Genomic DNA, 60,948 nt, shown 5'->3' on the forward strand with positions numbered 1-60,948 from the left:
CGTTCCCCAGTGAACTTGACTTGCCACAAGACCGATGGGATCAAGCGCGAAGTACTGCATTTTGCCGAACTCGCAAAGCCACACTGAAGATCGTGCAGTGGTGGATCCAGGAATTCTGTAAGGGGGGGGGGGGGGGGGCAACTGATATTTCTGCTGCCACTTCTTGGTTTCTTTTCATTTTCTTTTCTTTTCATTTCTTTTGTTTTTAACGAAAAATAAAGGGGGCGTGCGCCGGTTGCGCCCCCTCTGGATCCGTCACTGCGTGGGGGACTTGTACTGCGGTCTGTGAGGATTTGAAATGCTCAGTTACATAGATTAAAGCGCATTAATTATAGATCTCTCATGGCCATCCAAGACAGTGACGCGCATGAACTGTTGCTGACGCTGGTTTTGCCTTCATCTCTGACTTGATTACCGTCCCTGCCCAAGGGAATTGGCGACGGTCAGAGCAAGGAGCTTCAAACGCAAAGCTCCTTGGTCAGAGTCACAAAATGACGTCTGGCAAAGTCTCAACGCAATACCACAGTCATCCTACGTGTATGTCATCTAGCATGTGCTTTCAGGTACAACAGTTGTTATTCCCAAGGAGGTATCACACACGTACATTCTTGTTATTCCTACGTGGGTTTACTTACTGAGAAGTCTTGCACTAATGTGTCATTAAGCTTGGCAAGTTGCTGTCAATTTCAAAGGTTTTAGTGGTAGGATTAGGCACTAAAGTCCCTCTAAGTTTTCGTTCGATGATGTCCAAAATGTTTTTCTTCTACTTCAGTCCACGTACATTTTGACCTTAAGACATCCCTGGGTATCCATAGGTCCGTACATTATCTTCCTTTGTATCTTTTTTTACTGCGATCATTTCAGTTGATCTAAATGAACGTCAAGACTGCACTTTAAAAACAAGGCAAATTTGACTGCCTATTGGAATTGGGAAATTTTACCCCAATAATAGCAGCATACTGTCAGTGAAATTTAAGGAAAATTGGACAGTCCATTCAAAATTTATATATATATTTTTTTTAATAAAAAGGCTACAACCATTAGCAATGCCATAGACGTATAGTAAATAGATGGAAAGAGAATTCCACATAAATTTCCCTTTCTTTATTCTAGCAGAGATCTTGACTTTCTTATAAGTCCTTCAGAAAGCGGAGCAATAAAATATACGTTACCTTCATGTCAGAACATTGAGGAAAAGACCATCTACCTCATTAGTATCATTGTGTACTCCCCCCCCCCCCAAAAAAAGACATTTCTGGAAATCTGTCCTTCGTTTTAATCAATCTACTTCTGTGACACGAGAATCGCTGTTGCTCTTTCTTCGATGATGACAGCACATTATAGATTTGAATATTCTGTTTATTTGGACCTTACACAGCCAAACAAGCTTGATTTTACATAAGGTTTAGTCCAACCACCAATCATTATAATTACTATACGCATATGTATTTATATAATATATATATATATATATATATATATATATATACGTATACATATATGTATACGCATATTATCAATTTGTTAGTTTACAATGGACAACATACAAGAACATGTACTATTTTTTCGATGTTACCTGATATATGACAACTATGAAATTAACTTATAGAATTGACTTAAATTGATCAAAACCTTGAAAGTTCATAACTTTTGAACGGATTCTCAAACCCTTTATAGTTCACCCTCTACTGACGTGTACTTCATATTATCTGCATTGACTCTATCCTCGCAAATATTTTTTGAGTAAATTCCCTTTGGATTTGCGTGAAATCAGATGAATTACACAATGTCTTTATCATTTCAAAGTCATTAGTCCTCTAATAAGACATCAACGCAAATACATTATGCTGGTTTTACTGACAACGTATTGCCCGTTTGTTTTTTCCCAGGGATATTATTCATGTTATCCTTTCCCCCTCCGTTTTCAAGAAACCTACTCTATGACTCTGCAGTAGAATTATTCAATTCAATTCAATTCAATTTTATTCCACATGCTAAAAAGTATACAAAAAACACAAGTACATGTACATGGACATAACATATATTGAACATTAGGTTTACATAAAAAACAAAAGGAATGATGCAAACAGCTATAATTAGCATGTGTGGGAATCAGAAAAGACCATATAGGACTTATCAAGGCCGATTCCCTAACAAGTGAGGCTACAAATTGCAATCAAAGATATACATTTTTAGAATGAATCTATACCATTAGAAATTATACACAAAATTGCAAAAAGGACAAAATACACACAAAAGACAAAACGAAACAAAGCAAAAAGGCAAATATCCCAATAATTATTCAGCTGCACTTTGGATTAAAAACATTCTATATCTACGTTTAAAAGATGATAATGTAGGACATTCCTTGATAATAGCAGGTAACTCATTCCAGGACTTAGCTCCAATATATCTAATTGTAGTCTTTGAAAATTTATATTGCAAAAAAGGTAAACATATGTTATTAGCACATCTTGTGTTATAACTATGGACTGCACTATTTTGAACAAATAACTTATGGAAGGTTACAGGTAAAACGCCTTTAAAATATGAAAACATAAATATGGCCACTTGTAATTGCACTATTTGATCAATTTTTAAAACTTTCATTTTCTTGAATAATGTTGCAGTGTGCTCAAAAGGGCTTACATCACAGACTATTCTTATTGCACGCTTTTGTAATAACAACACACGGTTTAATAAGTACAATGAAGTGTGACCCCATACTATCGCACAATAAGTTAAATGGGGGGAAATCATTGTGTGATATATGGTTAAAAGAATCTTTGAAGGAAGTGCATATTTCAAATAACTCATAACACCTACAATTCTGCTTATTTTCATACAAACATCATTTATATGGTCTTTCCATGTTAAACCATCATCAATTATCACACCAAGAAATTTAATATTATTCACCTGTTTAATTTTAACATTACCTATATATATTTGTAAAACATTTTCATATATATTACCTTATTCTTTGTTTTAAAAATCATATAACATGATTTTTCTATGTTTAACACCAGGCGATTTGCAACAAACCAAGAATATACTTTCTTCATTTCTGTGTTAACCATATGATTGACTTCATGAACATCCCGACCAGAGAAAAATAAGTTTGTGTCATCTGCAAATAATATAGAAAACAAAGAAGGACTTACAAATTGCAGATCATTGACAAATAACAAAAAAAGGAGGGGACCCAGCACAGAGCCTTGTGGGACGCCTGATTTTACATAACACAAATCTGATTTTATATCATTTACAATTGTATATTGTGAACGATCTGATAAATAACTCTTAAACCAATTCAGAGCACTCCCTCTTATTCCATAATATTCCAATTTAGTAATAAGTATACTATGATCTATACAATCAAATGCCTTTGTTAAATCTAAAAACATTCCAACCACAAACTCATGATTTTCAAATGCATTTGATATTTTTTCCATTGATTTGAGTAGTGCCATATAGGTGGAATAACCATGTCGAAATCCAAACTGCTGATGATATAAAATATTATTGTTATCAATGAAGGATATCAATCTAGCATAGACTAATTTTTCAAACAATTTGGTGAAAATTGACAACAGCGATATAGATCTATAGTTTTGTAGTTGGTGCTTATCCTCCTTTTTAAAAACTGGAATTACCTTCGCAACTTTAAGCTTCCGAGGGAATATACCATTTTCCAAAGATGAATTAAATATTGCACATAAAGGTTCCATTACAAAACAAATAGATTTCTTAAATACATTGACATGGATATCATCGTCACCAGGACTTTTGTTTATATTCAGATCACTTACAATGGTTAATATTTCGGCAGTTGTGATAGGTTTAAAAAACATGGATTGGCTTTGTGCAGGTTTGTGCAGGTAAGTATGAATAGATTCAGATGAATCATTTACGTCAGAAATAATACTGCTACCTATAGTGCAAAAATGTTCATTAAAATGTTGTGAGACAGATTCTTTATCATCAATAAGATGACCATTGATTTGTAATGAATCTATACAGTTACTCTGTCTTTGTTTATTCATGACATCATTTATGATAGACCATGTTTTCTTTAAGTTCCCACGCACGTTGTTAAATTTCCAATGATAATATTCACGTTTTCTCTTACGTATTTCCTTATTTACCATATTCCGATATTGTTTGACTTTCTGTTCATTATTAACACTACGATTCTTAAGATACTTACGATACAATAAATACTTCTTTTTACACATTTTCCGTAGTGTACTATTAAACCATGGTTTATCCTTCTTTTTCAATCTGTGTACACACTTCTGCAATGGAAAACACTCATTATAAAACAAGAGATACTTGGCAAGAAAGGCTTCAAATTGTTCATCCACACCATTTCTGTTTACAACGTGTTCCCAATTACAAGTTCGAAGCATATTACAAAAATACTGTATGGAGGAGTCATCAAAGACACGTTGAAATCTGTTGTGATCTGTATTACTCTTACGACTGCATATTATAACAGCAAATGTCGGTAAATGGTCACTTATATCACATGTGAATATCCCTGAGACAACAATATTCTCTAACTTATTAATAAAAATATTATCGAGGAGTGAAGATGACTGTGTTGTTATTCTAGTGGGTTTTGAGATTACCGGAGAAAGTGAATATGATGAAAACATATCAATAAAGGAATCAGAAAACGACATAGATGAAAGTAAATTAATGTTGAAATCACCAGCCACACAGCAGTTTTTCTTTTCCCTCATAATCTTATGAAAAGGCAATTCTAGGGCATTCAGAAACTGGGAAATAGATGCAGCAGGTGGCCTATATACAACCATTACAATAATATTTTCATTATGACAGCATATCTCAATACAAACTGTTTCAATGTTTTCATCAAATAATTCCAAATCTTGTCTTCGTTTAAATTTTAATTCACTGCATATGTAAAAACCCACTCCTCCACCACGTTTATCATTACGTCTGTTATCTATAAATACATAATTTGGTAATAGGCAAGATGAGTATTCTTGTGGCTTAAGCCAAGTTTCTGATACAGCAATGAGTGAAAACCTATGTCTAAAAGTTTGTAAAAAAGTGTCCATATAATTAAAATTCTTCTTTATACTTCTACAATTAAAATGACATATCGATAAATAATTGGTCGTATCTAACTCATCCACAAGATTATCAAAGTCCATTGGAAGATAATAATTACAATCATGTTCAAAATATCCACTTTGAATATGCTGGTTGAAGTTACCATAACAGTTTGGGCATTGCACATTGCTATTATCCAGATTAAAATCAATTTGCCGATGACAAATAACACATTCAGGTACAGACTTAAAAGACATTAAAACAATAACAAATCTAATATGTTAAAATAAAAGAAGCTAAAAAATATTAAAAAAGCACAGGGTTTAAACAAAGGGTAATACAAAAGATGATGCCTGGAGAATTAGTACATATTATATTGCAGCTGTAATACTATAAAATCCGGTGTGGTGACAGTATATAATCATGTATAAATTTACAATTAAAAAAATTCTACCTGTAAAAGCTCAGCTGAGTTACATTCTATCCAGATCGCTCTTGTTGTGGATTTGCCTTCGCATCGTCTTTCCTCCAGATGTTTTAACAGAGACCAGGATTCTTCCGTCTACTGACCACGCAGCGAGAATGTGGCTGTCTCTTTTTTTTTTTTTGGCTGGCAAGAAAGGCATCTTGAAGGAGCTTCCTGTTGATGTCTGTGAGGTCCTCACAGATGCTCACACCGGTACCCTTGAGTTTTCTGCGATTCCTCAGCAGCTGTTGACGATGCTTGTATGATGTCAGCTTCACGATGATTGCCCTTGGTCTAGCTGTTCCATGGCGTGTTGGTTGGGCGTCTCGATCGCGATAGATACGGTGACTGCGGTCAATATCTTCAGGTTTCAGGTCTACGTCGAGTTGCTGCTTGGCAATGCGGCATACAACGGTGTCTGTGCTCTCGTCGCTGGTTTCGGGGACCCCAAAGAATCTCACACAGTTTCTACGGGAATACTGCTCCTGTTGGTTGAGCTGGGATTGGAGATTCCTGATCAGCTGTTGGTTTTTCTCTGCATCAGATTTCAGCTTGGCAGTTTCCTGCTGAACAGCTTTGACCTTTTGCTCAAGATCAAGGATCAGCCCATCTTGTTTCTCCACTCTTTCAAAGAGGTGCTGGAATTTGGTTTCCATCACCTGTGCAACTGCCTTGATAGCTGTCAACACGTCTTCATCCTTCAGCGCATCTTTAATAAGGTTCTTTGTTGATCTGGTAGTTGACATGCTGTTCAGGGATGAGCTATTCAGAGAACAATAATGTCCTGCACAGCTGGATTGTTCGCTCGGGAATTTGGTGGAATGACTTGAGTATTGTATGCATGCAGTAGTCGGTAGTATAAGGTAGTGTACCTTGACAAGACGGAGACTATTGCAGCTTGAACTTCAGTATGTGGGACTACACAAGATTGCCGAGTGAAACTGGCGATATCAGCAAGCAGGTCTTGGCAAGAAATTAGCAGTTGCAGGATAAAATATATTCTATAAAAACACCACAGTGGGTTCTCCAGGCACCAACAGATGTCGTGTCATCAAATCATGGTACTGACAGTCTTCCAATCAAGATGAAATTAGTCCATAAAATAGAGTTCCTTCCTGTTGCTTCTTGATAGTCAGCCACCTAATTGAGGGGACCATGCTCTTATTAAACATGTTTCCTTTACAGTAAGGATGGTCATATACGAAGCAAGAATATTGATTTTAGTACAAAGAGATCACATTTCTATAGTTATGTGTATTTCATTTCACTTTCAATTTATTTATTTCATTTTCAACAGAGCGTGTCAGTGTACAAAGTGTACGTAGTTTGCATAATATACTTCGAAATATAATATAAACGCGATAAATTGAGGAGGAAAATAAATACATGCTATTTGTTACATAATGTTGAAAATGTCGAAAATGGAGGGGAAGCTATAAAGGCAGAGATTGTACAGATATGCTTTCCCCTCAAAACCATTATTGATAAAGTACGAAAGATATAACCATGTACGGGAAGATGGACGTAAACATAAAGTTATCAAAATACATCAAATTGCACCGACGACAAAACTAAAACCATACAATTTAAAGCAATTCACAAGGTCGCCTCCTTACATCAAAGGATGGGGGTGGTATGGAGTCATGAGGTGACTTCGAAACATTGTTGACTTGAAAAAGAAATTGCAGATGAAAAGTAACAAATTCTCACAAATGAAAATCCTCAATCCTCAATCCTCGAATATATTGTATAAACAAATTGATAACAAGAAAAGATTTTGATGACTGACAATTTAAGACTGATAATGGTTCCCTGAAGACCAGGTGTTGGAACTTAACAGAAACAATTTTAGTCGTGATACTAGGTGAAAACTTAACGGTGTCATCAAAAAAACAAAAAACAAAACAACAAAATCCGCAATGTAGGACTAGCAGATCTGATGTAAAAATGGAATGGGAGCGATGATTCTTGTTGTTGTTGCAGGTGAAATTCGTGCGAGTGACGGGTTAAGTTCTTAAGAATTGATCTATTTTCATGGAATAAGTCATTAAAAGATAGGAGGCAAAGTTTGATTTTCTAGACTGTACATGAATTGACCCAGGTAATTACGGAATAAGTCGGAAAGTTTTCAAATCTTGATTTCAGAAAACAAACATCTGTCAGTTTGTGTGAGATCTAAAAGAGGTATGGCAAATTATTTGCGAAGCTTTTTTTTTCTTTCTGGAGGATAAGTATTTTATCAAGATATGTTGAATGAGTGTGACCCTATAATGCTTAAATAGTATAATTTAAAATGAAAGTGGAAAACAACATAAGAAGGGTGGAAGATGGGAAATAATACTTTACTTTGTCTATAACTCCTAAGTTTCGGGATATGGTACAACAAACACTATCGATATGAAGTTTAACCAAGTAAGTTTATCAATAACTAGTCCTTAAAATGTCGTAGTGGGGATGATTTCCATGATCATGCCGTCTGAAGACAGATTTGTTGAACATCATACATTTGGGTTGGCTTTTGTTGTTGTGTGTGTGTGTGTTTTTTTTTTTTTTGAAGATTCAATGACAATTTAATTGCTCTAATCCAAGAAAGTAAATTTTCGAGTTCACAGACCAATGTGCGAACCAAAAACTTCAGGGTAGGGTCTGAGTGTGAAGGAAAAAGGTTCGAGTCGTCCGCAAACAGTATGAATGAAATAATTTCAGAGAAATTTTGCATGTCGTTGATATAAAGAATTAAAAAAATGGGCCAAGTAAGCTACCCTGAAGGACATCTCAAACGAAATCATTTTGGGAAGAGCAGCGGCCATTAATCGAAACAAAATATTTTCGGTTATCAAGGTCTTTTTCGGAAACCAAATTGTGTGTTTGAAATAATATCGTGAATATCCAAAAATTCTAAAAGTCTAGAATAAACTATTCTTTTTCAAGCAATTACAGAAACAGATGTTTATAATGAAATTGTTCTGTAATTATAAATATTTTCCTTATTTCCCTTTTTTTATAAATGGGGATTACCTTAGAAATATATTATATTCAAACTATTCGGACAAGCTCATTTTGCAAATATACATAAAAAAATAATAATAAACTAAGGGTTTCGCAACAACATCTATTATACTTTAAAATGAAATTATTGTCAATGAAATCATAACAATAATATGACATCTAAAATCAATTTGATTAATGTTCAAAGGACGTCTAGCTGATGTAATAGGCCTTCCCTAGTGACCAGAAAGTGAAAGTGATTTGTTAATTTACAATTCTGTATTTTCTCTCTCTTTTTTTTTTTGGGGGGGGGGTTGCTATTTGGCCATTTAGAACAAAATGTTAGCTGCGATACACGGCTGACATGGACTTAACTTTCCTATTATATTTTGCAGTATCTTCAAAATCGGGACAGAAGAGGAAATATTCCTTCGAAATGTAAAGTTTCGCAAGGTGTTTATCTTTTGTTGTGTTCTTGTTTTTCTTTCGTGTTTTTTTAAATAGTAAGATCCGTTACAGACGCGTAATGGCCGTCCCTTGAGAGAATGAAGCCGTGGCTCTGTAAGGTTCCCATTCTTTTGTAAATAAATCTTCACCAAATTTCTCTCGTCACATGATACAAAAAATATAAGTCTATAATTATTATACAAATCATCAAAATCTATTAGATAGACTAAAATCATCTGTGACGACAAACAGCTTATAATGTCAACCATTCAGCTCTATTTTCATTTGTAGAGTTAAGGAGAATCATATCTGCTTAATCACAGAGCATCGATCATTATACCAATGAGTGAGTAGTAGGGCCATGAATCATTATAAACTTCTTTAATTTCAAGCACGACTTTCGAACGAATATACTTTCACAACACCTTCGTTGTCCTATTTATTGAAACTTTGTTTCTCGTTACTCAAATGTAACTTGATAGGGACTGCATGCCTATTGCAGTGAATGGAATAAAAAAAAAAAGCAAATCAGAAAAAAAATCCTAGAATGACACTGAGCAAACATTTCAGCCAGACTAACGGTCTGCGGCAAGCGATCCAAGACGCGGTGCTGTGAACGTCTGAGCAGAGCTCTCCTCCTTGCGTGATTAAAAATCAAAACAGAAAGAGAGATTCGCAAAGAAAAAAAATCTAACTTCATCTCTGTGTCACATTAAAGGGAGCTTTAGATTTTCGCGACGCGGATATTTAGAGAGAAAAGAACCTGTTCTGAGCATGCGCACAATCGCTTATTTACATCGATCTATTTGGCTCGCGTCGTTTGAGTTTTCACTGCGTTCTGGCCTCTGGGCACTGTTCAGTGGTTCTGGGCCCTGTTTTATGAAGAGTTAAAATTGATCATAAAGTTGATTTCTATCATGAGTCTATGGCAGCCTGTGTGTTAAGGAAATTTAAAATCGATTATATCTTGTGATAAAACAGGGCCCTGGGCTATTTTTACGTCCACGACGCATGGCTGCTATTAGCACTGATCATAACAATGGTGGCGCCATTTTATTTCTTACAGGTTATGTCCTCGCATAAGTTTTCAACTTACACGACCTATAGGGAGAGAGGAGAACGTACAACGCAATTGTTGGCTCATACGTCCGCGTGACAAATCTAAAGCTCCTATTTTATGCATGATGAAGACAGCAACTTAAAATGCATGAATGTGGACAAAATATACACGGTCAACTTCAAAGGTTAAATGTTTCCTTATCATTTGATTTGTCCATGCAAATGCAGTTGGGCAAGTATTATCCCGATCTGCTTGATTTCATCCCTTTAGGCGTTTATTACACAAACAGGATATGCGGCGCCTCACCAAATTTGATAAATAATTCATATGAGGCTATCTTATCAAGATTGGTGTATATTATATTATAGCGAAATGTCGTTTGTTTCACTGGAAGTAAGATAATGCAGAAGCCACAACGGGTTATAGTAAATTGGTATAACTCTCACCTGAGTGATAGAATGTTCGTTAAAATTGTCATGCGTTATCTCATCTTATTCCATTTATTATAATATCGTCATTTCGCACCTTTTCTGGCGGACATGAATTTCAGCTCCGCGCTCGCAGTAATTATTCCGCTCTGCTTCTGCTGACGTCAGAACAACACCGTGCTCGGCCACAAATCAGATCAGCAAATAGGATTATGATGATATCGAGGTTCAAGGTCCTTTTGCACGAGATGTAACCTTTTTTTTTTTCTTTTTCTTTTCTCTAAGAGGTCATGACTCGGATGCCTCATGGAGCTCAATTTCACACCTTGAGATTAAAGTGTACTGTTCTACAGTATAATAAATGTTTCGGTTGGCTTTGATGAAAAGACTACACAAGAAAAAAAAAATGTCTCGGAGAAAATGTCATTACAATCAGACAAAGAAAGCAAAAAAATAACAGTGTTTGCTGTAAAGATAGAAATGTCCATGGTTCACATAAGAGGGTCCACGAAAGTTATCAACATTGTTCACAATCATGTAATCGCTTAATTATTATATGCAAATGAGAGAATAGTTTCACAAAGCACTCATTTGCTTCCGCTTCAGTCTGCATAACAATATTACAACATCCTCATTTTCATCGTTGATGTTGTAAAAGAGAAATTATAGGCCTATACTGTCTTTTCAGTGGGTCCCTCTATTTTTTCACGCTTTTCGTATTGTTATACTCACTTCAACTACTTCAGTTTTCATGACAATGTAGAATTACTATAGATTCCACAATTACTGTGTAGTCTTTTTCATTCTACAAAGTTGTGTTTACCTAATTCTTTGTTATCACAGAAGGTGAAATGCATATGTTTTTGTCGAAAATGAAATAAAACTTTGAATTGAATTGAATTGAATTGAATTGAATTAGATTCTTGGGGGCGCTGTGGTAGGGCACAGTGGCACAGTCGATAAGACTCCCGACTCCCAGTCGGAGGACCCGAGTTCGATTCCCGCCCAGTGCCTACGTCTTTGGACAAGATTTTTTACCCACCATATCCCTCTCGACCCAGGTGTCATGCTTTATAAATGGCAACGCGAGGGTAATGATAATGGCAGGGCCCTCTGGCAGAGCGGTGATAGTACTGAAGAGGTTACCCTGAATAAATAAGACATCATTATTATTGTTGTTGTTATTATTATTATTATTGTCTTATTATTATTATCATCATCATTATAATTATAATCATTATTATTATTATTATTATTATTATCATTATCACCATCATCATCATTATGATTACAATTGTTATTATTATTATTATTGTTATCATCATCATCATCATCTTGATTACAAGTATCATTATTGATATTATCATTCGTTATCATTATCATTCTTTGTCACATCATGAATTATTATAGAATTGTATATAATCTAGTGATGATGAAATAGGTGAATCAAGGGGCTATGAAAGCTGCTGATTTGTTAACAAACAGAATGACCCTTCATTATGTACATGTGCAAACATCATCACAAAATATTTGTCCGTCTATGCAGTTATACACACAAGCATAACCGATCTTTTAAATAATTAGCTCATCTTTCTTTGATTTTTTCAAGAAGGCTTTGAAAACCGTATACTCCATTGTATATTAAGCCATGCGCATATACAAAGAATTAGAGATGGTTATTATGCGTTTCATAAATGAGAAATGTTATCATCATGGAGTTGTGTGGTCATGACATCATGATTTATTATTGCACATTATCAATAATGACTAACATAAAATGGTTCGAATATGTTTAGACTTCTGTATTACATAGGCCTACCTTTCTCATCATTGTTTTAGGGGGGGTGGTCCGATACTAATGCAACTCTCGCTGTTGCTGTTTACATTATGAAAGGGGTGTTACTCTTCACACTGAAGTCAACTCGAACTTATTCATTTATGAGGAGTATAGATCTCGACTAGCAGATCTAAATCTCTGTCGTTATTGTGCTGTTTGATGGCTTCCTATTATATAAATTGGTGACATGCGCACAGTGGTGCAAGGTTTGTTTGTTGCTTGGTTTTGTTCTGTTTTGAGATTGTTTTGTGTTTTTCATGGACAGTCTTGGCTTCTTATAGCTTCATTATCTCTGTAGATGCTAGTGGAACCCGTCAATTGCTAGCTCTCATAATTGTCTATCTTTAAAGGGGCACTGTGTTATGCAGTGCGTTAGACTCTGCATGTTACATTCAAATGGAAGTCCCGAATTCGAGTCCTGTATTTAGTGCTCACGTCCTTAGATTGTGCTGTTTTTACCCATGAATGTTCCCGTTGACCTATGAAATGGGTATAGGCTACCTTGCCAAAATGGGACAAGAAAAATGGCATAACGACCCTCTGAAACGGAGTGCTAACATAGAAGAGGTCACTATGATACTTTGGGTAAATTAAAGGGATGGCATATAATGTGGGATGAGGTGAGGATATTCAGCTTTTAACTTTCTGCGAGATAATTGGAAATCACTGACAAAATTTTAAAGAGCATACAATTCAAAGAAGAATTCAAAGTTTATTTGATGAAAATCGGTTTTGAAATGGCTGAGATACCCCGAAACAAACTAAGTAACACAAAACGGTCTTAATCCCATGAGGCGTCTGGGTCCCATGGTCTTTAATGCTGGGATCGCTTTGTTTTGAATATTTCAGCCATTTTAAAATCAATTTTCCTAAAAAAAGAGTGAATTTCTCATAAAAATCATGCTCTCCCATATTTCGTAATAAGTTTCTCATTGTCTCAAAAAAAAAAAATCCTCATCAAGCAGGGCTCATGGAGCAGTTATTTCAAAAATGTTCCAGATATCACATTTGATGTAAATGTGTAGGACAGGTCAGTTGTATCACAAAACATCCCACCATTATTATTGCAATTTTGCAATAAAGCCTAAAATATTAGGAGATATGACTATTCATTTCTCAATAAACCATAACTGTAGACGGTTTACAGTCTGGAAATGATTTTATTATTGTTCTCATCTTTTTATATTCAACAATACTTAACATAGATTGTAATACTTATTAACATTTTTACATTGATTGTTTCTATCCCTAACTCACATTTTATTTTGAAGCAATAAAGCTGGGTTTTTGTTTCATCTGCAAATGGTAAACAATGCCTTGATTATAGTTTTCTTTTGACCACTCTTGCCTATATCTCGGTGGTATTATGAGGGCATATACCTTACATCAAACATTATTTATGCCTCGTTCCATAACATCGCTCTGAATCAATTTTGAGAGTTAGCGATTTTATAAAGTATAGTTGCCTGCAGATAATAGCATGCAAACGGAGGCCCGTAATGTGAGCCTCCGAAAAGTCACCTCGCATGCCTGATCTGGATATGATAACCTGAGCAAAACAAAGCCCCCCCCCCCCAAAAAAAAAAAGTAATAATGATAACAATAAATAAATAAATAAATAAATAAATGAATGTAAAAAAAATAATAAGAAGGTAAGAGGCCCGACAGACTTTTTGACATGCGTTGTGTCATTTGTTATAAACAGTGATGGTCGAAGCAATTGCATAATTCATGTGCATATAATTACGATATCAAATGTGGAGATAATGCCGTCGTCTTTATAATGAAGTGGTTTAAGTCGCTCATCACTGACTCGAAAAAGTATTTTAAAAAAGAAAAACATATTTCCATGAAATTCAAAAAGTATAGGCCTATAGGTACCTATATCATTATTCTTCTAAGCGAAATATTATAAATGTTATACATATCAAGCATGTTTACAACTGGTGTTATTTTGATGTTACCTACATTCAGGAGCTTTGTCAGGGGTTGATGTCATCAGTCCATGGATTTGCATGCGTAACTTATAATTTTCTTTTTTACGTATTTCAATCCTTAGCATTGATACTTTTAATTCAGCAAATAAATTTCATGAGATGATAAGCCGGCTTACATAAAACAATAGGCCTATTGTTATAGTTCTACAAATAGCTATAGGCCTACATGTGGGGCGTTAAGGACAAATAACCCAAACATTTGTAATTAGCATTTAAGAAGGAGATCCGTTTCAGAATCAAGCCAACCTCAGCAAGACAATTATAAAAAACCTCTACTCCGCATCAGTCCGCAGAATTAAAAACTGCACTGTCCATGATAAAACTATTTGCATATAGACGCATATAGACAGTTGCATATGCATCCGGGGTTTTGTGGTTCACCATGCTACAAATAATTCTCTGCTTGCTTTACTTGCTTTTCCCGATTGTTATTCCAAGTACTCTTGCTTCTGCAAAAATCATAATATCTGTGGGCATACTAGCATATGGATATATCTCCAGCATATATACCTGTATCACTTTTCTACATTTTCTTATCCCCGCAGCCGCTGCCCCCCCCCCCCCCCCCCTCATTGGTTGGGGTCTGTTCACCGGAGATGAGCTTTTATCGACATCGAGTCATGTGTGATCCTACGTGTCATGTTAGATTAATAATATATGTATAGTATACGTGTAGGCCTCCCTGTGATTATTCAAGGAGGTACTAAAGGCGAGCATAGTACCTCCTTGCTTTATCCAGGGAGGTGAGACACCTCCCTGCTTTATCTAACAGAGATTTTACAGCTAGTGATCGTGATGAATACAGCGAACATACAAAGGTTCCTTTTTTGCAATGCCAATAGGTCCTATGACTGTGTCAAATCATTACCATGTTTGTCTAATATGAAGGCTAGCTGCATGCTTATTTACTTGAACCCCTTCATTTGTCACTCTAAGCTTGCGATATTTGATATCAAGATTTTTCCTTGAAACAAAACGTGAGCTAACTCGAAGATTGTGCTTTGTTTGCTCTGCCTTGCTCTTTGTTCACTTTCAAGTACTCTCAGGACCCATCTGTACTTCAAATTCCCCGCGCCCATCAAAACTGACCTGTGCGTGGCCCTCGTCTTTTGTCTGTGTTGTGTCATGTGACCAAGCGAAGCACGCTCTCTGCCACTCGCGTGTGTTTTCATTCAAACGTAAGGCGGCATTTCACTTCCGCATTAGCGTGCATTCACACACGCGTGTGTGTAGAAAGGATTGAATGCAATAGACCTTCATTGAGAGTTATTGTATTGATGGCCTACCCCTATAGTGTAGTACAGTAGACCGAGGTACGGTCTTTCTGTGTCGGGCGCAGGCGAAAATCGATTTCATTCCAGTTCATGGATTCGCCAGCTGCACGCAGAGGTCTTTCCTGCTAGTTTTTCTGCCATTTTGAGGTAGTTATAGAGCTAGGTTTGAGGCCCTGCAAGTGCAAGTCTGCTATCAACTTCACCTTCAGTTCCATCGAAAAGCAGGTCATGGTTCACGTCGACAGAATCAGGATCATTCAGTCTCGGTCGACACAACTATCAATCATTCCCCAAACTCAGGTTGGTTCTTACACTCACAGGTTACACTTTTAGTACATCTTCACCATTCATCTGCAGGGACCAGGTAAAAAGGGTAGGCAGACATCGCTACAATCTACGGCTGTGCAGTGTCTGGACATGTAAATTCTTCTCCTTTTTCGGCAATTGCACAATTGCCCCTTTTTCATACTAATGTTAGAAATGGCTCTACTGTACAAGTCTCGTATAGACGTATTATAGTATTTCTAATTGAGATTTCTACTGTAATATTAAAGTGCAACAATGTCATGCCATAATGGTAAATTGGCTCTGCTACCTTCAACAAGTCTTCTTCTTCTTCTTCTTCTTCATGTGTATGGTAGGTGTGCAACACACCGACCGGGTCTATATCGACCGACCGCGCACTAATGGCATTGCGCGTACAGAAAGAAAATGTACGCGTGGGTCTATGCGCAATGGTGTTCGATTCTCCACTGGGCTACGCTACCGAGTAAAATGTGGCGAAAACAACTAGAACTATTCTAAGTATTCCCTCTAAATTACCGAAATTTAGCAAAATCGAATAAGGTTTATCGTGTAGCTACATATAACTAGGCCTACCTTTGCTGACTCGTTAGATGTAGAGTATCCTTCTGTAATAAATTTGACGATTTTGACGGCAAAATTGTCACCGCCGCTTGTACGATCGTGCACACACGTTACACATACATACACATGACATAAACATTTTGTCGCCCGCTAGCTACGACAGTACAAGTTGATGGAGAAACGAGAAATGAATGTGAAAAAAACAAACCGCCTCATCTAATTTATTTCAATTACCCATGGTACGGTGAAAAGTTTCCTAATGAAAATCAATTCAAATTCATCAAACAGTCCTTCAAAAGTAATATCGAAGGATTCAAAATATATTCAAATATTATTGGGGGGAAAATGACGGCTAGAAAAAAACAGCGGCCTGTCGAAAAAACGCATTTAAGTGCCCTTTATACGTATTATCAGGGTGGTCGGTTGAAATGAGCAGGGCAACTGAGTGCGGAAAAAATGACACCCCACGCGTTCGAAGCCGCCATCTAAGAGCGCGTACCTCAGATCGCATTTTCAGCGCGTGCTTGTGAATCCGGAGTATTTTTTCTACACGTGAGTAAAATCTCAAGCAAATTGTGAGATTTTTCACGTTTCTATTGATAGAAAAACGTTCGGTGTCCGGTATTACGAACACCCAACCATACTGTCCAACACCCCTTATTAGGGGCCAACCGGACAGGGGGTGCACTGGTGTTAAAATTGCGCGGAGAGAGAAGTGTGGGGTCTAGTTGCTTTGCTCCTGGATGTATTGTAGGGTTGCTGCTTTAAAAGAGTCCTTGCTTGTGATGTTAGAAACTGTTGATGGGAGTGAGTTCAAGTCTATGATTGTTCTTGGGATAAACGAGTATTTATAACAGTTTTTGTTCGTGGCGATAGGGATGAAGCTTGTAGTGGATGATTTCCGGAGAACCCTTCGGACCGGACGCAGGGCTTTTCGAACTGGGATGGATAGGCGACCCGCAAGCGCTTCGCGGAATGTGGTGATGCAGCCTACTCTGCGTCGATGTTTCAGCAGCTCCCAGTCTAACAGTTAACGTTACAAGACTTGACTCTTGACCTTGTGTGATTGAGGGTACCACCTATCGTCACCCTAATAACGATCTGTAGCTTGTTTATTCCAAAAGTATAAAACAAATTCGCCTAATTCTTATCTCAAACATGCCATAAATACTGCAGTTTTGAATGTCGTGACCGTCTCGTTGATTCTGAATCTCCGTTTTAAAATAACGCTATTTTAGTGCATGCGTTCCATTTTCTTCGCGCAGCTTAAAAGGGTACCTCACGATCGGCACCCCCTCCCTCCATACAGTAGGTAATACACGTGAATTTCACAGTCATGCGTCGTTACTGAGCAGAAGTGTAATTGAAACGTGTTTAGTTTGGTTTGTTAGTTCGTTTGTGAGTTTGATTTTCGTTTCTTCGTTTTTATTGTTTTCATAGCTAATGGCACTATAATCCCGCGCGTACCTTTTTGTTCTATAAGCAAACAGCCATAATACGCAGGGTGCCGATGTCAAAGTACCCTGCCGATAGGTGGTACCCTTACCATACAACTTTACACAAGTAACGTTAGAGGTCTACAAAATAAAGTTATAGAGTAGAACACGACAAGACTTGATCATGTTGATTCTTTTAACGTTGTTCGTTAAAGTAACCCCGGGGCGCTCCTGAGTCCTTGTACAGTGAGGCGTACCACGTATCGGCAGGGTACCTTTACATCGGCACCCTGGCTGTCCCTGCATATCATGGTTGTTATAGAACAAAAAGGTATGCATGGGATTAAGCGCCATGCATTAGCTATGAAAATAATAAAAACGAAGAAACGAAAAACAAACTCATAAACTAACTAACAAGCCAAACTAAACACGTGAAATTCATGTGTATTACTTATGGAGTGAGGGAGTGCTGATGATTTATAGTGAGGTAGGCCCTACCCTTTCAAGCCGCGAGAAGAAAATGTATTGCACGCACTAAAATGGCACTATTTTACAACTGAGATTCAGAATCAACAGGATGGTCACAGGGTGAGAAACTGCAGTATTTACGGCATATTTGAGGCAAATTTATACTTTTGGAATAAAGAAGCTGCAGATCCTTCTCAAAGGGTGATGATAGGTGGAACCCTCAATTATACACAGTTATACTGTGGGAGCAACTAGACAGAAAAATCTGTCTGTCCGGAGCCCAGGGAGTCTCTTATCATTTTTTACTTTATCAGCCATATCGGGATCCGTGAAGCCAGATGCAGTCTCCACGACCACGGAACATATCCTCGATGGCCAGATACAGATCGATATTTTGGTCACGTAAAAACTGTCTGGATCTAACATGTTTACAGTACATGTAGCTGTGGCAACCTTTTAGTTTTCACTTGCCAAATGAAGACAAAACTAATTTAGAGGGATCAAGAGTATTCTATGCCCTGAAAGTTCTACGGAAGTTCGAATACTGATAAATCTGCTTCTTCTTTGGTAGCCTCTTGTTTAAGGTACTGTACAGTACAGTTAGGCAGCCCCTCACAACAGACAAATTATCTTCCATTTACTCTGCTGTACAGACTTAATTTACCCGACGACGGCAAGTAGGAAACAGGGTAGAATTCCCCTTTTTCTGTTGCAACTAATACAAGAGATCGCAAAACTTGGCATACTTTAATACTTGCCTCACCCATAGTTATAAGATGCTATTTTGCATGCATGCTTTATCAGGTGAAATGGGCTTTACATCTGCTCACCTACAAGATGCAGCTGTCGCATTCAAACCACTGAACTTGCATACATGTGTGCAGCAGAGTGAGTGGAAGATCTGTCTGTTGTGAGGGGCCGACCATATTAGATTTTTGTTAACTACAACTGTACAGTTAACAAGAGGCCACTGAACAAGAGGCAGATTTATCAGTTCCGGGAAGAAGGAGTTTTGGTGTTGCTGAGTCCTTGATTGTGATACACAGTGTAGGCATCCTTGCTTGTGCGTGTAGCAGTCTACCTAAACTCGATGTAAGTTGGTGATCTCGTAGTAGATTTAGTGATTGTGAGAAGCTGGTTGTGGACCTTGGAAGTTAATATAGAACATCACACAAGCTAGAGCAGAGGATATTCTTGTTGATGTTGGACTCGTGGAGTGATGTCCATCCAACTCCTGCAGCTGCTGCATTGTTGATGAACTTAATGTGTTTAAGTACATGGTTCAGGGCAGCATTCACAGAATCTGTGTCCTATGCACCAACTTGCTAATACAACAGCTGTCCTTATCTATTAAAGGCGCATACTCCCGGTAGTGCAGAGGGCGCTGTTGACTATACTGCCGATCACCGTTAGCATTGATACGAAGCTTGCCAAAGTTGAGCTGTCATCAAGAATAAAGCGTGTAGGTGTTGCTAAGTAACGTTGCCTTTATTGTCTTCTCTGTGCATCACGCAGTCTGTAGTAATGCCAGGGTGCGTGCATATAATGTGCTTCTTATTAGGCCAAGTAAAAAAAGATAGTAGTTTCTCGTCCGGGTTTTTTGAGCAAGGCGATGAGGGAGGTCCTTACTATTTGATATCTTACTATTTTTTCGAGGATTGTCAAAATGAAAGTAATATGTGTTTCTCGTCCGGTAATTCTGAGAAAGGTAACGAGGGCTTTACTATTTCTATATCCAATTCATGAAATGAAATATCACTCTGGTAGCTGTGTTATGAGAGACCAGGTCCCAAGTGTATGTCTTGCCTGCACTTTGTGCATTTTCAAACAAATTAGATTATGTACCATACTTGAAATGAAACTTCATGCATGCGGAAATACATTTGCTTTTTCTTTCCACTACAGATGTCATCTTAATACTGGTATTTATAGTGTTGTAATGGCATTTCTGATACCAGTGTACTTGCAATTCTGATCATATTGTGCTATGAAATGAAACAGGTATAAAACATGTCTCTCAACAAAGAATGTACGACTGAAATAAATTCCATGATATTCAAAACACTGCTTTATTCATTATTGGTGTTTGTGACTTTTTGTGTCCACACAGCTGGTGGGTATGTATCTGCATTTCTTCACAGTACCGGTACAATAATTATTGTAGCACATTCAACTGGAAACTGGCTTGTACAATTGCAGATGGATGTCAAAATGATACTGATATGGCATTATAGCATTAAACATTTAAAGATGTTTCTTCATGTTCTAAAATGACATTTGATAATCACTCATTTGGATGATGAATGATTGTATACCACACTACAGATGATACGACTCACGGCCGTGTCCGTGAATTTACATCGTAAAGAAAAGTATCCTGCAGAAATACGAGACAAACCAGAATCCGTGGAAAAGTTATTTATTTTGTAGATACACCCATTTGATAATTCTACATTTGCTGGAAAAGCGCATTCATTTTCTCTTCAAAATAGAACAATACATCGCCGTCATATGCAACGTTACAGAGCAGAGTGTATGGGCTTCTACACATTCGAATGTGTTCATGCGTGCGTGCGTGGACAGCTGACAGACCAGGGGGGTGGGGACCCTGACAATCCAGCTACTACAAACACGCATACGTATGTGACCGGCACGGCCACACTGCACTGGCACCGTACCTTCCGACACTGCACACACATGCACATAGTCACAATGACATGAAAATGTATACATACAAACTCGATACAATCCTCACGAGCATTTGTACAGTACAATTCATCCGCTTAAAATATGAGAAACGGGGAAAAATACGAACAATGCGCGAAATATGCGTGGAATATCAGCGATTGATCGCAAAAATCATGTTGCCGCTTTCGCGTTCACGACGTACCGAGCGCGCTGTATATCACAGCTAGCCCAGGCCGGCCCGCCCGCGCCCATCCAACTACAGTTCGACTGCTTTGTGCGTCATTCCTTCTTGCCGGGCTCGCAGTGTGAAATGCATGCGTTATTACACATACGCACTACAGAAGCTACAGCTGTACTACAGCTAAGTAGAGGACGCAAGGCGTAATTAGAAATGAGACATCACGATTGGTAGGTGAATTGTCGATTTTTTTTCGGCGGCCGAAAAAATAGTAAATATCGAAAAAGTCGATGCGGCAACTGAAAATCGATGCGGGCGGGGAGCGGGCTGGGACGAGAATTATGAATTTCTTGGTATTTTCAGCGCCATTTTGAAAATAGTAAATAGTAAAAAAATCGATGCGGCGGCCAAAATCGATGCGCGCGAGGACGAGAAACTGGTTTCTTTTTTTACTTGGCCTTATATCACAAAAGAAGTTTGCTAAAGCTGTCATCCCCCTCAGCCGAATCATGAGCCGAACTGTGATTGGACCACTGACTACAGTGGATTGGACTTCTTCGGACTCGGGGGAAATGGGTCACAGTGTACGAAGCGCTAAAGAGGAGTTGATTGCGTAGGTCTCTATAGGAAACTTGCGCCGTGCGCCCGTGTATGCATTTGACTAAACCACCGTGACCAAGTGCCTTTAAGGCTTAGGATGCTGAATTTGGTAGGATAATAACTTCAGCTCAGTCATGACCATGATTGCACATTGATAATGAACTGCACTACTAGAACCCCTATTTACAGTACTATAGTGCTCTTGACCTCTAGTTCCAGGTATAAAATGATGTGATCATAAAGTTATTGCGATTGATTGGACCGTAGTAAAAGTTATAAACAAGATATGCTGCTCTAAAGTACCAACAATGATGAACTGATCAGCTTAAGCAAAGAGGGGTGCAATGCTCACATTCTTGGGCATGTAATATGCTTTTTAATGCCCCAGGCTTCAGAGTTATTCGGTTAACTACATGTAGATGCTTTTGTTCTTATCAGTGTCAAGTTATATTACATTCCAATAACCAAAGGTCGTCAGACTGTTTGACACCAAATTGATACTGTGCTCTACTTGTTTCATCCACAATAGCCTTCCATTTGATGCATTTCTTAATTATTAATTCTTTCTTTCTTTTTTTCTTCCGGTTGTTCATGTAATTTTCTATCAAATCAGATCCATCAACCTTCAAGAACATACTTGAGCCAAATGAAAACAGCCGACACCTAGCGGCCCTTTTTTATTCACAGACGTATCAAGCCCAGCAACGTATCACGTACCTGGTGACTGAACACTTTCCTCAACTCCCAAGCTCAACGTTCCGAGAATTCATCGACTCCCATCTTTATTCCCGACACGCTTGCGGACAGAGTTCGAGACCATGGATCGGAACAGGAAGAAGTTAAGGCTCCCGCTGACCAGCGAGGGCGTCTTCTCACCTTCATTCTCCCAGACCCAGTCCAGTCCCATGACGGCCCTATCTGCTTGCATGGGAGAGCTGTCATGGTAAGCCACATCTAACACTTGTAACAAAACTGTCATTACAAGGAAGTAAGAATTTAGACAGACAGGGGAGGAATATTTCTTTGTAATGTATTTTTTACATTTGAAAGTCAATGAGTTGGTCATATGTGACAGTGCATCACAAAACCAACAAAAAGTCACACGCATTGATTTTGTGTGAGGACTGAAAATATGTAAAATCTGTAAACGCAGCCAATCTTGAGTTTTTTGTATTTCTTGAAAGAGCAAGGCTTCTTCTCATAATAGTGTACGAGCTGAAATTTTCGCGGTGGTTTTATTTTCGCGAATTTTGCGAATCGCCTTTGAACCGCGAAAATAACAACATGCAAAAATAACAACGCGCGAATAGCTAAGTTCAGTTAGACCCTCGCAACCGCGAAATTAACACGCGAAAATGTCCTCCAAGTAGCAATTCACGAAAATATCTGTACGCGAAAATTTCAGCTCATACAGTACTAGAGTTTGGAATCATAAAACTAACAGGAAATTGTGTTTTTAGCAGTTTTTCTCAAACACTTTCTGGTAGAATAGTTTGATAAGGTGCGCCTTATAGAGTCCCCTTTTCATTTCTTAAAAACCCTTTCCATACTCTTCACTTTTAACTCTAATAACTTTGGAAAGGATGATGCAACTACTTTGAAAGTTTGCATTAATTAATCATTTGCAGAATGTGTTAATAAAGCATGCTCAATTTCAGCTTAATCTGATAATCCCTTAGTTGTTGCTCCTGTGGTTGCCATCCTGTTTTTGTTCCATTCATCACACAGCTAGCCTGGCTTGGTAAAGATTAAGCGCTTGAGTAAACCCTTTGCTTCAGAGCCTCTTTACTCAGTACACACTTTCCACAATGTGTGCTTTCTTTCCAATATTAGGATAGGTCAGGAGAGTCCATTTGAATTGAGTTTTACTTCGTTTTAAATCAGCTCTTTCAGAATCTGCTCTAAACTGAAAATCCATGTCTGGAGACTTTTTGTTGGTTTTGTGATGCTGGGTCACATTAATATACTTACCTGAGCTGCTCATCCTTATACATGTATGTGTCAACTATGTATTGTTTCATGAAACTCTCCTCCTCCCCTTTCAAAAAAACACACACACACACACACACACACACACACAACACCACTGATGCAATGTTAATGTTGATTATTGATTATTGTTTTTTAATTACTGTTATTCGTGTAGTTATTATTATTACTACTACTAATTGTCCCCGCCGAACGAGTTCGAGCAGGGGACTATGAAACGGGCTCCGTACGTGTGTGTGTCCGTGTGTCCGTCTGTCCGTCTGTCCGTCTGTCCGTCCGTCTGTGCGTCCGTGTGTGATCAAAATGTTCAAAATGCTACTCCTTCGCCATTTCTAACCCGATTTTGATTCTGTTTGCTTTATATGATAGCACTACATGGGAGCTTTGAAACTTCTATACAGAATTTCAGTTGTGACCTTTGACCTTGACCTTTGACCTATATTGTACATTTTGCTTCAAAATGCTACTCCTTCGCCATTTCTAACCCGATTTTGATTCCGTTTGCTTTATATGATGGCACTAGGTGAGGGCTTCAAAACTTCTACACAGAATTTTGACCTTTGACTTCTTTGACCTTTGACCTTGATTTTTGACCTATATTGTACATTGCCTACAAAATGCTACTCCTTCGCCATTTCTAACCCGATTTTGATTCCGTTTGCTTTATGTGATGGCACTAGGTGAGGGCTTCAAAACTTCTACACAGAATTTTGACCTTTGACTTCTTTGACCTTTGACCTTGATTTTTGACCTATATTGTACATTTTGCTACAAAATGCTACTCCTTCGCCATTTGTAACCTGATTTCAATTCCGTTTGCTTTAAGTGATGGCACTAGGTGAGGGCTTCAAAACTTCTACACAGAATTTTGACCTTGGACTTCTTTGACCTCTGACCTTGATTTTTGACCTGTATTGTACATTTTGCTACCAAATGCTACTCCTTCGCCAATTCTAACCCGATTTCGATTCCGTTTGCTTTAAGTGATGGCACTAGGTGAGGGCTTCAAAACTTCTACACAGAATTTTGACCTTTGACTTCTTTGACCTTTGACCTTGATTTTTGACCTATATTGTACATTGCCTACAAAATGCTACTCCTTCGCCATTTCTAACCCGATTTCGATTCCGTTTGCTTTATGTGATGGCACTAGGTGAGGGCTTCAAAACTTCTACATAGAATTTTGACCTTTGACTTCTTTGACCTTTGACCTTGATCTTTTTACCTATATTGTACATTTTGCTACTAAATGCTACTTCCGGCGGGGACATATATTACGCACCGCGTAATTTCTACTTTTCCTTGTTACTATTTCTACTATGATTACCATTGTTGTCATAGTCATTGTAATGACTAGGTGATGACTTCATGATTATTCTACGATGATGCTTGTTATTGTCATCATCATCATTATTTTTCATCATCATCACTGATTACCCTGTCTTGTTCACCAGTTTCGGTTCCACCCCAAAGAGGAGGCTATCAATGTCGAGTATAGGGGAAACCCCTCCAGCTAGGCCTCTGTTCCATGGAACCTCTCCACACAGCTCAGGTAAGCTGACCGGTAGACCTAAAGATAAGATGAATGATGTTCATGATGACATGACATTTACTCCTGTGACAATTGCTACTGTCATATATTCTCCAAGGACTTAGGGTTAGGGTTTAGGTTGTGATACAGGTTTTTAGGTTTAGGTTGATATGAGGATTAGGGTTGGGGTTATGTTTGTGGGTAGAAATTATGTTTGGCTTAGGATGGAGATATTTCATGGGAGCAATTGTGGCAGGAGCAAATGTCATGGAACCAATGTTCAGCGAGGTTTTTATTTTCGCAAATTTCGCGAGTAAGGTGCTATTTGTGAAGTCAAAGACACGCAAAAATATTGACTCTGATCCCGATGTGAATGTGACGTACACGTGTACACTCTCCGTTCAGTACAGGACTCCACGATCGCGAATTTAACCACTCGCGAAATGGTCGGGAATTCCCGATTCGGGAAAATTTAGACTCGCAAAAATTATGGCGTATACAGTATGTAGGCAGACATGATACTTGTACCCTGTCACATTGATGTATGACAGAACCTTACATGACTGTTTCTTGAATGAGACCTCTGGATGATTTCAGACTTTAACATTTGAAAAACTTTTGATTGGTAATATTTGGTACTAAGTTTCAGAATTTATAGCAACTGGGATGTGGAATAAGAATGTTTTCAAAGATGATAACAAATCATGATGAACAAGGATGATGACAATAAGGTAGCTTCACCATAAGAATGCATTCAACATGAGTGACGGCTCAAGGAAGCAGAACAAAAAGAGGAAGCATGCATAAATTCTACACAGGTGAACATGTTAAGCAAGCAGTATTGTAATGGATTACATAAAATGCTACATTTCTGAAATATGTAAGCCTCCTACAAATTTGTATGTCATCATCCTCGCTCAATGCAATATGCTTTGAGTTTTTCAGAGCATTGGCTTCTCTGCTCAAGGGCAACAACAAATTCTACAAATATATACTTGGCACTGTCTCTTTTATGCAGTGGCGGATCCAGAGGGGGGCGCAATCGGCGCACGCTCCCCCTATATTTCGTTAAAAACAAAAGAAATAAAAAGAAAAAAATGAAATGAAACCCAAAAGTGGCACCACAAATATTAGTTGTGCCCCCCCCCCCTTCCAGAATTCCTGGATCTGCCCCTGTTTATGTACTATGTTATGCAATATCATGAAAATACAAAGTCACTGCTGAGTCGATACAATGCTTCAATGCATAGCTGAGAATGTTTTATTGGTATTTCATTTCTGGAAGACAAGTCAGAAAATATAAACATGTTTTTGAACAGGAGACTTACCAAGTACTGACGTATCTCATCTAGTTTGAAAATTTGTTTTTTTGTTTGTTTGTTTTTACCAGTATCACTGATTGTCATTATGTTCATTAGATACATGATAAAATCAAAGAATTATGTTTTCAATTTTCATGAAATTTCTTACAAAATATGTTTTGTTTTTGGACATATATGCATCACTCTGTTTGTTGCAGTCGACTTCAACATATAGGGGGCATTTCATTGCAACAGCCATGCATGTAAACAATAATACATTGGAGAATGACCGTATCCGGGCACTTACCCCCTGGGCAACTACCCTCCGGATAATTACCCCCCAGGTCTATTCCCCCTTAGGGCAACTACCCCCCGGACAATTACCCTCCTAGGGTAATCACCCTCCAGGGCCATAACCCCCTAGGACAATTACCACCCGGTCATCTACCCTCCTAGGGCAACAACCCCCAAGGGCAATTACCCCTAGGACATCTACCCCCTGGATATCTACCCCCTGGGTAACTACCCCCTGGATGACTACCCCCCGGATAACTACCCCCCAGATAACTACCACCCGGATAACTACCCCCTGGATAACTACCCCCCAGATAACTACCCCCTGGATAACTACCCCCCGGATAACTACCCCCTGGGTAACTACCCCCCGGATAACTACCCCCAGGATAACTACCACCCGGATAACTACCCCCCGGATAACTACCCCCAGGATAACTACCACCCGGATAACTACCCCCCGGATAACTACCCCCAGGATAACTACCACCCGGATAATTACTCCCCGGATAACTACCCCCGGGATAACTACCACCCGGATTACTACCCCCCCCCCCATAACCATACCCCGAACCCCCCCCCCCCCCCCCCGCCCCCTCCTGATACTTACCTACTGGACAACCCCCCCCCCCCCCCCCCGCCCCCCGAAAGTTACCACCCGTTGTAATTTTTCCATAAGTTCATAACACCATATCAGAAGATGCACCTTTCTCTTACACTGTCATCATTTGTGACCCTGCACCTCAAAACAAACTAAAAGTCGCCAGATATGAATTTTTATAGTTAAGACCATATTCTGAAAGAGCAGACTTTAAGCTTTAAAATGATGTATAACTCAAATCAAATGGACTCTCCGAACCTATCTAAATATTGGAAAGAAAGCACAAACTCAGGAAAAGTGGGAACTGAGAAAAGAGGCTCTGAAGTACAGTGTCTATTCAAGCGCAGAATCTCTACCAAACCGTGCTGGCTGTGCGATGAATGGGACAAAGAACAGGAAGTAAACCGCCAGATTTACAACAATGAAGGGATTATCAGATTAAACTGAAATTAAGCATGCCTAATTAACACATTCTGTCCATAATTACTGCCAATTTTCAAAGCAATATAGCACTATCCTTTCAAAGGTTATTAGAGTTGAAAGTGAAGAGTGTGGACAAGGTTTTTCAGAAATGAAAAAGGGATTCTAAAGACACGCATAATCACACTATTCTACCAAAAATGTTCGAGATAAACTGCTAAGAAAACACACTTTCCTGCCCGTTTTATGATACCAAATTTTAGCATAAAAGAAGACCCGCTCTTTCAGAAAATATGAAAAAGTCAAGTTCGGCTAGGTTGACCCATTTCACTTATTTTCAGTCCTCACGCAAAATCAGTGTGTGCGGCTTTATGTTCGTTTTGAGGTGCACGGTCACATTTACTCTTTTGGCTTGTCATTTTCTACCGTTATAACACATTAGACGATAAATATAAGAAAAGGAGAGTTGATTTCACTGCAATTCATATTCCGTTAACATTAGCGAGGAACCCTTCGATATAAAGCCATAATTTCTGATAGGATCCGGGCACGGTTTTATGAAAGTTATCAGTCCTGACAAGCTGTCAGTTCCACACAAGGAGGTGACAATCTCTTCCCACATCCTTGATATACTAGTTGTTAATGCCCAATAATGCAGTAGGGCAATTCTGAAATGAGCGTTAACGGTATAACACTAAAATAGTTACAAAATTGATGAAACAATACAAAGAAAGCACATTAAGACAGAGACGAAGTACACAAATAATGATACAGTGCACTCCCGTTACAACGAACACGGTTATAAAGAAATTTCGTTGTAACGAAGCAAAACTTCTGGTCCCAAAATTATCGCCATTAAAGTCTATGTACAAAATTCGCTTATAACGAAGACGGTTATAACAAAATTTTCGTTATCACGAAGTCTTTTCTGAGCGCCACTGACAAAGAAAAACAAAAGAAATGTGCTCCGTTACAACGAAATGCGGATCGCATTCGAAAATGCATAGCGGAACAAGCATTTTTAAAGCGTCTCTGCATGAGCGAACGCATCATTGAATGTTCACTCCCGTGTATCACGCACAGTTTCCGAGGGGAACTTGCGTTATTGTAATACAATAATCTGAATTCAGTTAAGGTTTGTTTCATTGTTCCGAAGTCCTTTAATACAAAACACACAGATTCTGATACAACTAAATGTCCCTTAGTTCGGAAATGAAAGAGGGTTTGTTATTAAGCACATTTTGGCGTTATTCCAAAGGTTCGTTAATCCGATAATAGAATATGGTCCTTATTTTTATTCTTATACGTTTCGTTAGTCCGAAAATGACAGGAATTCAAAACGTTCGTTAATCGGAACATTACAAAAAGTATCGTTAATCCATGGTGGAAAAAGGAGAGTACACTAACAAAGCTTAAGAATTGCAATTCTTATAATCGTCTTAAGATAAATAAATCTTCGAAATAACAAACCTTTCTCATTTTTTTTTTCATTAACAAAATTTCTTCGGAATAACGTACCTTATTTAATTTTCGGATGAAAAAGCCTTCGGAACAACGGACTTTCTGAATAGTGAACCTTTCTCTTTTTTTGATTCATAAACCTTCAGAATGACGAACCTCATTTCATTTTCAGATCAACGAACCTTCGGAAAATGAACAATATATTATTTTGATCTATAAATTATGAACTCTCGGAATAATGATTCTGCGGAAATGCGAACCGTCACATAAACAAACCATCGGAATCCCTGGGATGGCGAAACTTCGGAATAAGGAGCCTTTGGAGTAACGTACTTTAGTAAGAAAAAACCATTGGAATAGCGAACTGTAACCAAATCGTACACCGTCATTTCTACACATGTGTGACAACACAAACAACTTTATGCTCTTTTTAAAATGTAATATTTAAACGAAATTAAAAAGGTAATCTCCCATTTTACATAGCTTTCCAGCGTATTATGAGGATTCAACAAACAGATTTTTTTATGCGTGGTTTCCTTCTTTTCGTTATACATTGCATATTACATTTGTTCGGTTATAACGAAATTTCGTTAAAACGAAAAAAAAAAAAAGCTGCCGGTCCTGAGCATTTCGTTTTAACGGGAGTGCACTGCAATGAACACACATGAGATAAATCCCTTGTAATGAGAGAAAGAGGAAAGGTGAGTTATGAATGACAGGAATAGACTACTTTCACGGTGGACAGAGAAAAGCGAGAGGGAAGAGGAAGATGATGGGTCAAAACCAGGGCACGTGAGGCATGAGATATAAGCGCCTCAAAATAAAGAAGTGTTACATGGAGTTGTGGTAAACGATAGACGATTGTGGTTAAAAAAATATTGCAAAAATTTTAACTCATTCTGAAGTGTAACATTGTGTTATGAGTGGTTCACAATCTACAAGCTTTGCTTTTTAGTGGACCTCTCCATTCTTTTTTCCTTTTTTTTCAACTGAAGCATGACTTTGTATTTTTTTTTTGCCAGTATGCGCTCCTATGTTTATTGATACCATTTATTAATTAAGACAAATGTTCTTTGTTTATGATGTAAAACCTGATCTATCTTGTGTTATGTTTTTGTTGAAAAAGAAAAAAAGAAGAAGAATGAAAATAAATGAATTGAATTGAATTGAAAACATTTCTTCAAAATGTCTTTAGTTCAATGGTAAAGGCATTCAAACTTAAAACTTTTTTTATACTATACTATCAAGAGAAATCCAAAATTTCGGAACAGTAAAAGAAAATACAGATTTAGCGAAAATAGTTTTGGTTAAACGCATTGACATTTACTGGATTACCGGGTAGGATATGAAGGGACAGCTTCGTTTTTTATGAACATAGAGTCAAAATACAGAGGGAGAAATTAAGCTTGTACATAAATCGTCCTAAATGCAAACGATACAAATCGTAAATCCTTAAGATGTTGTTTTCATAAGATGATGTATCAGTATGGCATCTCTGTGATTCCTGGCAGATAATATAAAGAACTTCGTTTCCTTTAGTAATGATATTCTTTTTATCAAAAGTAAGATTGGGGTGGGGGGGGGGTGGGGGCAATGACCCTGGAGGTAGTTACCCAGGGGGTAATTGGCGTGGTGCACTGTCCTGGGGGTAATTTTCCTCTTGATAGTTATAGGGGAGGGGGAGTTGTAGGCCTACTTACCCGGGGTAATCATCCATGGGAAGTTATCGGAGGGGGTAGTTATCGGGTGGAAGTTATCTGGGGTCTAGTTTTCGGAGGAGGGGGTAATTAACCTGGGGATAATTATCCTGGTGGTAATTATCTGGGAGGGGGTAGTTATCCGGGGGGGTGATTATCCGGGGGGTAATTATCCGGGGGGTAATTATCCGAGGGGTAATTATCCGGGGGGGTAATTATCCGTGGGGTAATTATCCGAGGGGTAATTATCCGGGGGGTAGTTATCCGGGGGGGGGGGGGGGGGGGGGGGGTAGTTATCCTGGGGGTAGTTACCCAGGGGGTAGTTCTCCGGGGGGGTAGTTACCCAGGGGGTAGTTCTCCGGGGGGTAGTTATCCAGGGGGTAGTTCTCCGGGGGGTAGTTACCCAGGGGGTAGTTTTCCGGGGGGTAGTTATACAGGGGGTAGTTATCCGAGGGGGTAGTTATCCAGGGGTAGTTATCCGAGGGGTAGTTATCCAGGGGGTAGTTTTCCTAAGGGGGAATTGCCCTAGGGGGTGATTGTCCTAGGAGGGTAGTTGTCCAGGGGGTAGTTGTCCTAGGGGGTAATTACCCTGGAGGGTAATTGCCATTGGAGGGTAGTTGTCCGGGGGGTAGTTGCCCTAGGGGGGAATTGTCATGGGGGGTAATTATCCGGGTGGTAGTTATCCGGAGGGTGGTTTTCCAGGGGGTGGTGTTCCTAGAACCGAGAATGACATTTCCCAAGCCTATTTCTGCTGGAGTAGTGACCTCATTACTGTCACATTGTTCGTAACCTTTCATGCAACATGTTTGTAAAGATCATTGTTTCTGAGCTGTTGTTTTCCACGCTCGCCCAGTTTCCCAGGGATCATATTGCTCCTCAGAATTAGACTGCTCTGTTCTGTTGTTGTTTGCAGCCTTCCCTCTTCCAGCCCTTGATCCTTGATCTTTAGAGTCGTCTGAGAAAACTGTTTTCTGATTTCTTTCCTTATTTCTGTCCAAACTACTAAGGACCAAGGATATCTTTTTCTTCTGATTTTATCCCCCATGTTTGAAATGTTTCTATGGTATCCAATCAAGTTCTTCCTGATCATTTGGTTCAGGATAACATAAGGCTTCATTCATCTTGCCAAGTGATCGAAAAAGTTCACAAATAGGGATTTATAGAAATAAATTTCACTCAAACTATGAATTATTGCAGGATGCTCACTACGACGATTTTCTTTTTCTTTATAGGTTAAGAATAGCAACATTTAAAGAAGCAAATAGTCATTTTTTTTGGGGGGGGGGAGGGGGTTCAGATGATAGCATCATATGGTGTTTCATTCAGATGAGAGCATCTCATTTTTTTATTTTTTATTTTTAAACAGCTTGGCAGATACAACTACACTGTAGAAAGTGAAAGCTGCATTGATGTCCACAGTAGGGTTGTGTATGTGTTTGTGTGTAAAATCATTGACTTTCAATTTATTATGACCAAAATATTATACATGTATAATAAGACAATGCTGCACACTGGCACTGGTCCGATGGTCAGGACCAGTAAAAATAACTGTCGGACCAGTAATTTTCTTCAGGAATGGACCAGTAAAAGATGGAAAAACTGGGTACCAGTACCTACTGGTCCAACAGGCAGGTGTGATCAGTAGAAAAAAAATGGGTTAGTTTGCAGCCCTGAATAAGGGATAGGTTCTAGGTATGCTAATCATGCATATTTAATTTTCAGGATGGGATGGGAGCATTGATGTACAGCTTTTGATCATAGAATCCGTGATTTTAATCCTTTTACCGCCTTTAAATGTGATCAATAAACCTACAGTATGCTTTTCTCTCTCTCTCTCTCTCTCTTTTCTGATCATGGAATGAAGTTCCTTTAAACTGGAAAAAAAAAATAGAAGAGAGATTTTCAGATCACCATAATGTAAGCATGTGTGTTTTTGTCATCTGACAAAGGAAAACATTCCTTTATGAAACTTCCCTATTGCTCCTAAAAGGTCAAATTTTTCATGTGCCCACGTACTTGTACATGATTCATGCTGACACGCCCACCTGGTTTCTTCAAGTGCTTTTGATACATGATGAATTTCATTGAGCAAATCACCCAACAAAAACAATTCAGCCATGAAAGCTTTCTGGTGTTTTGCTTTTTTTGAATGAGCAAATTACATTACCGTATATTGAGATGATCGAAGTAGTCATTAATGCCCCCTTTTACACTGGAGGGAGAATGATCTGTCCAAAGGGTTTGAAATGCTATGGAGGGCAGGTTGTAACTTCCGCAAAATAGCATGTTAACCCGTTGAGGATGTCCAGAGTGATTTTGCTACAGCACACATTTTCCATACACCCCTGCTGGAGTATACTCGGGACTCATCCCCAATGGGTGAAAACCTGAGGTTGGAACATTTTTGTATCATGACCATAGTCGTCATCTGTTGAATTGAATAGCTAGTCTATGTCCTTTAAAAGTAATGATACCTTCAACTTGTGATATGTGCATGTACTACTTTCCATCGCAATCATACTTGCAGTATCACCAGGAAGCCCACATCAAACAAAGCCAGAGCTAGCTGTCTAGCTTCACAATATATGTTGTGTTCCCAATTTGTTTACAAAACACAGAATGTAAAGATATATAGAATTATGTTTTATGCGACTGTAATCCCTTTCCTGCTAAAAGTCATCATGTCTACACTGTAGTTTTGAACAAGGCTACCATAATCTGATTTGAGAGATGTAACTCTAATTGATCTCATGTCGGGGAGAAAAAAATTGATGAAGGTTCGTGTACAGGTCAATGAGGGCTTATGTTATGAGTTGATGACTCCAATCCCCCCCCCCCCCCCCTCCAGTTTGTGTATACATTTGGCTAGTCTAGATTCTGAACTATTTTTTATGATGCTGTATTTTCATTTGTGCTGCTATTAACAGTTTGCATCAGGTCGAGTGGTGCGTGATCCCAAGAACCTGTCAGCACAGAGAGAGAATAGTCCAGACCAACTGCTCTCAGCTTAATGTCTTTCTGCCGCAGAATTTTGAGGGAGCATATTTCATGGGAATTACAAGTGCATGAACTTCAAACCTTGATAGTTAACGGAGAGCAACTGGTTTGGACTACACAAATCAAAATACAGTCAAACCTGTCTATAGTGGCCACCCAAGAGAGACGAAAAAAGAGGCCGTTTTAGACAGGTGGCCACTTTAGACAGGGGTTTTTTTTCTCCATTTTTACCCTGTTCAGTCAATTTCAGAGTCCAAATTTTCTTGCTTGTTCCACGTTGCAAAATATGGTCAGCGTATTACAGCTCATTCTTTCTTCATTTGAAATTGTAAATGATTTGATATTGATACCGTGATAAACTTTAACAGCGTTTTTATTAGTCAGCTGCTTAAATAACAGACACTGAAAGAAGAATGAAGGAAAAGTACAAAGGAACTGAGATCCATAATGACTGCACTGACACAAGCCTCTGCCCATGTTGTCGCAGGATGATAAAATGGTTATTTCATCAGTTTTGCTCTCGCTCTATTTCTCCGTCACACACACGCAATATACGGGCACTGGGGATTTAGTTCACAATCCCGCTTGATGCCGCAGAACTATGCGATATCCAAAAGAATTAAAAGCTCGGAAATATTCCTCTTTGTAAACGGGATTTACAGAATGTTTACGAGCAAGTGCAGATGAGTAATGCCTGGCATGTAGAGCCACTGCCTTCCAGAGCTAATGACGACATTTGTCTCTCTGCATCAAGGGCTTACTTCGGCCAGACGCCATAAATTGTGTTTTCTCAGAAGTTAAGCCCTGCCGATGTGGATATGCTGCCAGACATACGGTGTATTTGTTCTACCTTGTGAACAACACAGCTGTAAACAATGTTGGACTAAGCCATATCATGAGACTTTTTGTAAATGATAAGTCCCTTGCTTTCCTTTTTGCTTTGTTTCTTTCCTGTCGCTTTCCTTTATAATGGGAGAGGGGTGAATGCAGAGTTCGTGCTATAATTACGATTACCAATTTTGATCGTCAAATTTGTTTTGATTACGGGTAAATGTAGTTTACTTTGCTTTTTTGTGTGTGTACGTTTGTTTTTTAATCTTCAGAGGTTGGTGTTTTTCTTGTCCACTGCATTGCCCAAAGTTTGACTAAATTTGCATCCTTCCTAAACTCATACCATCAGTAGGACTTTGAATCTGTCTCCTGTTGTCCCCAGAAATCTCTTGTGTCTGTATATTGTCTTAACACTTTCTGCTCCAGTGTGCGTACAGCACTATGGCGTTTTCTCTGCAAATCAGCATTCCAAGCTCGCAAAGGGTTAAGTTTTAACTGCAAGCTCCCATGTTCAATTATCCATGGAAAATGCACTGGTTACATGTATTTCCATGGAATGGAGCCTTTACATTTATTCCCATTGGGCTCATACGACAGATCTAGCAACTGTAGTGTGCCTTTAAGTAAAGATGGAAACATGTTTCATAAACACTGATTTAATAAAAGAGCAGGGAGAATGTGGAGATGTCATAATCCATAAAGCCATGTTATGAGCCATCAATTTCAGCTGCACTGAATTACAGTTTAGTCTCTATTCAGACCTGTCTGGATAGTTTGCACATTAGGGTTTGTTTGTTTCTTTGTTTGATTGCTTACGTAAGTCAAAGTGCTCAAGTGAGCTATAGTGATGACTTGTGTCCATCGTATGTTGTGCATTGTGCATCACGGGCTGTGCTTCGCCTGGAGTATCGCAGAATGAAAGGTTTGCACAATACAAAGTACATTGACCTCCAAATTTTCTGTCTTTTTCGGGTCGACTCATGTTGCGTCTGAAAGCACCATGTGATGTTGTATACATGTGACCTACATGTAAGTGGAGGCTGTGTCATCTTAGGGTGCTTTTCTAAGAATCCGCTCTCTGATCGAGCCGACCTTTACAAAGAGAGTGAATTCAAACAAACACAATAAGTGAAAGTTTCCGTGAGAATTGGACGACAATTTAAAAAAAAAAAATCAGAAAGTTATAGCCATAAAGGTCCGCATCATTCCCAGCAGAATGATATCAGTCATCTTTACGTCACTCCATAGACATGCAATTTTGATGAGGTTTCAAGCGACCCCAGAAGTCTCTCACTTCCCGGCACACAAATCTTCTCTAGATTTTCCTCCTAAATTATCAACAATCATAATGATCAAGCAACACACTGAACAAGTAATAGAATTTGAAATCATCTAACTTTGATAATGGCAAAATTAAACTGTTTCATTGTTTTTTGTCACTTTCATACTTTGTCTTTTTAAGATTGGAATGGCAATTTCTTAATTTTTACCCTGTTCAGTCTGATTCTATGCCATTATCAATAAGAGGAGCATTCGTTCAAACGCATGCTTTATTCCTTAAAGTATGAACTCTTCCTGGGGCACACGGACCTATACTGTGTAGGTTGTCATTGAGCAGGAAAAGTAGGCTTCAATTAGTTCGCTGTACGTTCTCTTCAAGGGCACGGGGGGGGGGGGGGGGGGGGGGGGGGGGGGATGAAAGATATGGAAGCCATGCCTCATTCCAGAGCTTCGGATTGCCGCTATCTTAGCTGGGGATTATCTTGTCACGTTTATCTCCAAAATTATGATGTCATACATGCATCGGTGTGGATCAACAGATATCATTAATTTTTTTGGTTGAAATCCTCATCAACCGTGCATGGCATGTTTATTGAATCTGAGGTATTGTTTGGAAAAAAAGTTTGCTTATTATTGGCATATTTGCATGCTTTTGAAATGAAAACATTTCACTTCGTAAATGACAGCCCATTTATTCATTAGAGAAAAATATAAAAGAGATGTGTGTGTGTGTGTGCATGTTTGTGCATGTGTTTTTTTTTTTTTTTTTGTTTTTTTTTTTTTTGTTTTACTTTGGAAGAGGGCTTTTTGCCCTTTGCTGCTTTCCACTTCTTTAATGCTCATTTATTACATGCATCGAACCTACTTTTAATTCTAGTACCTGCAATCAGGGAAAACAGTCTGGTTACCACAGTTTAGTAATCGTATGTATTTTTGCATTCATTTGTGTCAGTACCACAACTGTCTGTGTGTGTGTGTGGGGGGGGGGGGTATTCTCACAAAGTTTTGCACTAAAAATGCTTAAAGTCGTTGTATAGAGGGAAAACTTGTTAGCCTAGGGCTCGAGTCCTTACCTAAAACTGAGCATGAAATGTTTGGCAAATGGTGATATAGACTGAATTTATTTCTGCATTTTAACACATCGTGTGTAATATATGAACTTTGCATTCAGAATATATGCCTGCATATAATCACCAATTCTCTCCTTGTATTCCTGTATGATTTGAGAGCTGTTGCATGGCTTCGATATACATCAAATAAATGTGAACACTGGAATATATGTACAATTTACATGGTGTACTGCTGTAAGCCTACTCCTTTGTGATATTATATACCCATGTGTTTGTTTTCCCTTGCATTTCAGGTGGCAGTGTTCATACTCATAGTCCGAGTGAATCACCATTCCCTGCTGAGCAGTAAGTAAACCCCGAGAGAATGAATTTGCCAATTAATGCTAGGGTAAGGCAATCATACCATGAGAAACTTCCACACTTCATGATTATATACAATGCCATTCCTGCAATTCAGATATTTGCAGCGAAGAAGTACGCAGACCCTGTCATAAAGTCATGGCAATGTGCAGTCCTGTCGCATGTTTTGTTTTCTGAGAGATTTAATTGTAGATATGTGTTTAACTGCCTTCCCTCATATCCTGAGAACATCATGAAAGATATCAGGCCCCAGAGGCTCTCCACATCCTCACCTGTCCATGACCGTCTCTCTATATTTAAATGACCTTTCTGGCTTTGCGTAACATTCGGTTCTTCGACACCTTTTCCACATAATTGGGTTCAGATACAGGTTTGATAACAAAATGATTTATTCATTCATTCACTTTTTGTCCTCGTCCCTTTTCCTCCGAGCCCTGGACATTCATTACCCCGTATAATGCTCTCTTTCACTCTGGGGAAAACACAGGGAAATAAGCAGAAGATGGGCATGATTTTCACACGAATTAAACGGGTCAGTCGGTGAAGAGCTGTAAAGATCATGGGAAACACGTTCTCATCCAAATGTCAGATCATGACCACGAGAGAATGCTCAAAAATATGATTCTGATAGAGGAATCCCTATATACAGTTGGTTTAGATGACAATACCAACTACTAATTTTGAATCAGGTCAGTGTGTCCTAACTCATAAACAGACCCAAAATATGTATTCTATATTTTGAAGCAAAGTGACATTAATAGTTACGGGTTCATGGTATAACTTTGAAATTGACATTTAGGAGATGTGCATTGGTATACAAGAATAGAGTAGAGAGAGGGAGAGAATCAAATGTTTTCTTGAATTAATCATCAGAAGCTGAATTTGACAATCTGCACCCTTGAGACTTATTTCTTGTTTCTTTTCAGATTCCATCCCATCCTACTGCAGCAGGATCGGCCAGCCTCGTCTCGGTAATATCCGGTGATCGTTTCTTACTGTATCTGGCAATGAAATGAAATTGAATGAATGCTAAAAGAAGGAAAGTTACTAAGAATTACATTGTTTCTTTTGGTTGCAGTTATTTTCAATACCCTCCTAATTACTAACTTTAAAATTGCTAATGCATTTTAGGAGATTGAAACATCTGTTTTTCTCTTGAATTGGCAACATTTACTCAATTTGTTTCTGATATAGTGCAGATTAAACTAATTTAGCTAGGTCCATCTTTGGTAAAAACTGTTATTTTCACATTCAGAGGTCACAGACATCTTTGCGAGATGTTGTTTTCATGATGTGATACCGAGGCTAGATCTTTAGTGCACTCATACCCTAGCACGTTGCGATATTTATACCCCCGCCAAACGAAGTTTGAAGGGGGTATATAGGAATCAGCGGACGGTCGGGCGGTCGGTCGGGCGGTCGGTCGGGCGGTCGGTCGGGCGGTCGGGCGGTCGGGCGGTCGGTCCGTTGCAAATCTTGCGTCGCGAACTACTTCCTCAGTTTTCAACCGATTCCCATAAAACTTGGCACAGATGTGTGCCTTGGGTTGTAGATGTGCAAGACGTATTTTTTGACAGTACCCAAAAGTACGTTGCCATGGTAACGGCATATTATGGGCAAAAATGGGTGCAAATCTTGCGTCGCGAACTCCTCCCACAGTTTTTGATCAATTTTTATGAAATTAGGTACAGATGTTCATCTGAATATGTTAATGTGCAAGACACATATTTCCGCAGTGGCAAAAAGTGCGTTGCCATGGTAACGGCATGTTATTGGTAAAATATAGGGCAAAATGCTTCATGGCAAAACTGCTTCATCAGTGTTCTTCCAATTCTCATGGAATTCATATTGAATGTTTGTCTTAGGATATAGGTCAGCATGACACATTTCTTGACAGTGACAAAAAGTATGTTGCCATGGTAACAGCTCACATATTATGAGCAAAAATGATGGAAAATTTTGTGTTGCAAACTACTTCCTCAGTTTTTGCCCGATTTCCATGAAACTTGGTACAGATGTGTGCCTTTGGTTGTAGATGTGCAAGACGCATTTTTCGACAGTACCCGAAAGTACGTTGCCATGGTAACGGCATATTAATGGCAGAAGATCAAGGAAAGATCTTGCGGATTTAACTACTTCCTCAGTTTTTTGACCAAAGCTTATGAAATGTTGTTTTGACCAAAGCTTATGAAATGTTGTTTGGCGGGGGTATAACCAGTCGCTGTAGCGACATTTCTAGTTTAGAGTGTTGTTAAAATTTGGCAACCCCAACTGTTAATGGTGAAATTTGGAAAAGTTAAAATCTAGCTCGCAAAAATAACAGCTTTTATAGCATAATCTGTCCCTGATATGAAGTACGCAGTGAAAATTAGAGGTGCTAATAAAGTGGTGCCAATGTTGTGATCCCCACGACTCCCCATGAGAAAAGGATTTGGGTGGTAGGAGGAACAATAGTTGCATTTACACAGACAAAATAGATCTACCAAAATCTACCTGAATTATTGCCTTGCCCATGTGTTCAATCTCACAGACTTATTTTTGCATTACGAGATTGAAAGTTTTGGCATTTTTTGTCCTAGCATTGACACGCTCACTCGCCATGCTGCAAATTATCCTGATAATTCCGAAATAATTGCATGATTTCTTGGGATATGGATGGCTGTGCGGATCACGCTATTTACTTTGGATAGTTATGTCCAAACAGGCACCAATTGTGAGATTTGGCTCAAAATTCATATCTCAAGATATGTATCCCACCAATTTGCATTGATGTCAGTCCCCACTAGTTGGGTTCCACCTCTACCAATCCTGGTGTTTTTTGCTTCTCTCCTAGGCACTCTTTCAAATTCCAACGGTTCAATTCAATGCCGGTGAGACTGCATCATCATGACACCCCCTCCTCCTCCCCCTTCCCTCCCTTCGGGCCAATCGAGTCGGGGCAAGGGGCGCAGGGGCCACGGGAAGGAAGCGAGGGTTCGGAGCACGAAGGGGAGGAGAGAGAGAGCGGAGGGATCTGGATGCATCCGGTGGGGGAGAGCAGGGGAGAGGAAAGGCGTGAGAGAACAGCAGCATCCAGGATCTCCCTGGTATGTTTATTTTCCGGTCTGTCTGGGATTGCATTCATTAATTAATCCATTATGCCCTTGGTTCGTGTTTTGTCGCTAACTTTGTGTTTTGTTCCAGAATGAGGTAGACTCAGCTTACTTGTGACCCTGTAGTACCCTAGAGTACCATATGTCAGGATTACAGGGTACCCTAGAGTACCGTATGTCACAATATTTGTTCCACTGTAGTGCACAAAGTAAAAGTGGTTCAACTCTATGGCTTTATGAGTCTACATCTCTGTGGAATTCATTATTCATCACAGTGATTACAAGCCCTCAACAAGGTCTTCCCATTTCAACCTCAAACTATTATTCAGTAGAAGAAAACAAAAATATATCGAACAGCGTCCCTGTACTTCTCATTATTTCACGTCCGCTTTTCATGCTAAATAAAGTATTTTTATGCCTTCGTCCTTCTATCCAACATCCTGGTATCGCAATCCTAGGCAAACTGGACAATGGATTTTATCAGTAGTTGGCCCAGGGCCCTGTTTCATAAAGCTGTTCGTAAAGTTGCGCAAGACTTTACGAATGACTTACATATGACAAGCCAAGTGTGTTTCCTAATCATTGTTAATTTCAGTTAGCTAAAGTTGAAATTTGTAGATGATTATGATTATTCTTACATTTAAACACACTTTTTTAGTTGAAAGTGCATTTTTGCCCCAATGTTGATGAAATATCGACATATAGCCATACTTTGTTAAAACGTAAGGAAAAAAAAAGAAAAATAGGCACACATATTGGCACTTCATATACCAGTCATTCGTAAAGTCATGTGTAACTTTACAAACAGCTTTATGAAACAGGGCCCAGGTATGTTACTTGAGGTGTAGACACCCCAGTTACATTTTGGGAACATCTCCTCATGTCAGAGTTTACTGAAATTTGGCCAAAAAACCCCAACATTTTCCAGTTGTAACTTATGTACAGTGTTAAGATAATTTGACATGAAAGGTGGAAATAAGTAGATTGTTTCCGTGAAATGAGAATGTTGAGCGGTCAGAGGTTGCTTCTTTTCCGGAAAAAAGAAAGGAAGTTATTTCTAGTCATTACTCTAATTGCAACATCCAGCATTGATTAACTTTGTGAACAAGGTAGTAATAGATTGACAATACTTTGCATAGTGGTGCCCAGAAACATGGCATTGTTTTCAAAAAATGGCTGCTCGCTGCGGGCCTTGCAAACGATTTCTTGCTATCTGCCGCCCTCTATCCTTATTGCAGCTTGACCTCCCATCTCCGAGCGAGGCAGAGGAAGATGCAGGGTCCACCAAGTCGTCTCCGAGTGGGGCATTCATGTTCCGCATACCCACAGGCAAGCCACTCTCAGCCAGAGTAGTGCCCTCGGACGCCCAGGCCTTTTCATTCAGCGCAATAAACTCCAACAGACCCACTTCGGCACCTGCCACACTGGTGAGTGTACAACAGAGCTGCCAAAATCCCCTGAGTCTGTAGTGGCAGGAGGCTTTCTGCAAGTGTCAATATCGATTCATGTCTGGATTATACAATATGAATATGTATGAAAATCTTCCTGATTAAAAAAATGATGTTTGCGCATTGGGATGCACGTAACATAACACTCTCTCCCTGGGCTCCGTTTCATGAAAGTTATGAGCCCTGACAAGGAGTCAGTCTTCGACAATTTCAGTAAAAGTCCTTGGTTTTGATTGGCTGAACAGCTCTGGTCACTGATGGTAACTATTGGGATTGTCGGGGCGGACAACTTTCATGAAATGGTGCCCTGATTGCTCTTTGGAATCTTTCTGGTTTTGATGGGTGACTGACAGCAGGCCAGGGATTCATCTTTGTGATTCAATTCTTCTCACCACAAAATACACTAATCATTGGGTATCCCTTCTCTCCTTCCAGAGACCTTCCATATTTTGGAGCCCTTACCACTGTCTAGAAGTCAAAGGAATACAATCACCAGTTGCGTTGGTTTTTAAACAAATAGGTTGAGAAAGAAGAAACAAAGAAACGCAAATCAAGAAGGGTGTTTTCCTGCCTTGTTATTGATTGTATTGTTCTCAAGTAGCCATGATTTGTAATTATTGAGATAGAAAGGTAGGATCTAAATCTGAAATAAGCTTGACACCTTCACCGAATGATTTGCTTTGTATTGAGGAGTCTAGTTACCTCCGCCAAGGGAGGAGTTATGTTTTCGTTACCGTTGGTTTGTTCGTTAGTTAGTTTGTTAGTTAGTTAGTTAGTTAGTTAGTTTGTCCGTGTGCAAAATAACTCAAAAAGTAGTTAACGGATTGGGATGAAACTTGCAGGATAGGTTGAGAATGACACAAGTACCAAACGATTAACTTTTGGTAGTGATCCGAGAATTTTGGGGGAATTTATGAAGGATTTTGACATTTTGGCAGGTAGGGTCAATGAACTTGGGAGTTCAGGCTGCGCGTATTTGAGGTTTGCCTGCGCTGCGCGCATTTGAGGTTTGCCTGCGTGCACTAAAGTGCGTGCTCTCTAGTTTCTGCTGGGGTGAGGCACGCCGTGCAGCTGAGGGTTTATGACGTAACAAAGGCTTCTATATTGGGAATTTTTTTTACATCTTCCATCACCCTTGTTTCATTGTTTGTCCATTTGTTGTTTGTTTGTTTGTTGGTTTGTTTGTTTGTTTGTTTGTTTGTTTAATTAGCTGGAGGATGAGGACATTGAACTCCGCCATGACAGTCTAGCAAGTTCTAATGATGATGAGGATGACGTGAAAGACAACGATGGGTTTTCAGATATATTTGATGCAGATACACAAGAGGTATGTAGATAACCCTTGATATGGAGAAAATGCTGATTTATCCTATCAATGTGAAGCTTACCATCTTGCTGAAACAAAACAAAAAAATGAATAATATAAACATACATTAAAGAATCTTATTTTGAAGAAAATTGACAGCGTGCTTTAAGTTTTGTGTTATTGAAGTTTGATAGCTCAAAAATTATTGTAGAGAAGTGTTTGCTTAGACCACTTTTTCTGCACAGTAACTGTAAAAGTGGAAATTTTTGCAGTGTGGAAGTTTTTTCACATTTCGCACCACCAGAAACTGGCGCAAAAATAAAAGCAGGCAAATATTTTTGCTTGCCGTATGTTCCAGTAATTGAAGTCTTGATTCCACAGAATTAAAAGCATGCAAAACTCACGAGAGAGTGCCATGATGTTTGCATGTGTTTTCATTCAGCTGAATGTTCGACACATAACTACTGATAGAATAAATTCTCGTGGACATATCACACAAACTAAGTATTTGCCTCTTTGACTCTTTGTACTTTGTGCAGTGGTATCACAATGCTGACTGTGAATACCTGATTACCACTAAATGTTTTCAAACTGATTAGATATTTGCCATATTTACAGTGCTCTTTGTGGTTATGGTTGCAACGAACATGGCTATGGTCATGCTGTTACTATATGTTAATTCCTAAACCACACCTTCCTGCCCTTCACCTTTAACTTTCGACCTCTGTTACCAAGGAGACTGCACCAGGGTTTTCAGCCAGTTTTGCTAGTCTAATCCATGGAGACCTGGTCAAGCCACACACCACCGCAAGTCCCTCAAGGCGAATGTCGTTTGAAGGCAGTAAGTTCAATCTGTAGGTGTAGTTTCAACCTTCACAGCTGGTGCCATGTTTCATCTCTTTTTCGTACACAGTTCATACGTAATTGAAATGATGTTAGTTCACTTGAATTCAATTCAGTTAGTTTGGATGTTTTGATTTGTGCAGAATTGGACCGTTATAAACTTGTGAGATCATTCAGTACTGTATAACAGACTTTTTCTCCAGTTTAGACTTTGTGTTCTGTGTTAATCTCAGCTACAATTCAAATGTTCCACTTTTGTAAATTGTTTGTTTTGGGTTATTTTCATTCACCAATTATGACCAGTTCCCCACAGTGGTCTAGACTGCAATGCAATAACGACCACACCATCAGCCATGCCGAAGTGCCGGAAAGGAATCTTCAAAGTTCCTAGCCAGCCTGCAATTGTGCGGCGAAATTCGTCCTTACTGAAGCGAGCAGAGCGGCCTCGGGACACACCTAGTCCGGTCCAGAACAAGCGACCCCGTAGCTCCACCATAGCCAGTCCGCAGACTCCGCACACAGAACTCCATAAAGTGTGTACCAACTTTTATTGCTTTCAGACATTTTGACTTGCATAGATTATCGTCATTTGTAAAAGGCATTCTAGCAGTAGATTACCAATATTTACTGAGCTCACCTCCCCTATTTTCAGACAGGACAGATTATGTGAGGGCTATATCACATTACTGGTATAACTTCTGCATGATGATGTGTTTTTTTAATTTTTGTTTGCAATATTACATAGAGCAAAACAGGCCATGAAAATCATGTCTCATTTCCTTATCAAACTCACGTGCATGTACGTGTACACTTTTAATTGACAAAGGGTGCTTTCAGACACAACGAGACATCATATATTCATATGACCATATGGATATACGACGTTTTGATATGAGAGCGTTCAGACACAGCGCCCCGTTATATGATAATCGTATCAGAGCATTCAGACCTTGCGCACAAACGATATTTCTTGAGTAGACTTGATTCTCTTCCATGAGCAGTACGTAATTTACGCAGGCTTTGCGCATAGTGTTTATACTCTGCCTTAGATTCATCCGGTATTCCACTAGTTCGCGCTAGATCATCTGTCAGCACCATGCCCCGCGGATATGTGAGCGCGGCGCGCGCTGCGAATAAGCTTTGCATACTCATACGACGTATGGATATGAGAGCGTTCAGACACAATATACATCATATGGATATAGGATAATGATTTGAAACAATGCTCAAATCATCATTTCGATATATGACGTATATTGATACGACGTTTCAATATTAGAGCATTCAGACACATAAAGACGTGCTATATCCATACGGGTATATCCATACGAGAACTCTCTAGTCTGAACGGGGGGATAGTCACCTTGTCGGGGAGGTTGTTGCTGCTGAAGTGTGTAATTAAACAAGGAAGCCCACTGAGTATGAGGCATGCGGAATCACTACAAGACTTGATTTAGGCTACCATGCACCTGTACTACCCTGGCTACGACATGTGCTCTAGCTGTCTTGTAAAAACCAACATTTCTTGATTTCTTTTTCTTTAGAAAGGGATGGCATCGTTTCAGTTCCGATGAGGCTTCCAGTTTCCAACCTATATTTTAATGACAATTTTTAGAGATACGGAGAATCCTTGTGTGAAATATGAAAGAGCATATACGTGTAATTCTAAGAGGAATTCAAAGTTTATTCGGTGAAAATTGGTTTTGAAATGGCTGAGATATCCAAAACAAAGCAATCCTCATAAAAAAGGTGTTACCTGCCGTTTATTAGGATCGCTTTGTATTACTTTGTTTTTGGATATCTCAGCCATTTCAAAATCAATTTTAATCAAATAAACTTTGAATTCCTCTAAGAATCGTGTGCTCTCTAGCATTTCATATAGTGGTATTTCACAAAAAGCTAAAAGCTGAATTCTCATCTCAACCAATACTATACCATCCCTTTAAATAGTGAAGAATTGGGTTATCCGTTGTAAATTCTTAGATATGAACTATTCAAGGTATAGTTGATAGTGATAAGTTTGGCAACAAATGTTGAGCAAATGCATAATCAAATACATAATCATTCAAATTACTTTGCATGCAAGATGCAATTTTATTATCTTTTGTTGAAGAAAAAAAAATGAAATTAATCAAATTGAATGAATATAACGAAAATAGTTATTGGAGCAGTGTTATATTTCTCTTCACTTTCGGTAGCATAATGTTTATTTCTGTCACAGCAGTTAAAAAGCATTCTACCATTTTCTAATCTGTGCATAGGAGTACCACATCAGAAGTTTCATTTTCTCTTCTCATTTTTATTACATCTTTCATCTGTACGGTTGTTTTCATCCACTGTTCTTGTTTGAATGCATGACATTGACACTGATGTATGGACTTTGTAAATTTTCTCTTTTGTTCTTATTCTCAGGATGCACCCTCATCAAGGAAGTTGTTCCGCTCTCTTTCGATGATGTCGCCCAACGACCCGTACTTCCAGAGCATCGACCACGCCCTGTCGGTGGAGGGGAGTCAAACAGAGCTGATTGGAGACAGGACCAAGGTAAGATGCGCCTCCGTCTTATTCTGGACTTTTGCCTCTGATAGTGCTGAGTGATTATGTTTGTGCAGGATAATGTTGCCCCAGTTGTACTGATGAAACAGTGATTGTTTCTTTCCATCGACGTCAACCCCCAGTATTGGATTCCTGCTGTCAGATCAGTAAGGTTTTATCACAGTGCATACTCTGGAAGAAGAGTGGAACTTTCTAAATCTGTTGTCAATCTTAATAAGCCATATTATTTCAGAATATTTGAATGGAATCTGACTTATGCTTAAATGCTTTTCACCTAATGTGTCCGTACATTCAGGGGGAAAAAAAAGAAGAAATCTAGGCTGATTTTCTGGTAGGTTAAGCAATGCGTGTGAAGGGTCCACAAAGTCTGCAAACTCTTTTGGAGAATTTATCCGAGAGTCATCCTTCCTACCATGTGAATCTGAAGGTTTGGAAGCATAGAATTTATAGGGGATTTGCTGGGGAGTTTTTAAAGTTTTTGTGAAGCAATTATTTTCCTTTGCTGCTGTACATTGATCAGTTTCTCCATCTTCTGTCCATGAAGAACATAAAAATGCATAATTAAACCTGCAAAAACATTTCAAAGCTGAAGTAGCAATTACACTAAAAGAAAATTCAAAATTGCGTATGCCTGATGAGTATGCAAAATTCCAGTTTATTATGACAAAACTTGTCATAGCAGTTGCTTTGCCTTTCTAAAGCCCTTATGGTCTCAAGCACTACTATTGAGCAAGTTGATGCACTTCAATACAACCATAATTTCAAAGCCATTTTTCTCAGCATTTAGAAGCATTCTAAGATGAGGCTTGTCTTTTTTCTTATCTACAGTGGGTAAGGAATCTAAGGAAGGATTTTAGATGCCTATGTATCTGTTCAAAGCTACCGAATGAAATTTTACTTGAGCTGTGATACAAGGTTGCAAAAACTCGTAGCAGCGGACTTACGCCTCAACCCAGTGTAAAAGGTTCCATGTGTAGATCTGTGCTTGTTAAACCCTATATCTCTTTTCCCCTTGCCCACGGCTGTCTGTCCAGTCTTGCTGCTTGCCCACTGTGTGCGGAAAACAGAAAGACCTAAAGAGCATCACACCCGAGACCATGTGCCAGCTACTGCGGTCGGAGTTCAGCGACGAGATCGGCGAGTACTACATCATCGACTGCAGATACCCCTACGAATACGCGGGCGGTCACATACAAGTGAGTGGAGGGACAAGGCGGTAGTCGCACGAGTTGCACTTTTTGTTGCCTGGTGTCTCACGTCTGCAATAATAACAAAATGTGATGTATTTGGCACAGCGTGACATAAGGGACTACAAACTAGCAAGTCTTACTTGTAAGGAAGTCCTGTAGTGGCCCAGTGGATGAAACCACAGACCATAAACCAAGATGGTCCTGGTTCGAGTCTCCTTGCTGCCTGTAAACTCGGGACTCTCTCTTAATCGCCTAGTCCTCCAGAGCCGATTTAAAGGGATGGTATAGTATTGGTTGAGAGGAGGATTGAACTTTTAGCTTTTTGTGAGATACTAAGAAACTGCTTATGAAATGTTGCAGAGCATACAATTACAATAGGAATTCGAAGTTTATTTGATAAAAATTGGGTACATTCATCATTAACTTGAACAAATTTCTCTCTAAATTGAATGAAATAGTATCTAGAAGGGATGACATGAAACAAGCTTGAATGTTCAAAGAATTAGAATGAACCATGATAGCACAGCGTTGACAAAATTTGCTTGAATACAAACGCCTTCTCCTTAATTCAAGTGCAAATCTGATGGCATTGGGCAGGAAAACCTATATTAAATCATTCAATTCAAGTCAATAAGCAAGTATAATTTTTCTATGTAGCTTTATTTTGCTTTTCCCTGTGTTCCTTCCTCCACCCCCCCCCCTTCTCTCTCTCTCTCTCCCTCTCCCCCTCTCTCTCTCGCTCCATTGCTTTAGCCTATACATTCTTCCTGTGCTTTGTTGATATTCTATCCCCCTCTGCTTTTCTCTCTTCCAAAATTTGTGATTTTGGGCCATGGTTAGTAGTGGCTACGATGGCATTCAGATACGCTTCTCCTCCTCTTTGGTCGTATATCCTAAGATTCATCCTCATTGTCTTAGCAACGGTGATGTATTTCTCATCTTCACATGTATGTATTCCGTTCGTCTCAGGGTGCAATCAATATCTACCAGGAGGAGGAAATAAAGAAGATGTTCTTGGATCACCCCCTGCCACCCCTCACCACCAGGAAGAGGCGCATCTTCATCTTCCACTGCGAATTCTCGTCGCACCGGGGACCCCGGCTCCTCCGGTACCTCCGGAAGCACGACCGATCGGCCAACCTTGAGAACTACCCCGCCCTCTTCTACCCTGAACTCTACCTCTTGAACGAAGGCTACAAGGCCTTTTACCATTACAGCACGGTGAGACTTTGTCTTTGGAAAGGCATTATTTACCATTTGCAGATGAAACAAAAACCCAGCTTTAGTGCTTCAAAATAGTTCTAAAAATGTGAGTTAGGGATAGAAACAACCAATGTAAAGATTCGTATCCGTATAATCAATGTTAAGTATTGTTAAATATACAAAATGTGAACGATAGGTATAATAAGAATGTTTCTAGACTAAACCGTGTACAGTTATGGTTTAGAGGAGAAAATAGTGATATCTCCTTATATTTTAGGCTTTATTGCAAATTTTTTATATGGTAAGATGTTTGTATGATACAACTGCTCTACACAAATGCGTCAAATGTGATATCTCGAACATTTTTTAAATCACTGCTCCCAATGGTAAACAGTACCTTTAATTAAGCCAAATGGCGATCTATCACTTAGTCTAATCCCACTTCCTCTAATAGCAGTTTAGTCTCAACCGACATGATCTGATCCTGTTTTATCTACAACTAGCTCATCTAATGACCGTTTAGTCCAATTGCCACTTAATTAGCCTCATTACCAGTTGGTCTACTTCCAGATGGGCTACACTAATACCCATGGTATGTCAGAGGAAGTCTGACAAAAAAAAATCCAAATACAGTATTGTAGGCAAAATTGCCATTAGACCCTTTGGTCATTAGAAAAGACGATGATTAGCCAAACTGGGCATTAGAACGAGTGAGGATTGGACCAAACAGGCATTAGACAAAATTGATAGTAGACCAAATGCGTTTAGCCCTAGTGATGTTAGACGATCTGGGAAGTAGACCATCTGATATTACACCAAATGGCAATGAACCTACCAACTAATTACAGCAACCAGTGACAGTGCATCACAAAACCCACAAATAGTTGCATGGCTTGATTTCCAGTAGGCATGAAAATGTGCATCCAGGTCAACTAGATAGATTTTTTGGTTTAGTTTGGGGTGTTTGCTGACAAAGTTACTCCTTTTCTATATGAATGGGAAGTTTAGAAACAAAGTACTGGTATCAAGTACAATATATGTAAAGTGTTTTTGATAGTTTCATTTAGATCCATTTTGTTCTTCTGGCTCAAATGGTTTTTCTTAATTTTTGTTTGTACTTGTATATTGCTTGTATAACATTGTTATTGAATCAAGGCTACACCACATTTTCTTCTTTTCTAATAAACTGTACAAGGCCTTATTTGGCAAAGTAATGGTAATTCACATGTAAGGTTGAAATGCCCCTACTACTCACTTTTTATCCATTAGATTTGCATAATTAATTCAAAATGTGTTTTAGCAAAGGACATGTTACTAGTAATGCATCTTGTAATATAGCAGCCAGTTAAACTGTTGATGATCAAATTACGATTGTAATTCTCAAAGCATAATCCTTAGCTTATGCCGTAGATGTACATTTAGCATTGATGTGTTATGCACTGTAACTCTCCATTGATATACATTGCAGGAGTTTTGTGAACCAAAGAGCTACATACCAATGGACCATGAGGCGCACACTTCTGAGCTGCGCTCCTTCAGGGCGAAGTCGAAGTCGGGCGGAGAGAAGAGCCGACTAAAGCGGTCTCAGTCCGTACTTTGATACTACCTCACCTCGCATGCATGGAATGTTCGTGTTTAGGTGTGCACATTCACCTGGATGGGCATTCGCCGGGACTGCAATTTGTCGATGTCAGAAAGTTTGACTCTTCTTATCGCCTCCAGAGTCATCTTTCTAAACTCTTATCCCTCCGCGTTCTGTGTGAGGCCAGTATAGAATGAATGCTGCCAGTGTGTGAGTTAAGTATAGACATATGATGGTGTGATGCATGCATGACCATGTCCAGCGCATGCAGGAGATGTTGGACGGCCAGAACGCTCTAATTTTTTGGGTTTTTGCTGTCGAGGCAACCTCAGGGACAAGTCCTGTTGAACTCCAAATGTGGTTTAGACTTTGAAGGCAATCTTCAGACTCTTGAGGACGAAAGGAAGAAGTATCCCCTCGTCAGATTTCACAGATGACTATTGTTGTTTTTCTTTTACGGTTTATCATGGATTTAAAGTAGGGCTGGGTCAAATTTGAGTCCATCTTCACCCAAAAAAAAAAAAAAAAAAAAAAAACTCTTCTGTCCGCCCACGCTTTGACCATTCAGCTATGCATCAAACAGTGTTGGATAATGTATTTGACAATATATAGCAGTGGAATCTTTAATCATTGGTCAGTTTTTGACAAAAGATGTCTTTACCAATGCTCCGCCCCCTGAGAATGGTATCAGAGTTAAGTTTTTATGTGTGTGTGTGTGTGTGTGTTTAGGGTGTGATGTGGTGTGTTTTAATTTTTTTTTTAGTTGTCAATATTGTCCTAAAAAATCTAAAGAAAGCATCCCACATCCCTCTCTAGGGTTCATGAGCTCCAAAGCAGCATGGATTTCAAGGTGTCATTACGCTTGTGTAGTTCACTTCATCTGTTGTCCAAACTGTTAAAGCCCCAGTCACATAGACATCCCTGATCAACCCGGATTTGATCCGGGGTGATCCGGGGAGATATCCTTAGACATCCTTGGACATCCGTGTACGTCCGTGTAGATCCGGGGACATTAGGGAGGCCAACACAGCAACTTTTGATGGTCAAAAACATCCAGCGTCATCCAGGGATTGCCGTGTTGGCAGAGCAATCTGGAATGGTCCATGTGGCTGCCATGTAGCTGCCGTTTTGATCCGTGTAAATGCCGTGTTTGTCCGTGTAGACGCCGCGCTCTTTTGGCCTTATCCGTGTAGCTGCCATGTTGATAATGTGTGTACAGTCAAATCAACGCACGTCGACACTCCATTGAAGTCGAAACTATCCCGGATCTCCCCGCATCACCATGTAGATCTTTGAGAATCCGTGTTTATATGTGACTGGGGCCTAATCTTAACTGGGATTTGTCTTTTTCACGTAATCCTCCAGGTTTTTCTGCGTGTGTCTCAATGTATCTTCGTGTGTGTATGTGTTTCTAAATCCGATGCATTATGCAATATATGATAAGACTTTTGTTTCATTTTGTTGATCTTGTACAGATAGCTCATAGTAATAATGACATTTAACCGTGGATGCAGAAAATCTTATGAAAAAGGCCAAAAAGGGAAATTGTGACTTTGGCAATAATGAAATGCTGATGTAATCATGAATGGGAAGCACATGCATATTTCAGATCAAATGATGTGATGTGAATAGTGATGCCTTCTTTGTGTGTCCACTGGTGCTACATATGGACTTGTGAGGACAAGTTTGACCTATGGTGAGTAATGGACACTGCCCATAGCCATGTCTTGTAATTGATTTTAGATCTAATAGACTTCTATCTGTGCTAAGAAGGTATCATGATAAGCACATCAGCCATCTTAGATCCCCAACATGGTGTGTGACTTAATAATCCAGGTTTTGCACCGGCCGATCAGATACTATTCATTAATCAGTGAACTACAAATACATGCCTCTAGTGCCACGTGTTGTTTGTTGTGGATTCTTTCTATTTTTCTTTTCATTTCTTTTTCTGAATTGTGATCAGTTGCAAGCGACTTCACTGCATGATTCTTTAAACACAATCAATTTTTTTGATAGCAATGTATTGGTCATTATCAAGTCATTATTAAGTGCCATGTATGGAATTGGTCATTATCAAGTCATTATTAAGTGCCATGTATGGACTTGTCAATTTGTTGATTGGGTCCAACAATACAAAAGTGTTCATTAATCTTGATATCAGTGGACTTCTTTTGATAAAGCACTCATTCACTAGATACATACCAGATTGGGTTCATGCATACCATAAAAGAGAAACTCTGGAATCTTACAGCTATGTGAAATGTAAGAAGAAAAATCATAGGTGAAAAATGGTCTGAGTAGTTTATACATTGTAGAGGAAGTTTGATGTAAGAAAAATCAGAATAGCTGACAACTTGAAAGAGAATAAAATCTTCAATTTAAATGAGTGCTTTAAAGTTATCAAATGCCTGTCCCCATATGAATTATCATTTTTTTAGATTTGGGAATTTCCCATGAAAGAAAATTGCAGTGCGTATTAGTGTGAGTTTTGAATTTCATAGTTTAAATCATGGTATGTATCGTACAGTTATTTATATTCTCATTTTTTTCTGTGCTTTTGTATTTTCTGATAAAGCTGTTTGAGATTTATTTTTTTTAATGTTTTGTATTCCTCAGTATGATAATGTTTGCCAGACAGGTAATTTCTGTAATTATGAATTGTGATATGCATTTGTGTTATAGCAAAGTTTTTTTTCCCTCTCTTTTTCTCCTTATTTTGTGGGTATCGTTTAAATTGCAATATTTTCATTTTTGTACATAAGAGAATGTGTACTATGTATCACATATTCTTTGAAAGTATAATGAATAGATAAACTATGATACATCAAACAAAGATTTTGTACAGCAAGATACATTTGTATCAAGTGTATTAGTAGCCAAGAAGACCAGAGTGCGTAGCAGGTGGAATATGAATTCTCGTACCGTCCTCTTTTTGTTTTCTTTGTGGAATGTGAATGAATGTTCCCTCGAATTGCTGTGTGCTTGTTTCATTCATTGCGTTCAAAGTTTGGCCCGCCACTTGAATGTCTCAAATGCCAATTTATTTACCTTTCGTGGCGGTCTTTTCAAAGTCTGTCTTGTGCTCTGCGATGGCAAATTTTGAGTGAATCGGTTCAACGTTGACATAATTTTGCAGAAGAGGGTTGTTAATCTTTTTCTGTTTTATGAATTCTGGGCAAGCACTACAACTCCTGAGCAGTAACATTTTAGTTTTTATGTGTGTCAGAAAAGACATCAGTGTATATTGTGATAATTTTCTGCCCCGGTTATTTTTTTGTGTTCAACCCAAACACAAATGAGTCTGGCTGCATGTGTTCATCAGAAGATACCTCCCATGAGTGTCGCTTTATTTTCTGACATTAATCAGATTTATCTGATCATATTCGTCTGATCAGATATTGCAAACGAATATATTGTTTCTCAATTGCATTTTCTGTGCGGGCAAATCCAGATGCAGATTACCCTTCATTCATGCAAAAATGATGGCGTGTATGCATGAGAATTTACCTCGTATTCATCTCTCTTTTTTTTTAAATACTGCCACAGTTCTGTGATGTAATACATATGTGTGTACATTGATACATTTTTATGCTTGGCGAGACAACATATGGTGACTGGATGAAGACATACAATTACAGTGAGGGGGGTTCTGCGTATTTCAGAAATTCGATCACACCTCAAGGTTCCATATTCGACTGTGACGCTTTGAAAAGTTGTAAAACGCACATAGTTTGCAGGCTTTCCTGATCTGAATGTCTCATGGGGGTTGCCTCTTGCCTCTACTCTGAAGTTTAACTATGAATCAGTTTCACCCCCACAATAATGTCTTGGCACTTTTTTTTCTCTCTCTCTAATATATAGATCAGATTTGTCTGTCGCAAATGCTTGTACATACAACTCATTTCAGAAAGACATATTTTTTATCAGTGTTGTGTGAAAATGTAAAATACATACCTCAGAATACACAAGTGTGCAACAGGTTTCTTCATTTCTTTTCATTTCATTGCCCCAAATGTGTATTGCTATACATGGCAATTAGAGGAAGACAGGGAGAGAGAGAGCTTTGGTGGGAGTGATGTGTGGTGTGAAAATCATTGGATAAAAAGAAGACTGGGGATATGATGGAGATGCATGGGTTGAAGGAATGGTTTATTCAGTGACAAATTTGCTCTCAGCCAATCAGATGCAAGGATTTCCGTAGCTTGTCACATCTATGACAAGTTTTATTAAACGGGCCCCGGTCTAATATCAGATGGTTTACTTCCCAGTTCATGTAACACCACTACAGCTAAACACATTTGATGTACTATCAACTTCATCTGATGCCCGTTTGGTCTAATCCTCACTTGCACGGCCTAATGGCTATTCATCCTTTCATCTAATGACCAGATGGTGTAATTTAGCAATTTTCTCCTTTGATTGTTTCCCATGTTGTCTAATAAATTGTGAGTATTAGACAAAATGGGCATGGCACATCTGGCAATAGAACAACTAGTCATGAGGCAAAGAGGGAAAATTGGACTAAATGGTCATTGGACCAACTGGTTGTAGGCAAAATGGGATTAGACCATGTGGGTTGAGACTAACTGGCTGTTTACACAAGCGATAGATCACCGAAGGAATCAATGGAACAGCTAGGAAGAGCTAGTGGGGTGTGGTGGTATGGGCACATGTTGACGAAGGATGATGATGATGTCCTGAAGAAAGTGCTGGAGTTTATGAAAGTAAATGAGCCAAGAAAGCGAGGGCGACCGAAGAAAACATGGAAGAGACGGATAGAGGAAGAGCTCGGGAGGGTTGGATTAAAAAAGGATGCCCCAAATCGGGAGAGGTGGCGAGAACATGTGAGAACTATCGCTGTGAGGGCTGTGAGGCAATTCCAGCCACCCTTGTTATCGGGGTCAGACACAGATAAAAACTGATGATGATGATGATGATGATGATGATGACGATGACAACGATGATGATGATGACAACGACAATGATGATGATGTTGATGATGATAACGACGATGATGGTGGTGGTGATGAATGAGGATGATTATGATGATGACGACGACGACGACGATGATGATGATGTTACTTTATTAGCATTCATGGTACAACGTACATGTACTGTATATGGCAGCTTCTTGAAGGAAATTGGCATGGTGCAACCGGTGCGACCATGTGACGAATTTCATCAAACTCTCAAATGCATTTCTGATGACACTGGAGGGCCGGAGGGGAAAAATCAACAGACAACGTATGGGACTATAGACTAGAAATTCGTGACCAGAGACCTTTTCACTGGAACGCAACATCAGTACACTGAGTGTGCACTTTGGTGCTCTCAGCAGATAAGGTGACGCTCAAACGACACCATTGGGAATTAAGGGAAAATGAAACCCAAGTCTACATGTGGATTGAGTGAATCATGGGCGTAAATCCCGGGGGGGATGGGGGGGATATATCCCCCCCCCCCCTGAAATGGAGGAGGGGGGATGGCCTGTACAATCATCCCCCCCCCCCCCCCCTGAATTTTGAAGAAAAAAAATGGAGGAAGCGGAAATGTGATTGTATCAATTTTGGCATATTGAATGACGTTTGTACGCCGGCCTTCAGACAGGTAACAGAGCTGAACAGTATTCTATCTTGTAGGAAAATGTATACATAATTTTCTCAAGCGCTCGCTCGCGAAGAAAGTAACATCGACATACACTGTAAGGTATGGCTCAGACGTTGACAACGTCAAATAGTATAGGCCTATATGTAAACATGCTATGACGCGAGTAACTGGGGACCATCTGCAAGATATGTACGAAAACAAACAAACAATAACAAAAACTATATCGCCATACTTGAACCCCCTCCATTTCCTGAATCATTCCTGAGAAACGACTGTGACTGGTGACTCAGTCAGGATACATCTATGAGCATACCCAGGGAAGATCAGGGGCGTCGAAGAATCTATCTCGGGGGGGGGGGGGGGGGGGCAAAGGGGCATTTGCCCCGCCCCTACGGAAGTGTTTAGGCAGACAAATCATTTATCCCCCAAGCAATTCCCGAGATGAGGACAAATCTCGAACTTTCTTAATGGAAAATTGTCCAAATATCGCCAGAACTATGCACCAGATCGTTGTATTGCAATCATAAACATGCAAAAGCTCCGCTATACAGGATCCCTTTCGATAGACTTTGTACACTTTTGAGATTGACGTATATTTCCCTAATTTATCAAAGAGTATGCAGCAGATCTTTCACTTAACAAAAGCACCCTCATATGCAGAGGCGTCGATGGGGGGGGGGGGGTGGTTCCCCCATAAAAGTGGGACAAACAAAAGCGAAAAATATAGCTACAAACGGCAGTGTTTGGAGTGTAAAATGTCAAAATTTTAAAGCTCGCTCGCTCCGCTCGCTCGCATTTAATCGCTATGCCATTCTCCTGATGCTGCTGCCAGTGAATGGCAGCAGTTGCGCCCGGTACGCCCCGGCCCCTTAATTTCCAAAGCGAAAAATATAGCTACAAACGGCAGTTTTTGGACTGTAAAATGTCAAAATGTTGAAGCTCGCTCGCTTCGCTCGCTCGCATTTAATCATTATGCCATTCTCCTGATGTTGCTGTTAGTAATTGCCAGTAGTTTTCGCCCGGTGCGCCTCCTTCATTTCCAAAGCGAAAAAATACAGCCACAAACGGCAGTTTTTGGACTGTAAAATGTCAAAATGTTGAAGCTCGCTCGCTTCGCTCGCTCGCATTCAATCATTATGCCATTCTCCTGATGTTGCATCCAGTAACTGCGAGCAATTTTCGCCCGGTGCGCCCCCCTTAATTTCCAAAGCGAAAAAATACAGCCACAAAGGACAGTTTTTGGGACTGTAAAATATCAAAATTTTCAAGCTCACTCGCTTCGCTCGCTCGCATTTAATCGTTATGCCATTCTCCTGATGTTACTGCCAGTAATTGCCGGCAGTTGCGCCCGGTGTGTCCCCCCCCCCCCCCCCCTTGATTTCCAAAGCGAAAAAATACAGCCACAAACGACAGTTTGGGGACTGTAAAATGTCAAAATTTTCAAACTCGCTCGCTTTCATTTAATCGTTATGCCATTCTCCTGATGTTGCATGCTGCCAGTAATTGCCAGCAGTTGTGCCCGGTGCGCCCCCCCCCCCCTTAATTTCCAAAGCGAAAAATATAGCTACAAACGACAGTTTTGGGACTGTAAAATGTCAAAATTTTCAAGCTCGCTCGCTTCACTCGCTCGCATTTAATTGTTATGCCATTCTCCTGATGTTGCTGCCAGTAATTGCCAGCAGTTGCACCCGGTGCGCCCCCCTTAGTTTCCAAAGCAAAAAAATACAGCCACAAACGGCAGTTTTTGGACTGTAAAATGTCAAAATTTTCAAGCTCGCTCGCTTTGCTCGCTCGCATTTAATCGCTATACCATTCTCCTGATGTTGCTGCCAGTGATTGACAACATCAGTTGCGCCCGGTGCGGCCCCCCTTGATTTCCAAAGCGAAGAAGTATAGCTACAAACGGCAGTCTTTAGCATGTAAAAGCATTATGTCAAAATTTTCAAGCTCGCTCGCATTTAATCGCTATGCCATTCTCCTGATGTTGCTGCCAGTGATTGACATCAGTTGCGCACGGTGTGCCCCCCTCTCCCCCCCTTAATTTCCAAAGCGAAGAATATAGCTACAAACGGCAGTTTTGGGACTGTAAAATGTCAAAATTTTCAATGTGAAAAGATTTCACCGTGGGAGGGAGAAACCCCCTACCATACCCCCCTCCCCTCGCTTGCTTCGCTCCCTCACGATCTCATAACCGCTCCCCCAAGATCAAATCCTGTCTACGCCGGTGATAGGCCCCACTACTGTATTTAGTAGGCCTTCGAAGTGATGTCGCACAGGCGGAGCAAGAGCTGAAATAGCACGATTTAGTCATTCAATAATATATTGTGAATATTTAATTTTCTATTGTTTTTTTTTTAACGAAAAAACAAACAAAAATTTCACCAAAAGTGTGCACCAGATCGCTGAATTTCAGGTCTGAAAATGCAAAATCTTCCTCCGGTCCGGTCCGGTTATGGGCTTGTAATCGTGGTGATGGTGACCATCCCCCCCACTCCTCAGTACGGATTTACGCCGTTGGAGTGAATGCAACAATGGCAGTAGAACACGACAGTGAAAGTTTGAGGGGAAAAAAAAATCGGACAATCCGTTGAAAAGTTTTGAATTCTTAAGATTTCGGTGCCACCATCGCTGGATGAGATGACGTCATGTGTGGAAAATGATATACAGTGTGTAGCAAATTCAGCGTACATGTATTTTCACTTTTCTAGCATGATAAAAGAGCACTTGTCTTGCCTCCTTCAGAAAGCAGGGGGAATTCAGTAACAAGTCGACGGAATGTGTACTTTTCATTGAAATAAAATTTGTGGAATTTTTGTTTTCTATTTTCTTTGATGCATGATGTCACAGTGTTGTACGTAGTCCTCTCATCCTGTGATGATGGCACCAAAACTTATTTAAAGATCAACACAGACAAAAAATCAAGGGATTGTTCGATTTTCCTCAAATTTTCACCGATGTGTTCTACTAAATGAATATTGCTACATTTTAATACTCAATCCACATGTACATTTTGGTTTCATTCCCCTTTTAGTTGAGAAGAGCAAGAATTAAACACGCACACACACACACACACACACACACACACACACACACACATACACATACACACACACACACACACACACTCACACGAACGAGAACAAAGAGGAGGTTGAGGAGGAAGAGAAAAGAAGTATAGGAGTGATAGAAAAGAGTAATGTAACAGAACAAGCAGACAAGACAGATGATAACAAACAGAAGCAAAAAAGAAAGAAACAAGCCGGAAAACAATTAAGGAAAGGCGCTGAAATGTCATGACTGACGCAGGACTGGTCCTTTAAATTGCAACCGTGCTATTACTTCTTCACGCGAGAATTAATCCACGAAATCCTCTCGATGTTTCACAGATCCACTGCTTCTATTTTGGCATTTTAACGACATACTTGAAAGTGCAGATTTAGTTTGCGAGGACGTCTCCTGCGTAGTTTGTATTAAGTTTTTTAATCAACTTTAGATGTTGCGATTTTTATAGCATCCGTGCGTCAAAACACAGCTGTGTATGACATTGCTAAATTTGTACGTGTTACATTGCATTTCATTCGGGAGCAGTGATTTAAAAAATGTCCAAGATATCACATCTGATGCATATGTGTAGATTTGTTGTATCACAAAACGTCCACCATATACAATTTTCGCAATAAAGCCTAAAATATAAGGAGATAGCAGTGCTTTTTTCAATAAATCGGGGAACTGTTGACGGTTTAGCCTGGAAACATTTTTATCATAACTCTTGATCACATTTTGTGTATATAAAACACTTAACATCGATTATACGGATTCAATTTTTTACAGCGGTTGTTTCTATCCCTAACTCACATTTTAGAACTATTTCAAAGCACTAATGCTGGGTTTTTGTTTCATCTGCAAATGGCAAATTATGCCTTTAACGAGAGACCAAAATTATATTCACCGCATCAATCCCCACACTAGGACCAGAGCAAGGCAAGTTATATTCGTCTCCAATGTTTTACTAAAACCGTGGACTCCCGTTAAAAGAAAGTCCTCGGTACCGGCAGTTTTCTTTCTTTATATCGAAATTTCGTTATAACCGAGCAAACAAACAATAAAAGATATAGTGCGGGTAATGTTGCGCCCTCAATTTTTACTTCGTTGTAACCGTAATTTCGTTTTAACCGTGTCTGTTATAACAGGAGTGCACTGTAGAGGCCTCTAACTTTCTTGTTAGGTAGACAAATTATTTCGAGGCTTAATGATTTCGGAACGAACGATCAGACGCTGTTGTGTAATATGGGTTTCGATTTGTGTGTTTATGTATGATTCGTAACATCTTTTACGATCATAAGAGAGAGAATACTAAATGTATATATCCTACGCCTATATTATGACCTGACATGACAGTCACGTTTTCAAACCAATGACTCGACAGTCACATTTTGTACCTGCATACACGTATTCACACACTGACC

At 39.3% G+C, this 60,948-nt stretch overlaps 1 protein-coding gene across 1 annotated transcript; it reads left to right on the top strand.

Annotated features, from left to right (window-relative positions):
- The first annotated feature begins 15,687 nt into the window (after positions 1-15,687).
- LOC139726747 (M-phase inducer phosphatase 1-B-like) lies at positions 15,688-51,250 on the top strand. Its single transcript, XM_071637741.1, has 14 exons — positions 15,688-15,882; positions 22,433-22,762; positions 25,263-25,360; positions 37,586-37,637; positions 38,579-38,623; positions 40,486-40,738; positions 41,983-42,177; positions 43,403-43,519; positions 44,237-44,339; positions 44,645-44,874; positions 46,754-46,885; positions 47,932-48,093; positions 49,057-49,308; positions 50,759-51,250. The coding sequence occupies exons 2-14, from the start codon at positions 22,638-22,640 to the stop codon at positions 50,888-50,890; spliced, it is 1,896 nt and encodes a 631-aa protein (XP_071493842.1). The 5' UTR covers positions 15,688-15,882; positions 22,433-22,637; the 3' UTR covers positions 50,891-51,250.
- Positions 51,251-60,948: the final 9,698 nt, after the last annotated feature.

The sequence above is a fragment of the Diadema antillarum genome, unplaced genomic scaffold (genome assembly GCF_040938485.1).
Source record: "Diadema antillarum isolate AM-2024a unplaced genomic scaffold, OU_Dant_1.0 seq00000098_RagTag, whole genome shotgun sequence".
Taxonomy (NCBI): Eukaryota; Metazoa; Echinodermata; class Echinoidea; order Diadematoida; family Diadematidae; genus Diadema; species Diadema antillarum.

What these genes read in the sequence shown, in the direction of transcription:
- LOC139726747 (XM_071637741.1), top strand. Translation starts at nt 22,638, where the DNA reads ATGGATCGGAACAGGAAGAAGTTAAGGCTCCCGCTGACCAGCGAGGGC. An exon ending in TGATTGGAGACAGGACCAAG is followed by an intron (nt 46,886 to 47,931) that starts GTAAGATGCGCC and finishes CTGTCTGTCCAG; the next exon opens with TCTTGCTGCTTGCCCACTGT. An exon ending in CCTTTTACCATTACAGCACG is followed by an intron (nt 49,309 to 50,758) that starts GTGAGACTTTGT and finishes TATACATTGCAG; the next exon opens with GAGTTTTGTGAACCAAAGAG.